The sequence below is a fragment of the Pipra filicauda genome, unplaced genomic scaffold (assembly GCF_003945595.2).
Source record: "Pipra filicauda isolate LSUMZ 115617 unplaced genomic scaffold, ASM394559v2 scaffold172_size1731463_pilon, whole genome shotgun sequence".
Classification (NCBI taxonomy): Eukaryota; Metazoa; Chordata; class Aves; order Passeriformes; family Pipridae; genus Pipra; species Pipra filicauda.
In genome coordinates, this window is record NW_024104240.1 from 391,356 (window position 1) to 458,630 (window position 67,275).

At 58.6% G+C, this 67,275-nt stretch overlaps 3 protein-coding genes across 5 annotated transcripts; 1 reads left to right on the plus strand and 2 right to left on the minus strand.

Annotated features, from left to right (window-relative positions):
* Positions 1 to 14,248: 14,248 nt before the first annotated feature.
* On the plus strand, positions 14,249 to 19,845 carry GPR37L1 (G protein-coupled receptor 37 like 1). Its single transcript, XM_027728838.2, has 2 exons — positions 14,249 to 15,351; positions 18,560 to 19,845. The coding sequence occupies exons 1-2, from the start codon at positions 14,269 to 14,271 to the stop codon at positions 19,367 to 19,369; spliced, it is 1,893 nt and encodes a 630-aa protein (XP_027584639.2). The 5' UTR covers positions 14,249 to 14,268; the 3' UTR covers positions 19,370 to 19,845.
* Positions 19,846 to 21,575: 1,730 nt separating this feature from the next.
* Positions 21,576 to 37,932, minus strand: ARL8A (ADP ribosylation factor like GTPase 8A). The gene is made up of 7 exons (XM_027728842.2): positions 37,448 to 37,932; positions 28,082 to 28,162; positions 27,048 to 27,121; positions 25,990 to 26,083; positions 24,780 to 24,847; positions 23,587 to 23,657; positions 21,576 to 23,472 (listed from the first exon to the last, which is right to left on the minus strand). The coding sequence occupies exons 1-7, from the start codon at positions 37,568 to 37,570 to the stop codon at positions 23,423 to 23,425; spliced, it is 561 nt and encodes a 186-aa protein (XP_027584643.1). The 5' UTR covers positions 37,571 to 37,932; the 3' UTR covers positions 21,576 to 23,422.
* Positions 37,933 to 41,457: 3,525 nt separating this feature from the next.
* PTPN7 (protein tyrosine phosphatase non-receptor type 7) lies at positions 41,458 to 54,382 on the minus strand. 3 transcript variants are annotated; one of them, XM_027728841.2, is made up of 10 exons: positions 54,051 to 54,382; positions 48,965 to 49,192; positions 48,420 to 48,603; positions 47,900 to 47,984; positions 47,206 to 47,282; positions 45,181 to 45,318; positions 44,255 to 44,365; positions 43,521 to 43,678; positions 42,534 to 42,647; positions 41,458 to 42,003 (listed from the first exon to the last, which is right to left on the minus strand). In XM_027728841.2, exons 2-10 carry the CDS (start codon positions 49,093 to 49,095, stop codon positions 41,910 to 41,912), a joined length of 1,092 nt encoding a protein of 363 aa, XP_027584642.1. In that variant the 5' UTR covers positions 49,096 to 49,192; positions 54,051 to 54,382; the 3' UTR covers positions 41,458 to 41,909. The 3 variants fall into 3 exon arrangements, with proteins under 3 accessions (XP_027584642.1, XP_039235647.1, XP_027584641.2); XM_039379713.1 differs by lacking the exon at positions 54,051 to 54,382 and adding an exon at positions 50,565 to 50,616; XM_027728840.2 differs by lacking the exon at positions 54,051 to 54,382 and having other exon boundaries at positions 48,965 to 49,659.
* Between the last annotated feature and the right edge of the window lie 12,893 nt (positions 54,383 to 67,275).

Genomic DNA, 67,275 nt, shown 5'->3' on the forward strand with positions numbered 1-67,275 from the left:
GGGACAACTCAACCCGGGGGTGCAAAGGGGTTTATCCCCCATCCCTGGAGCAGCAGAGACTTCTCTGCTCCGAGGTAGCTCATGACACTGCATGGCATAGAGTCCTCCATGCCCACAACTGGAGAGAATCCTGGAAGGGGTGACCCAGGGAAGTTGTGGACACACCATCTGGGCATGTCCTGGGCAACCTCCTCTGGCTGATCCTGCTCTGAGCAGGTGTGCTGGACTAGGTGATCTCCAGAGAAGCCTCCAGCCTTAACCTCCAGGGAGGTTTCTCCCTGCCTGCTGTGTCCAAGGCCACAGAGTTCCCCAGAGCCACGTTTGGGCTGGGGGAGAAGCCGCCCAGACACCCCCTCTGGGCTCCAGGTGTGCCACAGGTCAACCATTTCAGCTATTCTGACGTCACTTTTTTTCCCCAGCAGTAGGAAATTCTTATCCCGGCCCTGGCACGCACATCACTGCTGCAGGAGCTGGGGTCACACCCTTAGGAGGCTGAGGTTGTCCCTGCTTCCTTCCTTGGGATCACCATCTGCTGGGAATGGCCATCGATGACCATCAAGGGCCTGGGCCAAGCTTTAAGCATCAGTTCCTAGTCTTTCCTGCTCTGGTCTATGATCTCAGAACAAGCCCTGGGGCCTGGGAAAACAAAGCAGTACAGGTGGAAAATGATCTCTGGCTGCAGTCTGAGAGCTTTGAACAATATCTCTGTTTCCTTAGGAAAATAGTGGGAGGGAGGGATTCCATCTGTGCAGCAGAGCATGGAGCAGGGCACAGAGCATGGGGGCAGAGGTAGCAGGCAAAGAGAGATGGGTGTGAGGCATCACTCATGCTCCTTCCTGCCTTGTGCTTGAATCTCCCTTTGTGGCACCAGGTGCCACAGGAAAGCAGGTTGGTCCTTCTCTGCTCCATCACAGGGGCACAGGGGGTTCCTGAGGAGCTCTGTCTGAGGTACTGTCAGACACACACTGGCCTGACTGCTGCTCCTGTGTCACCATAGGGGCTTCTGGAACTTTTAATGCCACCAGCAGCACCAGCTCCAGAAAGGATCCCCGAGAGCTCCTCAGTCTTTGGGGGACATTTCACTACCAAAATCACTCTGACTGTCCCCCACAACTTGCTGCTAAGCCACATGTTCAGCATGCTAGGCAGCAGCCCCACCTGTGAGTCCCCAAGCCTCTGGGTGAAGACATTTCTCCACGTGAAGGTCCTGGCACTTTCCTCTCCCTTCCTGTAAACTGTGTTCTGCAAAGTTCCTCTGCTGGCATCTCCATTTGAGGGACCTTCTCAACCTTCTTCACTGTGCAGCCTGGGAAGCCCCTGGGTGCCTCATCGAGGGCAACCATGTGAGGGATTCATCTCACTTCTCCTGACAGCTTATTATCATGACTGCTCCTGTTGTACTCCACTGTTTGTTAATTCCAACCTCTTTGGCAGGCAACCACCTTTTGTCTACTCACGAAAATGTCTGAATATTAGTTGTCGTGCCTTTAGCAAGTTGTTCCTCAAAAAAAATGTTGGCTTGTCTGACCACGGTTTCACATTTCACTTGCCCAGGTTTACCCTCCTCATTGTTTGGACACAGTTATGGCCTATTCAAAGATATCACTTTACTTCCAACAGGCTCCCACACTTGCTTTTCAAAAACATTTGCTATAACACTGCTAAGAATCTCTGTGGACAGACACGCACGTTTGCTCTCTGCCTCCAGTATCATATTTACAAAACATCCCACATGTAATAAAATATAAATACAAGATATAATGCTATTAAAGAGCATCCAAAGGAGGGCTATGAGGATGGTGAAGGGTGTGGAGGGGCCATACCATGAGTGGCTGAGGTCACTTGATCTGTTCACCCTGGAGAAGAGGAGTCTGAGGTCAGACCTCACTGGGGTCTGCAGCTTCCTCAGGAGGGGCAGCTCCGATCTCTGCTCTCTGTGAGCAGTGACAGGACCTGAGGGAACAGCTGGAGCTGTGTCAGGGGAGGGTTAGGTTGGATATCAGGGAAAGGTTCTTCCCCCAGAGGGTGCACAGGCTCCCCAGGGCAGTGGGCACAGCACCAAGGCTGGCAGAGCTCAGGGAGCCTTTGGACAACTCTCTCAGGGACAGGGTGGGATGGCTGGGGTGTCATGTGCAGGGCCAGGAGTTGGACTCAATGCTCCCTTCCAGCTCAGGAGATTTTATGATTCTGTGATCCTCTTTTGGTTGCAAATTTTAATTTCTTAACTTCCTCCTTTTTTTTTTTCAGTTTTTTTTAATTTCAATAATGTCCCTGTTTTTTGGACATAACTATTGCTGCAGGTTTTATGCTGCTGGTTTCCTGTCCAAGAGATCATTGTGGTCATCAGAAGAACATTCTGGGCTAAGTTGGTTGCCCTGCCTGTAAAGCCACGTAACAGGTACACTGAGACTGGGATGAAGGAAGGGTGTGGGGGTCTGGCTGTTGTTTGAAAGTACCAGGAGAAACTCTAAAGATGAAATTATGAGCGTGTCCTGCACAGGGCACAATCAACACCAGGAAGATGCTGAGCAATCTGGTGTTTACATCAGCCCAGATGGCTGTGCTTTGATAAGGTGCAGGTAACACCATCAGGAGCCTCGTGCTTTGGTAGTGGAAGGATGGCAGCAAGACACAAGCACATCCCTTACATCCTCCTCCTCCCCCACACCACGATGGCACCTCTAAAAACACTCACAACAAGGACACCCAGACAAAGGCAGCAGCCCAGCCTCAGGCTCTTGGAAGGTGGATCAGAGGCTCCATGAAAATGGTTGATTCTACACGTAAAGAGTGTAGAAGACCTGTCAGCACTGTTTGCTGCAGCCAGTGAAGAGGAACCCGTGAGACACAGTGAGGACCAGCATCCCTCACACCAGTGCTGCACTTGGTCAGACCCCGTGCAGGTGAGTGTGAGAATGAGTGAAACCAAGAGGAACACAGTGGGAGAGACTCAGTGGTAGTTTATTTTAATAAAAACCCCCTTCCCAAGGGAATTTTTATACATTAACACTGTTCCTGACCCAATGGAAGCACAGGCTCCAGCCTTCACCCCACTGACGTGGCCTTGGAGGGCTTTCCTGGAGCTGGTCCACGGCGTGGTCTTGGGGGCTGAGGTGCCAGTGGTGTCTGGGTGCATTCAGCCTTTGCCACACACCCGTGCCTTGGCTGGGCCTGGGCCTGGAACTGGGATCCCTTTGCCCAGTGTGGTTGCCTGTGGGCCGGCCAGGCTGGTGATGCTGCTTCCAGCAGCTGCTGGGGACACACTCTTGGAGATTAAGGTTGGATCCCACAGTGGCAGGACCCTTGTAAAACCCTGGAGAGCTGTAAAGAGCCACCACAGTGGCTGTGAGCTGGGAATGGCGTGCAGAGGATGGTGGCTGGTGCTGTGCACTTCTTAAACCTGCCCAGACACACAGAGGTCAACAGAGAGGGGGGTCTCTGAGGGCAACCAGGACTGTGATTGCAGTTGTCCAAATGCTCCTTGAGCTGGGCAGCATTGCTTCTGAACCTCAGAGCTTGGAAGGGATCTCCTTATACTGACTCCAACACTGCAGGAGGAGAATAATGCTCGAGAGGATCCATGCTGGTGACCACCCTGACCCTGCTGGAAGCCAGCAGATCCATGGCTGGACAGGTTCACCCAGGAGAACATCCCTGCAGTGTCACCCCAGTGTAGGGAACTGTGGCTGTCCGGGACAGGGGCTGTTCAGGGGGTCCCACTGCCCCAGCAGAGGTGCTGTGTGTGTTCACTGCGAGGTGTAGGTGTGGGCATGAGGGCTTGTGACCATGTCATCTGCGGGGAAAGACATCACCCACGAGCTGGGGGATCCCCCCCACCGCACCGTGGGTCAGGCTGTGCTTCCTCACCACCCCATCCCGACTGCATTCCTGCAGTGTGACTCAGGGTTTGCAGATACTGCCTACTCCTTCCCAGCCACCGGGGAGGGCTTGGCCCCTCCTCCTGGCAGAGCAGGTTGGCAGGACTCTGCCATCCAAGGTCGGAAAGGTGTTTGGAATCAGGGAAAGGGGGAGGCAGGAGTGTGAGTTCCATCATGGGAGACTTGGAGCTACAGTAGAGGCACTTTGCAGTGCTCCTTCCTCCTCTGGGAAGAGACCTGGTCCCTCTGCAGTCACCCCTCAGCATGATCCCATCTGGATATCCCAGGCTCAGCACCCCTCCAAAGCAGATTCCAAGGAAACCACAGGAACACCAAGGGGCTGGCACCCAGTAGTTGATGCTCCTTATCACTTCTCAGTCACTGAATGGGAAAAGACCAGTGGGAACAGAAGGGTCCTTCCATCTTCCAGGCTGAGGTTAGAAAACTTCAGCTTCTGTGAACACAGAACAAGGAGAAAAGTGAGAAAATTGTGATAGGGAAAAGAGAAAAGTAATTTCAGCAAACTGAGCCATTTCAACAAATCTCAGAGGAAGAGAGGCCCGAAGATGGGTCTCCAACCTGAACATGGGTGAGGGACCAGAGGTGTCTCTACCAGCAGCAGAGGAGATGAGATGGGAAGGGAAAGGCACTATAGGCTAAAGCCATGTTGGGCAGTGGAAATAGCAGACCTTTCCCCAAGTTCCATGAACCATTTGGGACTGAAACTCTACCTCAGAGCAGGAATTTTCCCCAGTGAACTGGTGACCTGACTGGGGCCATGGCACTGATCAAACTGGGCTGGTTTGATGGGAGCAGAGGTGCAGGAGGAGCAATGACTTCCTTCCCAGCACATACCAAAACTCAGGGCCAGCCCTTGGCGAGAGGAGATTTCTATTTTAAAAGGAACTGACTCAGTCTCTCACACTTCTCTCTGGTCTCTGTCACCCTCACAGCCACCCCCACCCCGAGGTGTTTGCTCAAGGGGCACGGCTGGGCCTTCAGGCTGACACAAAAGTCTTCTCTGCACAGGGTCCTCTCAACTGGCAATGACAAAACACTTTTGGGGCAGGTTTTTGATGCACCAACAGATACTATTGCAGGATCTTTCCTCTCCAAACATTGCTCTCCTCACCTTCCACAAGACTCAGGCAGAGCTACTGCTTTTTATTGGTTCATTCTTATTTTGGGTGGGTTTTTTGGCTGCTGTCTGTCAAAGTGTTGGGAAAGGAGGAAGGCATGGGGTATCTGCTGGCATTCCTCGTGTTACAGGAGTGGGCTGGCACTCTGGGCTGGCAGCAGTGTCCTTGCACCACCTGGCAGAGTTGCCACCTGCCTGGCAGCCTGCCCTTTCCCCAGCCCCGGAGCCTGACACGGCACCAGCTCAAATATCTGCCAGTGGTATCTTATCTGCCAGCCTGCCATGCACTAGGAGTGGGGAGATGGCCCAGATATTCTGTTTCATGAGTTTCCTACGTGCACAGGCACGTAGGGCAGGAGCCCCCTGGCTGTGCCCCACTGGTTCTGCTCAGCACTGGCCCTCTGCTGTCCCCTCCCTTCTCTGGGGCTCCCTCAGCACCCCACAGACACAGGGATGTGAGGTGCTGGAAATCCTCCAGAGCTTTGCCACACGATGCTCACAGGGTATTGCAATTTGGATCCTACTCTCCCACTGCCCCCCTCTGCCCTTGCTCCCCACTGGCAGCCCCAGGATTGCTCCTATAGAAGGAGAACAGAGACATTGTTTTGTGTTCTGAGTGTCCCAGACAGGAGGCACAGACCTGCCAGTCTGGGCAGGACACAGTCACCTGCATGGCTGTGACTAGGACCATAGACTTAAGACACCCTTGTAGGACCAAGGGACCATCTGCCCCAAGCACAGAGTCCCCAGGAGTGTGCTGGGATTGCAGCTGGCCCTGGGTTGCTGGCTGCTACATTTGAAGGCACCCACAAGGATCATCCAGTCCAACTCCTGGCCCTGCTCAGGACACCCCAACAATGCCACCCTGTCCCTGAGAGCATTGTCCAAAAGCTCCTGGAGCTCTGGTAGCCTTGGGGCTGTGACCACTGCCCTGGGGAGCCTGTTCAGTGCCCAACCAGCCTCTGGGGGAAGAGTCTTTTCCTGATATCCAGCCTAACCTCTGCTTACACAGCTTTGTGCCATTTCACTGGTCACCAGAAGAGGACAAGGGGTGCAGGGCCATCTCTGTTCCCAGCTGGTACTCCTGACTCAGTGGAGTAGGTGGGAAAGGTCCCAGCATGATGGTCAGGGCGTGCAGGCAGCAGACCATGCCCATGACCACACTGTCAGGGACAGGACAGAGGGGTGAGGAGGCTTCCTTGGAGCTCGATAGCTTCTCCTGGGGCACAGCAGCAGACTTTGGACATCTGCCAGCTAAGTGATGTGTCTTACCAGCTCCTCAGCGATTGCCCAAAGCTGTGAAGAGCAGAGACATCCCCCACCTACAGTCACGAGTGCTCTCAGCTCCAGGCTGCAGTTGCTGCTGCATCACCACCTCCTCGGCCTGGCCTCACGTCACCGTCACACTGCCACACCTGGGAGATACCAGCAGGGTGTCGTCACCTGGTGACTCAGGGCCACTGGCTTTGGAGCTTGATTGGAGCCCCTGACCTGAATCTGGGGTAATCCTGCAGGCCTTGCTGTGGCACTGAGGAGCTCCAGCCCCCTGTGGGTCGCTGGCTGGAGGCCGTGTGGGTCAGAGACTCAGTGCTGAACGACTCACCTCGTGGGACTGAGTCACAGGAGAGCGGGGAAAACTGCACAGGGAGCCTGGGGCTTTCTCCATCCTCTCCCTCTCTCTGTCCTGCTGCCACAGCCATAGCTAACAAACACCTCTGCCCCGCAGGTGGCAGGTCTTGGAGCCTTGGATGGATGGTGCCACTTGCGCTTCTGTGCTTGTGACTGGCCTTGCTGGTGCTGCAGGTGTTGGGGTAGAGCAGCTCCAGCACTGCTTGGAGTACATCTTTGCCAGCCGTGGCTGTAACGTGGGCATCTCAAGGTGCAGGGAGTCTGCAGGGTAACAAGTTTGGTAGGGAGGTTTTTCCCTCCCTGTGTCATCCTTGGAGCACGCTGGGCAGTACCACAGCACTGGAAAATAGGACCTTTAAGGTAAAGGCTTAAAAGATTATTATCTTAAAAGATTATTATCTTAAAAGGATATTCCCGTCCTGTCCTCCTCCCTTCCCTGAGCCTGGTCTGTAGATATCCATGTGGTGCTGATGGAGTGCAGCTCTGGGACCTCGGGGTGGGGGGGGGTCCTGGCCCCCCAGTCCACACAGCACCAGCACAGTCCCAGCTCCCCAGTGCCCTGCAGTGGGCACAGGTACCAACCCTGCATGTCAGAGCACAGGCAGGTGCCTGTCTCCTCCCACAACCTCCTGCCCCTGAGGACCCTGGCACAACTTTTCCCCCCACTTCCTTCTCCACAGCACTGGGGATGTGACCAGCTCTGTGGGGCACCCCTGGTCCTTGGGGTCTCTGTGTGGCCCTGACTGTATGTGGCTTCAGCAAAGGCTTCTCTGGCTCCAGAGCAGGGGTCCATTGGGAGGGGGGTCCGTCTGGCAGGACAAGGGCACAGCCCATCGAGATGCATGGACAGGCTGTGGGCAGGGAGAGCTGACCCGGGGACACAGGTGTGCCCTGAGACCAGGACATCTCCAAGGGGGAGAACAGGTTTTGGGGGGGCCAATATGTGTGATGGTGACCTCAGTGAAGGTGGTATGGAAAACCCCCAGCCCTGTGGGGCCTGGAGAAGGGAGGGGAGCCCTCATTTGCATTTGCACAGAGCAGGGAATTTTCCATCAGCCAGCAGCCGAAATTTCTGTGTGGTGACCTTTGTCCCCACCCAGGGTGGGGAGCCCACGGCAGCTGACAAATGTCACTTTGGTGCCTTGCTCCCCACTGGCGGGCTGGGGACCAGCCCCTCGGTGTGTGGGACAGCCTGGGCTGTGGCAGCCAGAGGGGGCAGAGCCAAGGGGTCTGGATCCTGCCTCCAGCACCCTCCCACTGCCAGCACGGTGCAAAACCACCAGCATGTCCCCCAGGGAGGGCAGTCCTCAGCCACCTCTGGGCAGCAGTGGGGGACCAGCACCCCCAGTCCCCCTGCCCACCCTGTTGCCAGCTCCTGGCGTTGATCCCTGGCCCCACAGGAAGGGATGAGCTGTGGCACAGGCTCTGGCACAGGACCCTTATGGGGTTGCTCAGCACATCCCAGCATCAGGCCCTGGCTGCTGTGACCAGATGCTGCCCATGGATGCAGGATGAGCAGTATCTGGTCAGGGTGGTGAGGGTGAGCTGTCTGGTTTGAGGGCAAGCTGTGCGTGGACCAGAAGAGGCCGTGGAGACGATGAATATGGGTTGTAGGTCTCTGAATGGAGTCCCTGCAGCAGAGAAACTTGTGGTCACCACTCCTGAAGAGTTGACAGCCCCTGTGAGCAGGGCTGCCTGCACACAAGGACCCCCTGGATGCACCACAGGCTCTCCCAGAGCTCCTGGCCCACCTGTGCTCAGTGCTGGGCACAGACCCCCTCCCAGAGGGCTGTGATGCTGGCCCACCCTGCTGCCAGGCTTGAAGCCCAGCAGCCTTTGTGGGGTGCAGCACACCAAGCAGAGACTGCCCACACATCACCTCCTTCCTCACAGCTTTCCAAGGAAACACAAACCACAGTATTCCTGGTAGGCACAAATCACCTTGACTTTTGCTCTGAGCCCTGGAACAGCTGGAGCAGAGAATGGCCCAGGGGCCTGTGCCTGGCTCGGGGCTCCACTGCTCCGTGGGCAGGTTGTTTCCCACAGCTGCAGGAGGAGCTGGGACTCACTGCCAGCAGCAGGGATGGCAAAGCATCCTGAGAGTGGTGCTGGGAAACAGGGGGGATGAACCCATCACCTTCACCAGGATGGCATTCCCCAGGGTTTAGGGGGCCCCATGCATCCATCACCCAAACCCAAGCTCCACACAACATCAGAGCCCCGGCCACAGCATTTGATGGACACAGCAGCAAGGGAGCATGAGGTTTACTCACAGTAGGGAAAAATGAAGGATTTGTTGCTACAGCAAGAGAGACTGAATTGAGCTAAGTGAAGAAATACTCATCCTGAAATAAAGGTGGTGAACTTGAGGATGGTTTGTTTTCTACACTGAACTTAGGAGTGGTTTTGGTCCGACTCACATTTTGCATTTGTGACTTCTCGTGCATTTGCAGGGAACTTGGGGGTGAATTACCAAGGGGGCTCCACCACAGGGGAGAGCTCAGGGTCTCTCCCAAGGGCCTTTTGCTGCTTCCAGAACATCTCTCATTTAGTTCCATGGCAAAATACTGCCTCTGCCCTAAGCTGACCTTGCCGTGGGTTCTCAGTTCCTCCTGGAACACGTGACCACCCCAGTGCAGACAGAAGCACAGCCCCTGCTCCCAGGGCTGAGAATGCTTCCCTGCACACCCAGAGCTGCATCCAGTGCCCTGACACCGACCCACGGAGTGCCTGGATGTCCCCATGCTGGTCCCTGCCAGGCAGCCCCAGGAACTCACCTCCTGCTGTGGCTCGAGGGAAATCCCATTGTCATTTTTTGGTCATTTTGGTTTTCCCGCTGTAAAATGGGTTTGAGTGTTCATGTCATACTTTGCACCGGTGACCCCTGGGAAACCCACCCATGGGAGCAGAGCTGACATCCTGCAGGAGATCAAGAAGGCCACAGGCTGTGGGTTCACTCTGGCAGTGCTGGCAGCAGTGAGCTCAGTGCAGCGTGGCATGGTCAAATGGGAGCAGCTTTCCATGAGCTCCAGGGAGCAGGGGAGGGGAAACTGCAGCTCCAGAGCCTGCCATGGCTCCTGGCCTGCACCATGGTATGCTGGGAACAGCTGGTCAAACCCCGAGGGTGCTTCACTCCCCAGATCCCCAACTCCCATTACACACCATCCCCCCGGGGAGCAACGACATAAAAACTGGGACTGGAGTGGGTGAGTTTCTCTGACTCCCTCCTTGCCTCTGCAGGAAGCCCCTGTGACCCCCTCTCTGGTTCTATCATCACCCTCCTGGAGGAACCCAGCAGGGTGGAGGTTCAGTGCCACTGGGACACTGATGGGAACACACAGACTGAGTGGGGCAGGCTCAGCCACACACGCTGCTGACAGGGGGCTGGGGTGGGCACAGACACCGGGCTGGCCTCAGCCCCCAGTGGGAGGGCTAGAAGGTCCCAGGGGAGTATCAGGACCAGGGGAGACAGCAGTGCAGTCCTTGGCAGTGCCCCCCACCCTCAGCCCTCCAGCAGAGCTGCCTGAGCTCCGGGTTTCCTGCACCAGCCGTCTGTGTTTACCATGTCCCCTCCCTGCCCTCTCTCTCCTTTCCCGGGCAAACAGGCGTGTACCAGCCTGGCTATTGCTTGGCTCCCGCAGTCAGACTGTTTGGTAGAAACAAAAGGGAACGTTTTCCTCCTCCCATCGGGTATTTGGGTCTCGCATGCCCTGAGTCTCTCCAGCAACAGGGGACTTGTGAGGTGCCACGGGGTGAGGTGCCACGGGGTGAGGGGCACCCTCAGTGGCAGGGGGCGGGGGGGGTTGGAAGCAGTGTCCTCTGTGCTGTCAGAGAGAGCTTGTGGCCACCCTGAGAGCTCACCAAAGCTTGCCAGAAGGCAGGCTGGAGCCTCACGGGGTTCTGACATTGATTCTGATTTAAGAAAGAAAATGTTCTCATCAACAGAGACAAACCAGGGGTGAATGTGAGCACGACCCTCCCTCAGTCACTGCCCGCTGTTTGTTGGTACAGGGGGTCCTGCCCTGCAGGGCTCTGGGAGACCTGAGCTATGCTGGGTCTGTGCTCACTGCTGGGGCCTGATGAGGGACAGGCTTCTGACAAGAGCAGAGGTTCTGGCATCCCCAGAACCCGGGGTAAGGATGCTCTGTAACACAATGGCCGTGCAGAGAGGAGCCTGAGCCAGAGCCTCAGTGCCAAGGTGTCGGGGCAGTGCACACCATGAGGGACAGGCCAGCTTGTCCTTGCTGCCCTGCTGCCCTCCCAGCCTGAGACAAACAGCTCAGCATTACTGGGGCTCTCACCTCCTGGAAAAGATGCTCCTCATCCTGCACACAGTTCCAGGTCTCCTCAGGTGACCTCCCACCCCACTGTCCCTCTCAGCACAGGCATCACACTTGCAGGCACCTTATTACCACCCAGACTTCAAGTTTCCTCCACCTCAGCCATTCCCCTGGGCTTGGATTGGAGTAAATGGCACAGAGCAATTCTCCTTTGCCCCAGAAATCCCCAAGCCAGTGAGCAGTGGCAGAGAGACCAGGCATAGCTTTAAAAAAGGCAACAGCTTTTAAAAAGCCTCAGAATAGGGCAGACGGTGTGGTGCAGTGCAGGCTCAGGAATGCTCCTGACTCTTGTCCCTCTTCTATCAGAGGGTTTGGAATGTGTTACTGAGGGGGTATCCCTGTGGGCCCCAAGGTGGGCAGATGCAGGTCTTAGGTAGGGTATGATTTTTATGCAGACTTGTCCAAAACATAGATGGTTGAATGAAATATCTGAAAGGGCAGTGCAAGAACGAACCTCCCCTGGGTCACTGACGAAGTGATTGCAGACCTGCAAAACACACACTCATCTCCCCAGAAACAGTCTCACCCAGCTGTGAATTTGAGCTGGAGAAGATAAATGTGCATTTCCCAAATAGCCACTGGGGTTGTCTGGCCCCAGTCTGGGGACAGCCAGGGACCCTCACTGGCTGAGAGCCCCTGGACAGAGCGAGGGAAGGAAGAGAAACATCTCAGAGAGGCATCTTGGACAGTGATTCTGTGGGTTACAGAACCAGCCTGAGGTCACTCCCGTGCCACTGAAGTGTCGCCTTGCCCCAGTGAACTCTGCTGTTGTCTTCAGGCAGCTCCCTGGCACACCCGGCCCTTGTGCAAATGAAACAAGACTAAAAATAGCTCCGGCTCGCTACAGAACAACACCTGGCTGCCAGCACCTGCCCAGACCGTGCTCCAAGGGCTCCCTCCTCCGAGCTGATGTGGTCACTGAGGGAAGACCTCAACCTCCCTCTCTCCTGCCCCGAGCCCTGCCTGCCCTCTGCTTGCCCCTCTCTTAGCAAGCTGGGGGATGCTGGGGGATGTTGGAGGATGTTCAGGGTATGCTGGGGGCTGCCAAGCTGCCCATCCTGGCCACTGGCACAGCGTGGTTTTCCCCTGAGCCTTGCCAAGGTGCAGTGGCATCACTCCCTGAGTATAACGTGGGGACTGATGCCACCATTTCTCCTTCCTGGCCTTTGAAGAGGGAACTGGGGTTGGCACCGGGAGTTCACTGAGGAGGAAGTTCAAGTTATCCATCCTTCAGTTAACCAGACTTAGTTAAATCACTGGCAGTGCTCAGCTGTCTAAACTGCCCATGCCCTGGCTCTGCTGGCACCCCTGTACCTGGGCACAGCACTGTGCCCCACTCAAACTGGACACAGCTCAGCTCTTTCTGGGGTTTGTTCTCCACTAAGTAAAAACTTGGCTCGTTTTAGGTACGGGACAGATTCCCTGCAGTCTGTGCACCTGAAGCCATTGCCAGCCCACAGCAGTCCTGTGGGATCCTCGGGCTGTTAATGAGCTCGGGCTGAGCTGTTCTTCCTCTGTCACACTCAGGCTCTGCCAAGATCAGGCCAGTGATCACTGAGAGGCGCTGGTGCCTCTGCCCCCAGGCCAGACCTCAGGCATTGCCACTGTCTGCTCCTGCAGAGCCAGAGCTAAAATCCTCCTTTTCTCATGGGAAGTTTCCAAATGATGCTCAAAATCCAGAGCATTGTTGAGAGTTGGAGAGCAGCACCTGGCTGCAGAAGCAGTGTGAGAAAGGAGAGCATGTGGGCTCTGTGGCCGTGGTTGATCCTCACTGTCACACACAGTGGAGGAACAGCTCCAAGTGCAGGAGTGATGAAGAGCTTGTGCTTCACTGAGCCCACTGGTCTGGGAGCAGAGACTCCTTCTGCCCCAACCAGAGTTTCTTCCAGCCCAGCTGCGGTGACCGAGCACCAAGTGCCAGCTGAGAACAATGTGACTTTGAGCAGAGCAGGGGGCATGCCACCCTGTCATCAATGTCCTGCATCCCACCACTGAAACCTCTGCCAGCCAGTGTCCTGCATCCCCCTGAAACCCCTGTCAGCAATGTCCTGCCAGCTGTGGCCACACACACACACCTGGAAGGAGGAACCTCTTAGCTCTGGGACTCAGTTTCCTGTGCTGGCTCTGGTGGCATTGGCTGTCCCAGTACCCAGTGATGCTGCAGGAGGCCCATGTCCCCCAGTGCTCTGGAACATCAGCTCAGAGTGCCCTGTGGCTCGGGGAGGAGCAGGCACAGTGCCAGAAGGAAATGGCAGTGGGGTCCCAGACAGGGGGAAGCTGGTGTTCACTGGCTGCCAGGGGTGAGGCATCCCCACCCCTGCTCCTGCTGCTGCCCTGTGCAGGACAGGAACACACTCCTTGAGCTCCTTGGGTGTGGGGCACCTCTGCAGCTCCAGGCCTTGCAGGCATCCATCCATCCCCATGGGGCTGCCTGCATGCCACAGGGCGTGTCCCCCTGTCCCTCTGGTCCCACAGGCCTGGGGAAGGGGTGACAGCACAGGGAGGGATAACAAGTAGGGAAGCAGGAGATCAGGACAGAGCAGAGGAGGTGGATATGTGGAGAGGAGATGGAAACAGGGAAAGATGATGGGTGTGGGAGAGACAGGACGGGTCTGGGGAGGAGTCAGAGATACAGGGATCAGGCAGTAGGAAAAGCAGCAACAAACCTTTGGAGAGCTGGGCCATCAGATCTGACCCCTCAGTGTGGCAAGAAGCATCACCTGAGGCCACCTGCCCTTCCTCTTGCCAGGGGCAGCCCTGATGCCCCTCCAGCCCCAGGGAGATGGTTCAGCCTTTTGAGGGTGTCCTGAGCCCAAGCTGAGTGTGCAGGGGATGTGCCACGTGGTGCCCAGTGCCAGACCTCAGGACTCCTGAGTGCTGCCTGCTCCAGGGAGAGAGTGGAGGATCTCCCATGGGAAGAGCTGAGCTCAGCAGGCCATGCCCAGTGCCAAGCCATGGGCATCCCTCGTCTGGCTCGTTCTGCAGGGATGTTGGGGGTGCCTGAGGGTGCTGGGGAATACTGGAGGAGCTTGGGGGATACTGGGGGATGCTGAGGGATGCCAGGAGGTGTTGGGGGATGTTGGGGGATGCTGAGGGATGCTGAGGGATGCTGGGGAGATGTGAAAGGATGTTTGGGGATGCTGGGGGATTTTTGGGGGATCCTGAGGGATGTTGGGGGAATGTTGGGAAGATGCTGGGGAATGTTTTGGGATGCTGGGGGATTTTTTGGGGATACTGCGGGATTTTTTGTGGATGCTGGGAGGATGCTGGGGAATGTTCAGGGATGCTGGGCGATTTGTCGAGATGCTGGGAAGATGTTTGGGGGTGTTCGGTGGATGCTGGGCGATGCTGGAGGGACGCCAGTGGGATGCTGGGAAGATGTCCGGGGATGTCAGAGGGATGTTGGGGAACGCAGGGGGATGCTGGGGGATGCGGAGCTGCCCAGCCTGGCCGCTGTCCCATCTCCCGGGCGGTGGGTGACCAGCAGAGGGCCCGGCTCCCCTCCCGCAGCCGCTTTATCCTGCCCAGCTCTCCCCGAGCGCCCAGAGCCGCGGCCGGAGCCGGACCGAGCGGCTGTGCCCGGACACAGCTCCCGTGGAGCCCCGGGGGCCGCGCTCGGGGCTGCGCCGCCTCCGCCACACGCGCTCCCGGAGCGTGCGGGGACCATCGCGGGGGCACCACGATGCCTTCGCCGGCGCTTCTCCTCGTCCTGCTGCTGCTGCTGCTGGCCCCGGGGGCCGCGGGGATGCGAAGCGGGGCTGGGACCGGCAGCCCCCACCGTGGCCAGGGTGTGGAGGGAGGCAGGACCCTGCCCACGGTCTCCCAGGACATCCCGGAGGCGCAGGTGATGAGAGAGAGGCCGCGCCGGGGGACGGAGGAGGACTCCAAGTCGGTGCAGCAGTACGTGCCGGGGGTGCGGGTGGAGTTCCCGCGGCCCCTCAACTCCGCCAGCCTGCACCCGACCAGGGCCCTGCTGCCATCCAGCACAGACCCCTCGGAGCAGCAACCGGGGGTCCCCACGGACAGGGACAGGCTAGAGCCCCGAGCCAACCTCACCACCGTGTCCGACAAGCGGCTGCAAATCCACAACCCCTTGTACCCAGTGACCGAGGGCTCCTACAGCGCCTACGCCGTGATGTTCCTGTCCCTCATCGTCTTTGCCGTGGGCATCATCGGAAATCTCTCCGTGATGTGCATCGTGTGGCACAACTACTACATGAAGAGTGCCTGGAACTCCATCCTGGCCAGCCTGGCTTTCTGGGACTTCCTCATCCTCTTCTTCTGCCTGCCTGTGGTCATCTTCAACGAGATCACCAAGAGGAGGCTGCTGGGGGACGTGTCCTGTCGCATTGTGCCCTTCATGGAGGTAAGGGGCTGCACGGGGCCCTGGAGGGATCAAGGACTCAGCTCCTCTCTTCCCTCCTGCTCTGGGGCAGTCTGTGCTGGTGGCCTGGCACAGGGACTGTGCGCCAGAGACCCCCACGGTGAGGAACAGCAAGGAGCCAAGGGACAGTCCCAATAGTGACCTTCCCTTTGCCTCTGTCCCAGGCCATTCCTCAGGCTCTGCAGCCAGCACCAGCTCTGCCAGGGCTGGGAGGAGCCCATTAGACCCTCTGTTGTCCAGCCAACATGGGCACTTCTGTCTGCAGGGTCCCTCCATTTGTCTGTCCCAGTCCCAGCTTGACTCCCCCAAGCCTGGGGGCTCAGCCTCACAGTGTGCTGGCCCAGAAACTGCCCACTGTGGGCTGTTGAGGATGGCTCTGGGGCAGGAGGGTGCAGCTGGGCAGCACTGGGGTGGGACAGCCCAGGAATTAGGTTTGGGACCTGAGATCTGTGTTTGTCCTCAAGCCTCACGCGTGACAGGCTGGCCACACTTGGGGAGAGCCAGGCACCCACTGAGAAGGCCACAGGGACTGGGGTGACAGAACATGGCAGAATGAGCAAAGCTGCCTCAGATGGCAGGATTTGGAATGAGCCAGCTCTTGCGCTGGAAACAAACCCTCGCTGTGGATATCTCCCATCCTCAGGGGAGCCTGGGGTCCAGCTGTGCCCCTCTGTGCCCTTATGGGACAGACAGATCCAACCTGCCTGTGCTTGTTCTGTGGGGTCAACATTTATCATAGGGTGCAAACATCTGGAACTGCTCTAAGACAGTGTCAGGTCGCTGGAGACCCTCTCAGGCTTGGTCAGACTAGAGAGGGTTCAGGACCTGCCTGTCCCATGGAGCATCCACCCCAGTGTTCAGGGCCCCCAGCTGCTCTGTGCCCTGCTGGCAATGGGACAGTCACCCCCCTGTGCCCCAGTGCCTTTGTGCAGGACGTGCAGTGGCACAGGAGTCCCTGGCTGTGCACAGGGTCCCTGGCAATGCACAGCCCTAGCGGGGATGCCAGCAATGCCACTGAGGCCTCTGGGTGCAGGGTGATGGACCTGCACCCTGCGTGTCTCGTTGGGCACAGCCCCAAATCTGCACAGCACATCCCAGCACGTGGATGTGGTGTTTGCTGGGGGAGCTGTGCAGCCCCCCTGCTTCACTATGTCCCTGCCCAGCAGGCAGGAGCTGCCCCTTTCCAAAGCCCAGCCCAGCCTCTCATTAAATGGAGTGTTTGCCCCATCCTTGTCCTCCACCACAGGCCTCCATCACTGCAGCTGGGTGGACTCAGAGAGGGGCAGGAATTTGCCCAAGCAGGCTCAGTGCTCTGGGGAAGGATGGGAAGGGAAGGGTGATACCCCCAAAGCAGACCCCAGTCCTGAGGAGGATCTGCCATGAGCTGCTCACGGGCTCCCTGTCCCTGTGGGAGAACCCTGTGGATGGCACCAGTGGGCACAGGGATTCAGCAGCACTGGGGCGCTCCTGGGACAGCTTGGTGCTGGAGGAGGCAGGAAGGGACAGGAACGATGGGATGCTGGTGCTGCGGAAGGACGAGCATGGCACAAACGGGGAAGCACGGTCCTGGTGGGGGGGCTACTCCTGCTCGGCCCCCCAGAACCCAGCCCTGTGCTGCCCTCCTGCCCCTCAAAGCACGGGCAGAAAGGGGCTCCAGGTGTTCACCTGGGACTCAGCTGCAGGGAGCCACAGGAACAACGAAGCCAAATCCCTGGCAAAGGGTCAGCCATGAGAGGGGGACCTGTCTGCAGGTTCATGTCCACCTTGAGTGGCTGAGGCCACTGGACAGACACTGTGAGAATTGGACCTCCTGGCCTCACTGTGTAGCTGTCCAATGCCCTGTGGGGGGGCACAGAGACAGGTTTTGGGAGCACAGCTGGTTACATGGGCTCCTGGGGACAGCCCATGTGCAGGGATATGCTTGGGCTGACCAGTGGCACTGGTCAGCATCCTGCATCCCTGCCAGGGCACTGGAAAGCATCCTGTGCTCTGCAGGACCAGGGGGACCAGGAGAGACAGAAGAGCCTGTGGAAGGGCATAGAGGGAGCAGGCAGCAGCACAGCAGCATCAAGAGTAAGGGAACTGGGACAATGTGCTGGGTGCTGGCTGTGGGGCAGAGCAGGGTACTGGGTGCCCAGGGTGGCTTTGGGCTTTGGGCAGAGGAGCTGGGACATGCTGGGAGGTGGTTCTGAGTGCAGGATGTTGGTGCTGGGCACAGGATGTTGGTGCTGCTCTGTCCCTGATGCTGTGTCTGGGAAGATGCTGCTGTACAAAACCAACGGTGCTGCTCAGTGCTGGCATCACCCTGGTCATCAGCTGCTGGAGGGACCAGCCCGGGACCCAGGAAAAGCTGGGGGGGCCAAGGAGGCAGTGTTCTGGGCTGCTCCCCAGGCACCACGTGGAGCCTTGGGATGTTTCCTGAGTGCTGGGAAGGTCTTTCAGCACAGGGTGATGTTTGATGGCTTCGTGAGGCCAGGAATGGCCACAGCACGAGGGGCACCAGCATGTGACTCTGCCATCATCCTGGCCAAGGGCTGTGGGACTTGGCTCCCAGCTCTGGGGCTGGGACTGGGAACGCTGATTGTGACCCTCGGTGCCTGGCCAGTCCTCCCAGAGCCACAGTGATTCCTCTGCCTCCTTTGGCCTCCTCCTTTGGCAAAGGGGATGTTTTTCCTGCCATTCTCAATGCAGCGGAAACTGCCCCAAGCTGATTTGGGACAACGGCGCCTTCAACTCCCTTGGCCTGTCTGAGGAGAGCAGGGCAGGGACGAGCCAGCATGGGGGGGCCTTGAGAACCCTGGGAAGGTGCTGGTGGGTGTGATGGTCCCTGCTTTTCCTCTGCAAGAGCTATCCAGAATAGAGGAAGAGCCTGAGGGACAATTGTGTTGTTCCCACTCTGGCTGGATGGACAGACAAACATCCAGCAAAGCTTCTCCCTTCTGCAGAGAAGGGAGCTAGGCAAGGACTGTGGGTCAGGGGACATATTGATCCACTGTCGTTTCAGGAGTCACAGAAAAGTGGCTCTAACCCTGGGATGCAGCCACAGGCTGTGATGTCCCTGCAACCTTGGAGGAGGTCTTGTGGTCTTGTGGTCTTGGGTAGCCAGGGGTTCGCCACAAGCCTGGTAGAGCCAACCTCCTGGTGATGTCCCTGCAGCAGGGCTCACCTGTTCTGCCTCCTCCCTCGCCAGGTATCGTCGCTGGGAGTCACCACCTTCAGCCTCTGCGCCCTGGGCATCGACAGGTTCCATGCAGCCACCAGCCCCCAGGCCAGCACCCGGCCCATCGAGCAGTGCCAGTCCATCATTGCCAAGCTGGCTGTCATCTGGGTGGGCTCCATGACACTGTCGGTGCCAGAGATCCTGCTCTGGCAGCTGGCGCAGGACACGTCACCCGTGAACGGTGTGGTGACGGAGTACTGCACCATGAAGCCCTCATCCAACCTGCCTGAGTCTGTCTACTCGCTGGTGCTCACCTACCAGAACGCTCGGATGTGGTGGTACTTCGGCTGCTACTTCTGCCTGCCCATCCTCTTCACCATCAGCTGCCAGCTGGTGACCCGCCGCATCCGCGGCACCGAGAAGGGCGAGTGCCGGGGCACCAAGCACGGCCAGTGCGAGAGTCACCTCAACTGCACCATCATCGCGCTGACCATCATCTACGGGCTCTGCACCACCCCCGAGAACGTCTGCAACATCGTGGTGGCCTACATGTCCCCCGACATGTCCAAGCAGACCTTGGACCTACTCAACCTCATCAACCAGTTCTTCCTGTTCTTCAAGTGCTCGGTGACACCCGTCCTGCTCTTGTGCCTCTGTCGTCCCCTGGGCCAGGCCTTCATGGACTGCTGCTGCTGCTGCTGCGAGGGCTGCGGCCCCGACACCGCCTCCAGCGAGGGCAGTGCCGACAGCAAGCTCAAAACCGAGATGTCCTCCTCCATCTTCTTCGACAAGCCCCGGGAGACACCCCCCCCGCTCCTGGCCCTCGGCACCCCATGCTAAAGTGCCACCGGGGAGCTGTAGAGATCGTTCCAACACCTCCTCCCAAGACCAAACGTTGTTTTGCCGTTAGTGCCCGTGTCTGGATTGTGGAATAAGCAGAAGAGACGGCTCAGGGGGCTGCGTTGTGGGCTCCAAACCCAGCATTGGGCAGGTGGAGCTTGAAACCCTGTGGCTACATCGGTGACCTTCTTGCCTCTGCCCAAAGGCCAGTGAGGACATCAGCACCCTCCCGTCCCGGCTGCCCAGCTGGGCTCTGTGGGGTTGCTGCTCTGGAGATGGAATAGTGCCGGAAAGGTCCCATCTGAAACCACGGAGGGTGGCCACGGTGGCTCGCAGAGGACACAGCAAACACAAACTGCCCTCGTCCTGTCCCCTCCCCTCCTGCCAGCCCCTCCAGAGTAGGAGAAGGTCCCAGTGACTGTATCCCATGGATCCAAGCCGTGCCCTGTATGAGCTCAATAAACCAGTAACCTAGAGCACATCGCAGCTGCAGCCGCCGGCACCGCCGGGCTGAGCCCCGGCAGCCCCTCGGATGGCTCTTCCCTAAACCTGGGGGGCTCTGGGGTGGGCATGAACAGCTAAGGGGGCACGAGGGCAGGGAAGAAGCTCTGCCAGGGCAGGCAGCAGCTAGAGGAGGTGGGGAAAGGTCCCTTTGCCCCCTCCCTCTGGGATGACGCTGAGCAGTACCTGTGGGAAGGTTCCCTCTGAAGCATCAGGCTTGGGGTGGTCTCTAGGACTTGAACTGGTCCCAGTAAAGCCCTGCCAGCCCAGCACTGGGCTGTGGTGCCCCACAGACTGCAAGGCAGCTGTATTATGCAGGACCAAGGTGCTGCAGCTGCACAGTGCTGCTGCCTGGGGGGAATGTGGGACCACCACCCCCAGCACCCCTTGGGGAGCCTTGGGGTGAAGACATTTTACCCAAACCGTCCCACGCAGGGCTCCTGGCCCTCATCCACCTGCCCATTGCAGGGACAGGATTGTCCAGGGAGATGGTTTCAGGACATAAGGCTTTCCAGCCCCACATCCCCCCCCTGCCCACGGCTCCTCTATGGGGTGGGGGGTGGTGGCTCGGGGATCTGCCTGAGGGCAGGCTGGTCATGGCGGCCCATCCACCGGAGCTGTTAGAGCTCCTTGTCCCAGCTGCTGGCAGCCGCCCCAGCCCCCGAAATGCCGGGGCAAGGGAGACGGTTGCTACGGGCAGTGAAAGCGAGGGGCTCACTGTGGGCTTTGTGCACAACACCCACCGGGCTCCGCTCGGGCTTTGCTTTCACAGCTCCGTTTCCAGGGAAACAAAAGCCCCAGTTTTCTTCCGAGAGCACAAAACTGGGTTTTTCCTTTCATCCTCCTCCCCCCCACCACAGCCAGCGCTGGGTCCCACAGTTTGGGAGAAGAGGGGTCTCACGCTGGCACAGGGATGAAGGGGGGTGCAGAGCCCAAGCCGTGCTCCCATATGTCCCCTCGGGGCAAGTGGGGTCCCCACGGGGGTTCGAGGGCAGTGGGGGCAGTGGGGGGGGCATCTCTCATGTGCCTGGTCCACGTAGCTCAGTCCTGAGCCTGGGCCAAGGGCGAACAAAGCTGGGCTTGTGCTGCGGCCCCGCGGGGCTGGATGGGTGGGGAGGGGGAGCGCGGGCGGGGGCAGGGGAGGTGCAGGCAGCACCATCACCATGGGCAGCACGTGGCCCCACAGCAGGCACAGCACCCCACAGGCTGGGCTGAACCCCAGGCCTGCTGCCCGGGCACCTGCCAGGCACAGGGCAAAGCCCTTGGGGGGACGGGCAGGGGGCCACCCCCTGGGGACACAGAGTGGAGGGACCCCAGAAGCAACAGCCACAGCCCCCAGGGGATACGGGGCAGGAGGCCACCCCCAAAGGACACAGGGAGGGCAGGGGGATGCCAGCAGCAGGAGGGGGCAGGAGCACTGCAGCCCCCCCTCCAAATCCAGTCTGGCAGCAGGGCCCTGCAGCAGTTCTGGTACCTGACAGGGGCAAAGGAAGGTCCCGCAGCAGCAATGGCCATAGATGGAGTCTCCGAGCTCGTCTTGGCACCCAGGCCAAGGAAACGAGGCATGCAGAGGTGGCTCCAGCCCCTCTTGGTGAGTATGACCACACAGATGGTGCTGCCTGGGGGACAGGGACTCCATCCTGGGCAGGGCTCTGAGGGATGGGTGGCAGTGATGGCGAGGAAGTAACGTGACTGCAGCCACACCCCCAACGCAAAATTGTTAATTTATTATTAGGAGGCAAAAAAAATTGTACAGTTACAAGAATCATTCCCCAACAGAGGTCAAATCTGAGACAAAATACCTTTTTAAAAAAAAAAGGGAGGAGTGGGGGGTGACAACACTTTACAAGTCATTAAATTAAAAAAAAAAAAAAAAAAGAAACCTCTCTTTGTGCAATTCTGCAAAAACAAGAACAGAAGATAAACCCCTGGCCTGACGCCCCAGAGTTGAGTGGGAAGAGGCTGAGAGGGGCCCTGCAGCCACCCCAGCCACCCCCACCCTGTGCCTCAGCCCTGCACTGGGACTCACAACTGCCTCCCCCCTGCACACCCACCCTCCAGCGGCCCCCCCCAGCACAGCTGAGTCCTCAAAAACTGGCCCCAAACAATGTGGCCGGGCCCCCAGGCTGCACCTGCAGAGCCCCAACAAATCATCACACGGCACAGATGGCCACAGCCTTCCTCACCCCCCAAAACCTCCCCTCATCCTCCCGCCACCTGCAGACAAGGACCCAACTGTGGTCCCCACAAGCCCTGCTGCCCCCTGCCCCACGGTTCCCATGCCCCCCAGCCAGGGCAGCACAGCAGGAGGTGGCATGGGGAGTAGGGAATGGGGAGCAGGGAATGGGGAGCAGGAAATGGGGAGCAGAGCACAGGGAGCAGAGCACAGGGAGTAGGGAACGGGAACACAGACCGGGGAGCAGGACACAGGGAACAGGCACAGGGAGCACCTCCCTGGCTCCAGTGAGCAGTGCTGAGGGTGCACAGATGCTCTGAATGTGTCTCCAGGTGCCTCCATGTGTCCCTCCCTCCCCAGCATCCCCACGGGATGTCCCCAGCCAGAGCAGAGCCAGCAGCCCCAGCCAGGCACAGGCGATGCCATTTGGCACATGGGGAGCCAGGGCAGCCACCCCAAGAGGCTACAGGGGGCTGAGCCAACTGTGGGGCAGCTGCATGGCAGGAGCCAGCCCCCCACGCCCCCAGGGGCTGCTGACATTGCTGGGCCCCCTGCACTGGCACCAGTCCCCCAGATCAGCCCACCCCGAGCGTCCAGGCTGGGCAGTGGGCAGGATTTGGAACAGGCACAGGAGCAGGGGACATGTGGGGCAGGGGGACAAGTGGTCCTGGGCCCCAAGGAGGGGTTGGGGCAGTGGCACATCAGCCAGAGGCAAGGGGGGGAGGCTGATCACAGCGCCTTGTGACTAATCCCTGTCCCTTGGAGCCCAGGGGCAGCATCACCCCCTCCCTCAAACCCTGCCCATAGGACTGAAGCCCGAGGCAGGGCAAGGTGGGCACCTCCTGACACCCCCAGCGTGGTCTCTGCCTGGAGGTAGCAGCAGGACATGCAGGGAAGGGAAGATGGAGCCCCAGGGGACCTGCCTGCAGCTGGCACAGTCCCATCCCCAAGGGCTGCCTTCTGCTACCACCCTCCTCTTCTTCCCAGCGCTGACCCCCGGCCGGCCTCGGGGAGCCCCAGCTTTCCTACTGCTCACAGGGCCCAGTTTAGTAACAGCACTATCCCTTAAATTAAAAAATTAAAATATATATACATATATATATATACTGTATACACAGACAACAACAGAACAGTGCCAAAATGGAGGAAGAGAGGGAGAGAGGGGAAGGGAAGAGAGGAGAGGGGAGGAGAGGAGGAGAGGAGGGCAGTCGGACATTTTCTTTACAATAAAAACAAGGACTCTGCCCCAACGTGAGCAGAGTCTGGGGTCCCCTAAAAATACCCATCTAGAGAGAGAGCTGGAGGGACAGAGCAGGAGAGAGGGGCATGGGCTTGTACAATGGCATCTTCCCGATCCGAGCCAAGCCCGTGGGATCTCAGCTTCGCCTGGACTTCGAGTGCTGGATAAGCCACTGTAGGGTGATGTCTGCAGAGGCAAGGGGACACTTACAGCCTCTCCCCCTGGCTGTCACCCCCTCCTGTACCAACACCTGGGCACAGGCTGCCCTGCCCCGCTACGCCCCCAGCCCTCGGCACTCACCGATGTTGTCCTTTTCTTTGCAGGAGATGGAATAGCAACAGATCTCTCGGTCCTGGATCGCAGAGAGGTTCCTGTGGGAGAGGAGCAAGTGCTGGCTGCAGACCCTGGGCTGTGTGGGGCAGCCATGGGAGACACTTCTGGGCAGCCCTTGGGGAGGGCTCCGAAACAAGGCACATTGAAGGAACAGAGGCTCCCCAGGAGCTGCATGCGTGTCAGGAGAGGGCACCAGCACTCCATGCCTGAGGGGCAGAGGTGGGCTGGGGGGGGCTGGGTGATGGGGCAGGAGGGACCTGATCCCACAAGAGAGCCTGGCCACAAAATTTCACAGCTACCCCTCAAGCTCTGCAGCCAGACAGGGCAGGGAGGTTTTGGGAGTAGCATAGGGCTGGCAGCACAGGAGCTGCACGTGTGCCCACAGTCCAGGGGGTGCTCCAAGGGGTGGCTGGAGGGAGGAGTTGCTGTGAGTCAGCGCAGCATCCCAGATCCCCTCTGTGGGGATGGGCAGGAGCAGAATCAGAGGCCACATGCTGGCATGGCAAAGGGTGAAGGGACAGGAATGTGGATGGTGTCACACACCAGAGCAGGGTCCAACCTCCCGGCCCCCAGGGCTGTCGGGTGAGCAGTGCCTATGCCATGAGTGGTGCAGAGCTATGGGAGGGTGACCAGAGCAGCACCCCCGGGGAACCCACCCCCAGTGCCCACTGTGATACCCCCAGGGAGCCTGGTCCCACTGTCCCCAGCAGTACCCCTGGGGAGCCTGGTCCCACTGTCCCCAGGGGTATCCCTGGGAGCCTGGTCCCACTGTCCCCAGCAGTACCCCTGGGGAGCCTGGTCCCACTGTCCCCAGCAGTACCCCCAGGGAGCCTGGTCCCACTGTCCCCAGCAGTACCCCTGGGGAGCCTGGTCCCACTGTCCCCAGCAGTACCCCTGGGGAGCCCAGCTCCACCGCCCAGCACCACGCTGTGCCAGGCCCACACGCCACCGTGTGGCACCCGGGACCCAGCCCTGGCACTGGTGGCTCCAGCTCCTCCTTGTCTCCACAAGGTGTCACCTCAGATGTCCCTGGCAGCCCACCCCGGACACCACAGTGTCACCCCAGATGGGTGACCGTGCTGGCAGGGACATGGCAGAACAAGGGGGTTCACACTGTGTCACAGCCCCACTGTGGCTGCCTGGGCCACCGGCAGACTCACATCTTCTCGATGAGCTCCTTCTCATCCAAGGCACCGGGCAGGTCCCGCTTGTTTCCCAGGACGAGGACCTACAGGGACAGGGGACACCTGAAGCTCCCGGTTGCCAGACCAGGCAGGAACCTGCTTCTGCCACCCAGAAGCAGAGTCTGCTTGTGATTCAAGACAGCCCTAACCACTCCACCAGGATGTCCCAGCTGGAGAAACCCCCTTCAGCAGCAATCAGGAGGCAGAGCACTTCAATTAACTGCCTTAATTATCCTGTGTACAGCATCTCCTGTGCATTCTCTACTCCCAGCGTGGAGATGGCCCCATAGCTAATCCTCCCTGAAGGGCACCAGCATCTGTTGTGCCATGTAGGACATTCTCCCAGGAGCCTCTTGCTGTCTTTGAGCAAAAAGTCAAGAGACATGGCCAAACCTGACGTTACCAGCACGAGGAAGCTGTGGGTGCTGGGCAGAACCCGCTCCGCAGGCAGCCAGCGCCAACCAGCACCGGCTGCTTGCGCCATCCACTGATCCCTCCTGATTTCAAGGCTGTTCACATCCTCAAAGGCATTCTCAGACCGTGCAAGGAAAATAACCACCCGACAGGACTGGTTTGTTCCTCCGGAGCGCCCACACGGCTGTCACCTGACAGGGGCAGTGCCGAGGCTGCATGTGCAGGGTGAGCTGGGGCTCTGCAGCAACACAGGATGCAGCACCTTCAATCCCGAGGCTCATTCTCCCAGAGGAGAGCATTCAGAGGGCTACAACTGCAGCCTGGTATGTCAGGAGCTTAATTTAGCTGGCAGCGGACGTTTGGGATCTGTGGCGAGTTCCTCAATTAGCTCCTTTCAAAGGAGGCTGGTTTGGGATGCTCTGTGCACATCCCACCCTGGCACGTGCAGCATGCCTCATGCTGTGCCACGTCCCCACCTCCTGCACATGTCACAGCCCAGGAGCCACTCTCCCAGGAGACGGGACCTTAATGTCACACCATAAATTAGGCACAAGAGGACAGATTGAATACATGGGGGTCTGGTCTGTGCTCCCTGCCCTAAAGCTCTGTTGCTTGGCCTAGCTCTGGCCTAGAAAGCTCCCTCAGGAGTGCAGCAGGGAAGAGATCCCCCCAAGAAAGGGGATCCCTGCCCTGAATCTGCTCTGCAAGCCCTGGCAGTCCCCAGCCTCAGGACAATGAGTGGCTGTGGGCACTGGCTGAGGCAGCAGCTCACCGGGATGCCCTGGAGCTGCGGCTTATCCAGCAGGTTGTGCAGTTCGTTCTTGGAGGCCTCTATCTTCTCCTGGTCAGCAGCATCCACCATGTACCTGCAAGGGAAGGGACACCCCTGAGCACAGGTGCCCAGGTCCCCATGCCTTGGTGCTGTGCCCGAGGTCTGTGCCACCCCCAAATCTCCTCCCATGGCAGCTCACTGCCCCCACTGGAGACTGGGCCATGGAGGTAGTGGATAACAGGATCCTCCTGCCAGGACCCCTCTTCCCAAGGATGGCTGTGGGGCTGAGAGTCCCTCATGTCTCCCAGAGGAGTGGAGGACCACTCTGTCCCCATCCCTGCACGTGTCCACCTGCTGACAGCAGGGACAGTCTGGGCAAGGGAAGCCTGGGCAGGAGAAGCTGCAGGACACGTGTTGTCCCCAAGCACCCAGTGAAGCCCATGTGCACATGGCAGCTCCCATGGAGACACCCAGGACAGAGGACAAGTGGAGAAGGCAAAAGGAGCTGATGATGGAGAGGAGACGTTGACCCAAGAGGGGGAAGGACCTGATCATCCCATCAGTGGGGTAATCTTGGGAGGGGCCACAGAGAAAATGGATGTGAAGCTAGCAGTCAGCAATGCTGCTCTGAGCAGACAGGGAGATTTAGGGAAGGATTTCGCTCTTATGGGCTGACACTCATCCTGCAAAGGATATCAGAGAAAATTTGTTCCCTGGAAGGGTGGTCAGGCACTGGAACAGGCTGCCCAGGGCAGTGGTGGAGTCACCACCCCTGGAAGGGTTCAAAAACCATCTGGGGACATGGTTTAGTGGTGACCATGGCTGTGTTGGGTTAACAATGGGACCTGATGGTCTTAGAGGCCTTTTCCAACCTTAATGATTCCATGATAATTCAGTGGTTCTAACTCCTGACACAGGTGTCCGGCTCCACCAGCAAAGGCATCGCAGCTCCCCTGACAGCCAGCCCAGTATCCTGGGGGGGGCTGTGCCCCCACCCACTGGTGAGCTCAGCATCAGTGTGTGGGTGCCAGTGGAGCTCTGGTTCCCAGGATACTCACACGATGGCACTCACTCCACGGCAGTATCGCTCCCACATGCTGCGGAACCGCGGCTGGCCACCAATGTCCCAGAGCTGTGGCAGGGAGATCGGGGTTACTCCAGTGTCCTGTCCATCACCCCAGTGCCCCAAGTACCCCAGTCCTGCACAAGACCATGTGGCCACCCAGGGCATTTTGTCCATGCACCAAACCCACCCCTATCCCGTCCTCTTCGGCTCAAACCTGAGGAGGAGGCTCCCGGCTCGGTAAGGCAAGGAGACACCTCAGGAAGGGCAGCTGTAGGATGCTGAATCCCCCTGTGATATGCTTCTGCTGGCATGGAGGGACCTCCTGGCCCAAGCTGGGTGCTCCTCCCCATGTCCACCACACCTCCTGGTCTATCCCTGAGGCATTTCCCATTTCAGAACACTCAGCACACTCTCAAAAGTGTTCCTGCAGCAGCCCGAGATCCCCAGCCATCTTTTCAAGCATGTCTCACAGCTATTTCCCAGTTTAACTCAGGGCCCTTGAAAGATCCAGAAGGGGTAGAACCTTCCTCTCCCTTTGCTTCTGAGGCAGAGACCACCACCTGAAGCCATGACCTGTTTATTCCAGCACTCCCACCCTCAGCAAGCTGACCACATCCATGAGTCCCCACCAGCAAGCCAGAAGTATAAGGAAACCTCCAGCACTGCAGCCTGGACTGGTTCTTACTGCACAAGTCTGAATCTCCCACATCTCACCATCTCTTCTGGTGGTTACCTGCAGGACCCTGACAGGGCAGATGGTGGAATCACAGTCCCTGGAAGCGTTCAAAAAACATGTGGATGTGGCACTTGGGGACATGGTTCAGTGGTGAACACGACTACCATGTCACGGGGGAAACAGCTCAGAGGAATTTTCCAACCTTAACGATCCTAGGATTCCATTCTGTGATTCCCAGCTGCAGTTGCATTCCCTGGAATCCTTCAAAGTCCTGCAGAAGAGTCACCAATCTCCCTTCCCTCCACCTTTGGTCCCAGTAGCCCTAACCAGCAGTAACACCTGCATCTTACCTTTATGGTAACGTTCCCCTTGGTGATCTTCCTCATGTTGAAGCCAACCGTGGGGATCATGTCTTCGTTGAACTGTCCTGACTGTGAGGAACAAGGTGAGACAGCGTTAGGGGGCAGAGGAACATGGCCAGCCAGCCCACCCCAGCAGGGCAGCGAGGCTGGCAGCCTGCCTGGGATAACCCCAAAGGCTCTGCCAGCCCCGCCCCGGGCACAGCACAACCTCCAGGTCCATGCCAGGAGCACAGAGCCCAGAGACAGGACACTGCCAGGTGGGAATGGTGTGTATCCTGGTTCCAGCCCAGATCGGCGGGATGGGGAATGGCCAAGACATCTTGTTATTTGATACCACCTAAGATCATCGCCATGGGCAAGGAAATGCTTCCAAGAAGGGCATTCCTTTCCTGTCCCTTTCCTGGAGGGAGAAAGTGTGGTGGGGGAGGGAAGTCATCCACCATTGTTTCATTGTCCCGGGCTTGGTGAGCATTTTGCATGTTAATCACCCTCTCTTTGTACACTTTTGTTATTAGTATTGTTGCTGTTACTGGTCGTTTTCTCATCTCATTGCTGTTACCAGTAAATTGTTCTTATCTCAACCCCTGATCTTTGCCTTTTGTGCTTCCAGTTGGAGGGGGAAGCAAGTGGTGGGAGCACTAAACTGGGGGAACACCATTCCTAAACCAGGACACTTCAGCTGCTGCACGGGGCACAGGTGCCCTGGGTGTCGGTGCAGCCCCCGGCCCTGCAGTGAGCTCCCAACCTCAGCCCCAGACACACTGTTGTCCCAGTGGTCAGGGTCAGGAGACAGGAGCTGCCACAGCCCTTCACCTGCTGCCTCCAGCAGCCTCCTTGGGACTCAAATCAGGTTTATTGCCTGTAAAAGCATCCAGGAGGCCACGCTGTGGAATGCTGGGGAGCCAACAGGGAAGAGGGTTTGCTAACCAGGTTAACACACACGTGGGGATTTTGGCCATCAGTGCCAGAAACTTGCAGGAACCACCAACCATGGCCAAACTCATCCTAGCAGCTCTTAAAACCTCAGTTTCTTGAGGGCTTTTCTGGCTTTTCTCTTAGTTAACACGAACCTCAAAAAGGGAAGGCAATTTATGCTATTTTCTGATAAGCAGATTTTTGAGCCAACGGCTCCTCCAGACCCACATCACCAGGTCCCCAGGGTTTTCCTGACCTCTTCCAATGTCTCTGCAAAACACACCACTTCCCTTTTTCATTTCCCTTTTGCATCCAACAGCAAAACCCAGCAGCCAAGGGGTGTCCAGGCCACACTGCACCCAGAAACCACCGTGGGGAATGGCAGGGGAGGGTGCAGGGAGAGGAGGGGAAGCAGGCAGAGATCCACAGGGGATGTCTCCTGTGGACTGAGGTTCAATACACAACTTGGCTTTATGAAATTAAGAAATTCACAGGCTTTGATCGGCAGACACGGAGAGCAATTGCTGAAGAGCTCTAGGAAGCTGCAGGCACCTCCCTCAGGGATCCCAGACCACATCACGGCATCTGCTGTCTGTGCAAAAGCCATCCAAGACATAGTTCAGGCAGACAGAAGCTTATTCCAGAAAGGATGGGCTGCAGGAGCCAGGAGACACCTCCTCTTTCCTCCATGGGGAAAGTGAGGCACAGCCTTGCTCCCTGCCCGAAATCCTCTCCCCCCTGCAGCACCAGTCTCCAGGGGCCAAAGGACCAACAAAAAACCACTTGAGCTGTCCAAAACAGGCTGGGATCGTGACACATTGTGGTCCAGGATGGCCTGCCTGTGGTCCCTGCTGTCCCAGCACCCACAAAAGCATCTGCAACGTGCTGCAACGTGCTCAGCTCCTCCTGCATCAGCTGCTCTCTGAAAGCAACTCTCAGTGGTGGAAAGACAGTGTCCCCTCTTTCCTCTCCAACTATCCCTGATGGTGGCACCTTCGGCACATCTTCAGCTCCCTGCAGGGTCCAGCTATCCACAGCTCCACTGCCAGGAAAGCAGAGACCACCTAGCTGGAGACATGCAAAAGCTTCACCAGACACATGCTTGCCCCCCCAAATTTTGGTTATGCAACAGACACAGCACTCATGCTGACCCTGGAGATGATACCAAGCCCCACCAATCACTTGGGAATGCAATTCCACTGGGATGCACAAAAATCCTTGCAGGCAAGATGGATTTCGTGGCCACAACTGGCAGATCAGGTCTTTACAGGTTCCAGTTCATTGCTGATTTTGCCAGGGTTCCCCAGCACTCTGCCCAAACCACTCTGCCTCGCTGCCCTGCCTGGAAGGCAAGTGACCCAACACTTCCCAGTTGAGTTACTGGGAGAGGTGGCCAGGATTCAGCTTTTGCAGGGGCAAGCAGTCCCCCCAGCTCATGACGAGCCCCATCCCCTGCCACAAGCACAGGGACACCACATCACTTGCCACTTCAGCCATCATCCCCCGCTCAGCCAGCAGCCAGGCCCTCGGCTCGCTGGCACATGCAAAGAGGTCACCTCAGCCTCCACACTGCAGCCACCAGCTCTGGTGAGCAGCGTGCAGGGTGGCCAGGTCCTGCTCTTCACCGTGGTCTCCATGGGGCAGAGGCAGGAGCCCAAAGCTCCTCAGGTTGGGTGTCTCCCACCAGTGCCTGGACCATTCCCAAAACTGCCCAGCCTGGCACTCCTGCAGGATCTCCTGCCATGGAGCACTTGAGACCCTGACAAACCCTGTCCAAGCTCCAACCCAGGGGGAAAAGTGGGTGGGCAGTTTCTCACCTGTAACCTCCACATCCATCCTCTTCAGCTGGCCCTGTGCCAGTGCAGGGTGGGAGTGCCTGGCAGCCTGAGCTGGGCAGTTTTGGGACCTTGCTTGGTCTTCCATTGCTCTTCCAGCTCTTCTCCAAGAGCTAAACCAGCCCAGCTCCGCCACACAGGCTCCCATCCCTCAGCACATCTCTATCAGCCGACAGACACCTGACACTGAGCACCCCATTCAGACAGGAAAAAGCCAAATTCAAGCCAAGTCTTTACCCTTCGACAGTGGGCTTACAGCTCTCTGGGGCTCTGAGTACCACAGGGCACCTATGGCACAGAGATCCATGCCCCTGCAGAAGGCACTGGAGGGGACAGGACTGAGAACTGGGAAAAGGGGTTGCCACCTGGGCCAGGCAGGATGGAGCTACCCCAGGGGCTGGCAGCAAGAAGGAAGTGCCACATGGGTCCAAGAGACAATCCCAACTCTTGCCCCAAATCCTCAGCATGCTCTGATTTCAAAAACTTCACGCAGAAGGATCCTATTGAAGGGGCCTGTGTTGGGCAGCCCCCACCACTGCAGGCAGCAGCCCCAGCTGGGCAAGCAGGGTGCTGTGGGACAGGGATGGGCCCCTCCATCCCGGGCAGATGGTCTCACCACCACCACCACTACCTCCATTACCACACATGGTCTGGCTCCACAGCACCCCTCAGCTTGGAGATCCAGCATCCCAGGCCATGAGCATGGTGGGAAACCCACAGGCCCCTCCTGGCACTGCTCCCTGCATTGCTAGTGCATCTGAAACAGGCTGTGCTGCCCTCCCTGACGCCATGGGCCCCATCTCCAGGGCACTGGGTATCTCAAGAGCAAAAATGGGATCTGGGGACAGCAGCCAGGCCATGCATGTGCTGACCCTAGAGCCCAAGTGACACTGGCATGGCCAACACTGCTGTAAGCCCACCTGAGCCAGGCAGGACGATCCATCCCACTCCCTGCAATGCAGCTAATGCACATATTTATTTTTTTTTTTGAGAGCACAGTATCACTGAAGCTCAGGAGTTTTTTTCATAAAAATTAGGTTCCTCAGATGAAAGGCAAAATCCTTGGGCTGCTTTTGCTTCTTCAGCACTGCATCAGAGCCCAAAGTATGCTGGACAGCAGCGCTGAGGCTGCGTTGACCCAACTCTCTGTGTGATGCTCCCAGCAGTTCCCCAAGGACAGGCAGCACAGCCCCAACTCTGAGGGGAAGCCAGCTGCTCTGTGTAAGATTTGCAGCAACATCTGGTCCCACCTCTGTCCACAGAGACCCCACAAATGCCTATAACTCTATCAGTTGCTGCCCTCGTTCAGATGTGCCTGCAGTGGGGCAGCATCTGGACAGAGGTGGTGGCCACACAAAGCACTGGTGACTCAGTTTGCTGCTGGCCTAGATTTTGGGATGCTGGACATGTGCAGCCCCCCCCCACTGGCATCAGCACTACTTGATGGCAGCACAGAGTCTGTTACAGAAACTCTGGAGAACTGGCTGGATGGTCACAGTGTTGTGGTCCACGGCTCAGTGTCGAGGTGGAGGCCAGTGATGAGTGGTGTTCCTCAGCAGTGGGTGTTGGGACCAGCACTGTTTTAGAACAGAATCACAGAATGGTTTGGGTTGAAGGGACCTTAAACACCATCCCATTCCTCCCCCTGCCATGGGCAGGGACACCTTCCACTATCCCAGGTTGCTCCAAGCCCTGTCCAACCTGGCCTTGGACACTTCCAGGGATGGGGCAGCCACAGCTCCTCTGGGCAGCAGAGATGTCACCATCGGAGACCATCCCATGACAGAATGTCGTATCTCTGTCGGTGCCATGGACAGTGGGATCAGGGTGCTGAGGACACTGAGCTGTGTGGTGCAGTTGACATGCTGGAGGGAAGGGGTGGCATCCTGGACCTGGACAGGCTTCAGAAGTGGGTCTGTGCAAACCTCGTGGAGTTCAAAAAGGCCAAGTGGAAGATCCAGCACCTGTGTCAGGGCAATCCCAAGCATAAATCCAGTCTGGGCAGAGAAAGGCTGGAGAGCAGCCTCAAAGAGAAGGACTTGGGGGTGTTGGCAGATGAAAAGCTTAACATGCCCCAACCATGTGTGCTGATGCCCAGAAACCCCCGTGTGCTGGGCTCATCCCACAGCGTGGGCAGCAGGGGAGGGTGGGATTCTGCCCCTCTGCCCCACTCAGGTGAGATCCCACTTGCAGACCTGCCTCCAGCTCTGGGGTCTCAGCATCAGAAGGACATGGAGCTGCTGGAGTAAGTCCATAGGAAGCCACAGAGATGCTCTGAGGGCTGGAGCCCCTCTGCTCTGGAGAGCTGGGGCTGTTCAGCCTGGAGAAGAAAAGGCTCTGGGGAGACCTTAGAGCCCCTTCCAGTACCTAAAAGTGGCTTCTAAGAAAGATGGGGACAGACTTTTTAGTAGGGTCTATAGTGACAGGACAAGGGGTAATCGTTTTAAACTAAAGGAGGGGAGATTCATACTAGATATAAGGAGGAAATTTTTTATAATGTGAGTGATGAGGCCCTGGCACAGGTTGCCCAGAGAAGCTGTGTCTCCCCCATCCCTGGAAATGTTCCAGATCAGGTTGGACAGGGCTTGGAGCAACCTGGTGTAGAGGAATATGTCCTGTATGTCCCTGCCCATGGCAGGGGTGTTGGACAAGGTGGCCTTCAAAGGTCCCTTCCAACCAAAACCACTCTATGATCCTATGATCTTGGAAAACCACCACTTGTCCATTTTTCCTGGCTTATGTTGACAGAGATTGCAGCAGCAAGACAAGACCATGTCCCATCCAGATTCTTCTCCTCTTCCGGAAACATAGGAGAAACCCCCCAAAAAACCTACCACCTTCTGCATTATGAAGCTGAGGTGCAAAGACACACCTGTGGAGGGCCCAGGTGCTGCACCAGGAGGCAGAAGGACCACAAGGCAGCATGAGGACCCACGTCCACCTCCACCACACCCTGGCCCTGCCAGACCCCACGTCAGGGGCATGTCCCGAGTTACTGGGAGAGGCAGGGGTCAGACAGACTGGCACAAAGGCATCAGAACATCTCCCTGATTCTCCCTCAGCACCTCCACCAGCATTTCTACCTCTCCAGCAAACCTTGGAGACCTTGCAGACCTGGAGCTGCACCTCCCCTCCCAAGCTGAGGCACCCAAATGCATCCTGCTGAGGGGGCTCAGCTGGCCAGTGAAGGGGTCAGTGGCTCTCCAAGGATGGGTGGGAGCAGGCACTGAGCTCTGCAGTCCTCCAAGACACTCTCAGGACATGCCTCCACCAGCAGTGCTGTCAGGAGAGCCACGGCATCCATCATCCTACCTGATGCCACACACGACGCTGATGTGGTTTCACAGAAATGGCTGAGGTTGGAAGGAACCACAGTGGGTCATCTGGTTCAGCCTCTGCTCAAGCAGGATCATCCCAGAGCACGTGGCAAAGGATTGCATCCAGACTCCACACTCGCTCTGGGCAGCCTTTTCAGTGCTCGGTCACCCATGCAGTAAAGAAGTTCTTCCTCATGTTCAGGTAGAACTTCCTGTGCATCAGTTCCTGCTTGTTGCCTCTTGTCCTAATGCTGAGCACCACTGAGCAGAGCCTGGTCCATCCTCTGACAGCTCCCTGCAGATACTGACAGACTGGATAAGGTCCCCTCTCAGATGTCTCTTCTTGAGGCTGACCAAGCCCAGCTCCCTCAGCCTGTCCTTGTAAGAGAGATGCTCCAGTCCCCTCAGCATCTTCGCAGCCTCCGCTGAACTCACTCTAGGAGCTCCATGTTTCCTCTTGCAGAACTGATCTGAATCACTTCCTGAGCAGGGCTAAAGCACAGGATGGTGCCCCAGACCCCCCATCACCCAGGACCGACAGCCCGGCACCTGTGGCTCAGCTCCCCTGGAAGGCTCTAGCACAGGTAGAACATGTGTGGTGTTAAAAAGCAGCAACACACTCTTTTGTTCTAATCATGGCCTGCACTAACAGGTTTTGGGCCCCAGCACCTCCTGAGGAGCTCTCAACACCCTCGAGTCACCCTCGTCACCGCCAGACTGGGGAAAAGGCAGCTAAAAGCCCACTGGCTTCAGGTTAAACAAAGACTGGGCGTGTTTACAGCATTCACCCCTCCTTGCAGGCAAAACTTCGAAAGTCTCAGCTCCCAAGAGCCAGGAAAAGAAAAAATAAGCCCTGGAAAATGAAGGTCCCCAGGCAGGTGACCCAGGAGGAGTCAGCCCCCGGATCATCACTGCCTTCAGCAAAACCCTCACCTGGCACGACCACAGCTCTGACTGCTGGAGGGAACCACCCACCTTCCAGGCAACCAGAGTCCATTTTTCAGTCAGGTGCAGCTAAAAATCCTGGAACACAAGGACGGCGCCAACCCCAAGGACGATGCCAGCCCCAGCATCGCTCTGAGGGGAGGGGAGCACCTCTTGCACCCACAGAGATGTCTTGTGAGATCTCTCCAACAACGCCAAAATCCCACACTTCTCAGTTCAGGTTCTTCCCCTCCCCAAAGCCCAGATTACAGCCCAAAGCACAAATCACAGCTATTTCCCCTTCCAACACCCCCATTGCGACACCCTAAAGCCAGGCACCTCCAACCCTGCTCAGGCAGTTCCTGTCGAGTCGGCATTTTCTGTGTCACGCTGCTACTTCACTGTCCCCAATACCTTCTTTCCAGGACGTTTTCTCAAGGGCCGGTGCCCCTTTTTGTGTGCATGTGCCACAAAACATGAACTTTCCAAATTAACCGAGCTCAGCCACTAAGCCTGACTGCCCTGCAAGGGTGTCAAACCCCCCACCACAGACCTGTTACACCGGCAGGCCATGGTGCCAGCTCCAGCCGCCTCGAGAGCCCCTGTAATTCCTCAAAGTCCCTTAGCCAGCAATCCTGGCTAAGCAGTGAGAGTCCTGGTGCACGGGTCTTCCAGGTGGGGTTTTGCCCACAGCAAAACTGCCTGCAACAAGGTGTTTACTCGCAGGAGTAAACCCCACGAAGCCCACGTTGAGCCCTGTCTGTGGATGCAGCTGGGTGAGGAGGAGGCACGTGGGGAACAGGGAGCTGGGCAAGATGAGGACCAAAGCAGCAGGAGCCTGGAGCACCAAGTGGTGACTTCCAGCAAAACAGCTCGAGACCTGGAGTGCCATCGTCTCCAGGGTGAAAAAGCACTTTGGAGTGTCCTTCCTCTGCCCCCAGACACTTCAGGAAGGACATTTTTGTCCCTCAGCACCTGGCACCGACAGAAACCTCCTGAAGAGCACAGTTCCAGTGCAAAGAAGCCTCCAAACAGGCTGAAAATCCTCTCTGACAGCCCAGCACCTTCCAGCACACTGAGCGAGCAGCAATAATTCCCTGTGCTTTTGAGCCATGGCACCGAGCAAGCAAAGTGCAGGGACAAGGAGGGCAGTAGAGCAGCCAGGGCAGCTGGAAGATCCACATCCTCCTCCCTCCATGAAACCCTGCAGGAGCGACAGCCCAAACCTGACCCTTCGGGATCCGCCCACCTCGCAGCATCACATCTGGAGAGGGCGAGAGCAACCCAAAAAGCAAGAGGGGAGACTCCACCAAGCATCGCCACGGGTGAAACCACACCCTGGGCTCTGGGATCCCGCTCCTGATCTGCGGCCGGATCCAGGGACCCCGTGGACGAGGCAGCACAGCTGGGGAGAGGCCGGGGTCGGAGGGGCCCGAGGCGGGTGTCACTGCCGCGCTGGGGTGTGGAGCGTGTGCTGCTGCAGCAGCACCCGGCACCCACGGGGCACTGCTGCCGGTGGGTGCTGCCCGAGGAAGGTCTCCAGGCAAACACCTCCCACACCGGTCCCTGGGCAATGAGAGCTGGTGGCACAGAGCCCAGCAGGGTCATCGCGAGGCCCCCCACCTGCGCGTCCCGGCAGTGGCAGGGACGATGACAAAGCTCCTGCTGCAACCCGTACGAGGGCAGGAGCTTCCCGGCTCCCAGGGCCGAGGCTCCCGCAATCCTGGGCGGCGGCAGCGCCCACCCAGAGCACCAGAACCGGCTGCTGCCCGCTGGCAGAGCCCCGGCCAGGAAGGGCAGGGGTGTTCCGCGATTCCTCCCCAGGGCCTGCTCCGGCTGCGGCTCCAAGAGCCGCGCTTGGTTCCGGGGATGTGGGGAGCAAACGCTGGGGTTTGCCTGGACCCCCCCCGATGCTGCTGGATCTGCAGCCCGCACCCCACACTGCACCCCGCACCCCAGAGTGCGCCCCACTGCCTGCAATTCGCATCCCGCCCCACCCTGCACCCCACTGCCCAAATGCTTTTCCAGGCTGGGGTGTGATAGGGCGGAGCCATTCCGGGGAGCACCCAAGGGGTGTAATTGGGGGGCTGCAATGGGGAGGTGCAAGGGGGGGGCAGTGGGGGGATGCAATGAGTGAGGTGCAATAGGGGGGTGCAATGGGGGATGCAATGGGGGTGCAATGGGTGAGGTGCAATGGGTGAGGTGCAATGAGGGATGCAATGGGGATGCAATGGGGGTGCAATGGGGGATGCAAGGCGCAGGGGTGCTGCCCTGGGGTGGCCCCGCTGCTCCCCGGGCAGCCCGGGGATGGGGGGGATGCGGGTGTTCCCCGGGGGGATGCGGGTGTTCCCCGGGGTGCTCACCGCGATAACGTTGACGAAGGTGGTCTTGCCCGAGTACTGCAGCCCCACCAGGGTCAGCTCCATCTCCTCCTTCCAGAACAGCGCCCGGAACCAGTCCAGCAGCTTGTTGAAGAGCGCCAGCATGGTGCCAGGCCGGGCCGCGCCGCGCCGAGCGGGGCCGAGCGGAGCCGAGCGGAGCCGAGCCGGGCCCAGCTGGGCCGAGCCGAGCCGAACGGGACCGAGCCGGGCCGAGCGGAGCCGAACGGAGCCGAGCTGGGCCGCGCCGAGACGAGCCGGGCCGAGAGGGGCCGAACCGAGCGGGGCCGAACCGAGCGGGGCCGAGCGAGGCCGAGTCGGGGCGGGGCCAGTCGGGGCGGAGCCGGGCAGGGCCGAATCGATCCGAGCGGGGCCGAGCGGAGCCGAGTCGATCCGAGCGGGGCCGAGCGGAGCCGAGAGCGTCCGGACCGGCCCGGTCGGTGCCGATGGAGGCCGAGCCGCCGCCGCCCCCGGTATTGTCCGAGCGCAGCCCCCCGAGCCCTCCCGAGGCACCGGGTGGGGCCCGAGCGCCGCCGCTGCCGCGCCCTCTCCCGGAGCGGAGGACCCGCCGCACCGGGCACGGGACATCCCGCCCTGCAGGACACCCCGGGATACACCGGGATACCCTGAGATACCCGGGACACCTCGGATACCCCGGGATACCCTGGGATACCCGGGACACCCTGGGATGCCCTGGGACACCCTGTGACACCTCGGGACACCCTGGGGCACGCCGGACCCCCCGGGACACCCCCGGACACCCCGGAGTACCTGGAGACAGCCGCGACACCCCGGGCATCCCGGGCGCAATGTGCAGAGGGTGCTGGGGGCACAGCGGTGCTGAGTGGGGTACTGAGGGTGGGGGTGTGCAGGGGGCACAGCGGTGCTGAGTGGGGTACTGAGGGTGGGGGTGTGCAGGGGGCACAGCGGTGCTGAGTGGGGTACTGAGGGTGGGGGTGTGCAGGGGGCACGGGGTGCAGAGGTGCTGGAGCACTGCGGTGCCGGGGGCAGGGATGGCTGGGGGCAGGCTGCAGGGGTACTGGGGGTACTGGTGCGTTAGGGGTGCAGGGGATGTGGGCAGTGCTAGGTGGGGGAGATGCAGGGCACAGGGGTGAAGGAGTTCGGGGTGCAGTGGTGCTGGGGTTGCAGAAGTCCTGGGGTACTGAGGGTGCAGGGATGCGGGGTGTGATCAGTGTAGGAGGACTGGGGGTGCAGGGGACCTGGGGGTGCTGGGGTGTGGGGTGTACAGGAGTGGATAGAAATGCTTGGTGTCAGAAGCAGGGTGGGGAGTGTGGGGTGCAGTGGGTGCCAGGAGCCCTGAGCAATGTCCCAGGAGCTGATGAGCAAACTTCCACCTGGAGAACGAGACACAGCCCAAAGGCACAGACAGCTTCCTCGAAGGATGTTCCTGTGAGACCTTTATCCATCCTGCTGCCACAGCAGTCTGTACCCATCAGGTTGGGCCCTGCAGCCTTAAAACCCCCTTGTTTTCCCCCTGCTCAGCTCTGCTGGGTTGGGGGGCACACGGAGCTGCTCCAGGTGCCTGTTCTGGCCACGCCTTCACTCTGCTGTGCCCTCCCATGCCCTGCTCAGGGCAGGTGCTGCCTGGCTGTGCCGTGCCAACAGGGCTCTCCATCCAGGTGGGATTTGAGCCAGTCCTAAAGTGAGGACTGACACACAGGGCCATTTGCAGTTCCCTTACGCTGGACGCTTTATTCCAGCAGTGGCTGGGGAGAGCCCATGTGCTTATGCTCCCACCAGAGACAAGGATACTGAATCCACTGCTAAAGCTGCCTGAGACAAACATGTATGCACAGAAAATAGGGAAACTGAGATGGGGTTGGATTCAACTCATATGGAGTATCTCAACCCCTGACAAGTAATGGTGGGAGGGAGTTTCCACCATGTGCTGCAAGTCACTGGGAAGCTGCCTTTGTTTTTGGAGGCAGAAACCATTTTGCTTTCGGAGCTGCTGCAGCGTGCTTAGGATCCCCATGCTCTCAAAGGGAGGCCTGAGGAAGCAGGAATATCATTGCTTTCTGTAATTACCCCATCATAGCTCCTCCTCATACCAGTGAAAAATTCTTTGTCCTCCAGTTCTTGCATGTAATTTCTGATTTAGGATATTTTTTTTCATAGAATCACAGAATCGTTCAAGTTGGAAAAGACCTTTAAGATCATCGAGTCCAGCTGTTACCCCAGCATTGCTGTGGTCACCAGTAAACCATGTCCCTAAGTCACCATCCTCCAGGAATGGTGACTCTACCACTGCCCTGGGCAGCCTGGGCCACTGCCTGACTGCCCTTTCAGGGAAGAAATTTTCCCAATATCCAACCTGAACCTCCCCTGCTGCAAATTGAGGCCACTTCCTCTTGTCCTGTCCCTCATTCCCTGGGAGCAGAGCCTGACTCCCACCTGCCTCCACCCTCCTGTCAGGGAGTTGCAGAGAGCGAGAAGATCCCCTTCCATTCCTTCTCTGGACATGCTCCAGCACCACAATGTCTTTCTGTCATGAGGGGCCCAAAACTGCACACAGGATTTGAGGTGGGGCCTCATGAATACAGGGGGAAAACAGATTTTTGTTTAACATTCCAGCCCAGGGAATGTCTCTACACCAGTTTGGGGCTTCCCCCCCCAGCATTCCTGTAGCACTGGAGTTGTTAGCAGAGATTGCCCATGGATAGCAGGGGTGTTCCTGCAGTCCCTGGTACAGAAACTGCCCATCCAGTGCTCAAACCAAACCCACCCCTCACAGCAGAGATGACAGCTGGGCCAGACTATCCCCATGCTAGGAGAGACACAAGAAAATGAGCAACATTGACCCTTTTCATGCACTATCCCTGCTCCACCCACCCTATTTACCTTATCCCCGGCAAGAGGAGGGTCTCACAGCAGCCCTGACAGGTTTGGGGACATCTGGCTGTTTCCCACTGCTTTGAACCAGGGTCCCAAGCTCTGCTCCTTGCAGGGGAGCTGTGGTGGCCCACGTGGAGATGCACACACCAGATCCACTCCCCAAGGCTGCACCCCTGCAGCTCTGTCCCCCATTGTCACCCCATGGTCTCCATGCTAGGAGTTTGGGACTGGGCAGAGTCTCGTGCGAGGCTCCAGGGCCTCTCCAGACAAGAGCATGTTTGACATTCCCAGGAGGTTTTGATGTGGTTGCCCAATCAAGTTCCTTAAGGACACTGAATGGTCGGGCTGTGATGGGTGATGGGTGGCTTATCCTCCTGTTCCCTGTTCAGAGTTTAACCCCTGGGCTACTGAGGACCAGCACAAACACATGTCATGTCCCACAGTGTCCCTGGTGCTCCCACCCATCCCTCTGCTGCTGGGTGGGCCTCATCCTCTGTTGGGTTCCACTTTCTGCAGCTGCTCTCACAGGGCCTCCCTGACCTCCTGGGACCCCAGTGCTGCCCTGGAAATGTCAAAATGTACCCTGCAATGTCTCCTTTTTAGGTGATGGCTTGATTAGTGATTACTTGGAGTCCACGGATGCTGTTGGAGACTCACCTCTCCAGGGAAGGCAATTGGGAATCACTTGCAAACTGCAGATGCAGTTGGGAATCTCCCCTGCTTGGGAGAGGGGAGGTTCGGATATTAGGGAAAATATTAAGGATATTAAGGATAATTTCTTCCCTGGAAGGGTGGTCAGGCACTGGCACGGGTTGCCCAGGGTGGTGGTGGAGTCACCATCCCTGGAGGTGTTCAAGAAATGACTGAACATGGCACTTCGTGATAGTTTAGTGGGCACAATGGGATTCAGTAAAAGGTTGGATTTGATGATCTTGGAGGTCTTTTCCAGCCTTAATGATTCCATGATTCTACTTTAGGGCAGTTGAGAAGGTGTTGGCTGAAGGTGGAGAGAAAAACAAGCCATGGAACAACGGTAGCTGACTGTGCACCTGTTGTACTAACCCATCAAGGTGTGTCTTTAGCAAGAAGAGCCTCATGGTGTGTGTTTGGAGCAAGCCCAGCCCTGTTCACAGACGATGCACAGCCAGGACAGAGGCTCCATTTATTTCAGGGTAATTCTACCAGCGCTGCATCTAACAGAGTGAACACCTCTGTGCAGGTAAAAGGCAAACTGCGCTCCCGGCGCTCCCCAGGCATGCAGTTCCTCTGCACAGCTTGCTCTTCTGGTTCAGGATCTTGCACCTCTCAAAAGCCAAAGCTTCTTTCCACGGGTGAAATCTGCCTCGAGGCAGCAGCAACAGCCACCTCGAGCACCCAGTGCACCCCTCACGTGAACCCACCACACCTTGCTCGTCCCCAGGGTCCAAGGCCACAGTCCCCGTGGGTTTCCTCAGCTGTGCTCATCCCGAGGGATGTTTGTGCTGCTTTTCTGTGGCCTGGCAGCATCAGGAGAGGTTTTGGTGGAGGTGTCCCCGAGGCTGGTGCAGGAGAGGTTGGAGTGGGGAGCTAGAAGCCTGGTGGGAGCCCTGTGCTAGTGGCCTCCAGCCTCTGGCAGCTGGGAAGCGTAGAGAGCTAGAGTGTGATGGAGGAACTGGTACTGCTCACTCGTCTGGATCATCCCACCTCTGCAAGGGAAAGGCAGGGCCCACTGACACTTAACCAAACCCAGAACCCCGTTCCCAGCCCTCTGCTCCTGGGGCACAATATTCCTGCATCACCAACCATGTTTAGATGCCTCTGAAACAGGCACCAGAGCTGCCCAAAGAGTACGGGGGCTCAGAAGCATTGCTGGGCTGTTCAAAATGAGATTAGAAACTGATTTGGCTCTAGTATTTACCAGTACTTCTTGAAAAGTGGCCAGACAGAGTTTCTGGATTTAATGGTTGAGCTGGAAGGGAAGGAGCAGATGGCTGCCAGATTCAGAGCCCCTCTCCTGTCCCTCATATCCTCAGGTCAGATCTCAGCAGAACCAGCCTGGCACTGGGAATTGTTTGCTTTCCACACATCTGCATCCTCCAGCAACCCTTCTGGTTTCCACCAAAAATAGTCCCCGTGCCCCCTCGGGATGCCCATGCCCACGCCCCTCCCACATCCCTCCTCCCAGGCTTGGCACCCAGCAGGACCCTCCAAGGAGCCTCCTGCTCTGAGCACCCACCTGTCTATGCGGAGATGGCACACGATTCCCAGGATATCCACCTCCCCCTTGTCCTTCAGCTGCTGGCACCCCATCCTGGTGGCGATGAAGCAGCCTGTGCGGCCGATGCCTGCGCTGCAGGACAGACAGAGCTGTGCTGAGCACCGACAGCATCCACTGCATGGACCTCAATCTGCCTGAGCTGGATGCACTCCTGGATTGGTTTGCTGCCGTGATTTCTTCCTAGAGGGATGCTGGGGCCCCAGTCCCAGCTGCCAGACCAACATCCTTAGCCAGGCACCAAAAGGCATGGGCTGGGGTCACTCTGCCAATGGCAAGGGGGTCTTGCTGTGTTGCACAGCATGGCTGAGGCTGCTCTGGAAGCACAAAACCAGCCCATGCCCTGTCCCTGCACTGTGCAGGGGGCTCTGCAGCCCCTTCCCCTCCCAGCTGGGCTCTGACTTCAGCACTCAGCAGTTAGCACCCAGCCTGCAGCAGCACATGATGAGTGTGTTCCACAGGGACAATCAGGTGCTCTGCTCTGCTGTCCCCAAATTCACTTAGCAGGGGGAGAAAATAGGCAGAGGCCACCTCCTGCAGGAGGGCTGCCCTGAAACACAGCTCCACAACCAAGCTACAGGCCATGCTCAGTGGCAGAGTGAGCAGGAATCACAGAGTCACAGAATGGGTCAGGTTGGAAGGGATCACCCAGGGGTCAAGCAGGGTCTTCCAGAGCCAGAGCTGTGGATGTACCATGGGGCTGGGTCCCGGCTGCAGACTTCTCCTGCAGCCTGCTGTCCATGGACCCAGGTGCAGGATGTGCCAGGCTAATGCCTCCATCCTGCTGCCAGGACAGGGCCTGCTGGTTGACAACTCTGCTGTGGGGTTGCTGTGTCCTGGGATTTCTGCACAGGACCAGCACATGAGCATTCACACGTGGGCTTTTCTCGGGCAGGCTGACTCCAAAGTGAAGCACAGACAGGGATCAGGTGAGGTGCAAGCTCTTACCTGCAGTGCACCACGATGGGCCCTGGGCTGGCTGCAGTCTGCAGAGTCTCCTCCACCTTGGACACCAGGTGCAGCAGAGGCTTGGCTGACTCGGGTGTTTGCTGGTCCGGCCAGGAAGGGAAGAGGATGTGTTTGACCTCCCGACATTCTCCTTCAAGCTTTTTCAGCACAGAAGAAAGAGAAATCAGGATGTGGGAGCACTGGCCAAATGAAAGCATAGTCCAGCTCAAGCAGAAGCCAAGCAGCCTGTACCCACCTCAGCTGCTCTCCTCCCAAATCCCTCTTAGAGCCTCTGCCAGACACCCGGGAGAGACCCCTGGGCCAGGGAAAATGGGACGTGTCCCGTCCCAGAAGATGGGAGCAGATGCAGAGTGTCCCAATACTGTCCCCAGAGTCCAGACAAAGCAAACAAGATCCTTTAGGCTAGTGTCAGCCCAGGGTGACCATGGGGAGCCCATGGGGCAGAGCCCAACAACACAGTGGGCTGGTAGCACCACTCTGCCCAGCTGACCCCCTCTCCTCCACACCCCAGGGCTGGGTCCTGCTCCCTCCCAGCCCCCCCAGGCAGGAGCTCTGCAGACCTCTCCTCTGGCAGGGGGCTCCTGAGAACCATGAACCCCCCTCTTTCCTATCACACAGCATTGCCATCTCACTACAGATCCCCAGGGGTGTTAGGGGCACAGCTGGGCCCCGCTGCACTGCCCCTCTAACCCCAGGGTGGGGCTGGAACCCACCTGGATGCAGAGGTCCCGGACCACGTACTCCGCGCCCTCGCTCACCCCCTGCACGCGCACGGTGAAGGGGCCGTAGGTGCCTTCCTTCTCAGGCCAGTAGTGGACACATTTCTGGAGGACAAGTCAGGTTTTGTGGCTGTGAGATGCTCAAGGCACCTGCTGGATGTCTGAGCTGTGCTTGGCTCAGTGCTCTTGGGAAGGGGCATCACCTGGGGGGACGTGGGGGAGTGGGGAAGGTGGATGTGGAGTGATACAGAGGGGAAGCAAAGAAGGGATAGATCCCTCTCCCTGCATCTGCTGCCCTTCAGCCACTCCCATGCCTGCCCTGGCTTTCAGACCCCAGGGCTGCATAGCTCTCCCCAGCCCCTCTTAGCTTCCAGGCCCAGCAGGACCCAGGGCACAGGGAGGCTGTCAGTCAGGAGAGAAGGGAGCAAGGACATGGCCATGAAAGAGAGAGTGAGTTTTCAGTTCTCAGTTCCCCCAGGCTGGTGCTGCTTGGATGGCGAGCCAGGGTTCCCAGCAAAGGCACAGCACTGCAGGCTCCCACCCCAGCTTAATCTCCTGGCTGAGAGCTCCTAGCCCAGGGGAGAGCTGTGGGGGGCCAGAGGGGCACTGCTGCCTGCTGCTTCTGCCCCCTGCCCAGGGGTTGCTCTAATCCCTTTAGCCTCTAATCCAGCTGGCAAAGCATGCCCAGAACACGAGGCCATGTGAGGGAGAGAAGCTTTGCTTCGTGGAACCAGGGCTGCAGCCCTGGGACCCTCCTCCTCCACCTGATCCATCAGGGAACCCTCGGAGACCAAAGCACAGCAAGCGGGTGCACAGACCCCACGCTTGCTCTCGCACAACCCTTCGCTGTTGCCATTACCCCACCCCACCCTGTGGCCCTGGTTGGGGGCGGTGCCCGGGCCTGGGAGGGGCGCTGGTACCTCCTTGCGCTCCTGGAGCTCGGTGATCATGACGATCAGGGGTGCCTCCTCCTGCCACACCATCTCCCAGAAGTCGGTCACGGTGTGCAGCATGGGTCCCTGCGTGGCGATGTACTCCCGGGGCCGCCCCGCGTAGCCCTGCCGAGCACGCGGTCCATCAGGGAAGCTGGGGGGACCCCGAGGGGAGGGGGGGCCTGTCTCCAGACCTCTCCAACCCTTACGGGCCTTTTCTGCCTCTACAGGTGAAAGCCTGAGCCACACACATTATTTCCTACTAAACCTGTCCTTGAAATGCTTTTGCAGACCTGATGAGGGCATACCAGGCATCCTCACCATCCTGCTGGTCCCACCATCCACGAGCAAGTCCACGGAGCTGGCCTTGTGCACCCAAGCTCCTGCAAGCACCCCTGGTGAGGACAGCCAGCGTGGTGGATGCCTTGGCAAGGCAGAGCCCTCGCAGGGACCTGCACTCCTCACTGTGGGCATTTCCACAAGGACAAGCAAGAGTCCCAGTTTCACAGCTCCAAGAGTTCTCTACCTCCACTGCCACTTCCTCCCCCAGCATAAAATTACTAAAGATATCTAAAAGCTCCGAGTCCTGCTCATCTCCTGCTTCACCCCCCGGCCCTGGACAGTGTGCAGCAGCAGCTGGCAGGAGCTCGATGTACAAGCAGAGGTGTAGGAGATCTCTCTCCCAGGGTCAGTAACAAGTTACTCCAGCTCCCAGCTGGACATTCCATTTGGCAACACATCAAGGAGTCTGGGACCCAGCTGAGGATGCCACAGAGATGCTGGGGGAGGCACCCCCAAGCACCCCAGCTTTTGGAAAAGCGAGGACACAGCACTCCAGGCAGAGCTGTAAAGCTGTACAGCTTTGTCAAAAGAGATCTCAGTTTAAAATTGTTAAGGACTGTCCTCTGAAGAATCGATGTATAAGTTCATTTGCTTATCTGCATTTGTGTACTGCCCTTAAGCCCCGCTTAAGGTGTGTGTGTATGGTGCATCTCCCCAGGGAATTTAATCTAATCACTAAAGTTCAGGGCTAACTTTATAAGACAGTTGTTGATGACTGCCTTACCTGCACTACTAGGCATTAAAAGACCTAAAATCTCACACTCAGAAACATTTCATGGAACACCATCAGCAGGGAAAGCATCAATCCCAGGTGGGGCTGATGTGATCAAGGGTCTGTCCATCACCCCAGAGGGCACTTTTTGTGGGCTATTTTTCCAAGTCCCACTTTCCCTTGCTGCCATGCACTCACAGTGTCTGTGGCCCCACCTCTGCTTCCCAGCACCCTGGCCAGTCCCAAGGGAAGAATGCCAAAGTGAGATGAATTGCTCAGAAAGAAGCCTGCCCTCCAGGCACCTGGCACTTGGCTGACACAAGATCACATTTAAGGGTGATATGTGGTTCAGCACAAGTGAGGCTGCAGCCTGGAAGGGTTTGCACAGGGATGGATATCAAAATCAGGTTGTCTAAGTAACACCCTTGGGTCTGGGGATTTCTCAGTCTCTGGAAAGGGACCCAATCAGGTGCCAAAAATAAGCCATGCCCCACCTTCATTAAGCTTTCCTCTTGGGAAATTGTAACAAACCCCACCTTCATTAAGCTTTCCTCTTAGGAAATAGTAACAAACCCCCTGAGTAGAGAGAAATCCCTGGATGTGTGAGGGTTGAGGATCTCTGAGCTGCCATGCTCTACTGGCATAGCTTGCCTCCCATGGCCTTGCCAGACAGTGGGCCAGTGCGTGAGGAGGAGATGGAGGAGCCCTTGCAAAGCAGCCTGTCGAGGGAGAGCTGAGAGCAGCCCCCTCATGAACCTCTCCCAGCAAAAGGAGCAGCGTGTCTGCCCTGCTCGGGCAGAGCTGCATCTCTCCAGCTCCAAAAGGGGTGGCAAGTTAAAACTGCTGCCCCAGGGCAGGCCCAGGGCAGTGGGTGACAGTGTGACACCTGCAGACTGCCCTGAGCCATGGGCTGCAGGACCTGGGAGCCCGCCCACGCTCTGCCCAGGCAGAACACCCACCGTGATGTAGTTGGCATTTATGTAGCTGTCCTCCTCCTGCTTCCCCGCCCTCCGGAGGCAGACCCGGCTCTCAGGATCTGGAAGACATGGCAGGTATTACCCCAGGGACTGACCCTACTCATCCTCCCTGTCTCAGCCTCAGGGACTGCAGGCTGAGTCCTCCCACTCCGCGCCATACTGAGAGCTGTTTGCACCCTCCCTCAGGCCCATACTCGCCCCACTTCACCCTCACTGCCCTGGCAAGGCACAGCCCAGGTATGTGCCCAAACCTGCACGTACCACAGTGAGCACATGGGTTAGTTCACCTGCCGGGCACGACCCCCCCAGGACATTCCCACAGTGCCTGACTAGAGCCCAGACGAGTCCTTCCACGACATCCTCAGCCTTTACATCCCTAGGGGCATGCCCTTGGGACATGTAAGACTGCAGGGTGGCAGTGCAACCCAGGCTGGGCTATCCTGCACTGTAGGCAGGACATCCCAGGGAGTAGCTCCCCATGTACCACCCCCTAGCACTGTGTGCACCCCCTGCAACACCCAGCTCCTGCTACATGGGAGGTAGGAACAAACACAGCAGGAACACCAAGAGCACCCAGGCACGCCCACCCCCATGCCAGGGCTGCTCCAAGTCATCCCTCTCCCATGAGCAAACAAAGATGGGCAAATGGGAGGCAAAGGGATGCAGTGGCACGTACTGGGGAGGATGGTTTTGTATCTGTCCTTGAAGGCACGTCCAGGGATCTCCAGCTCCTCTGGATTCACAAAGTTGGGTGGGATTTTCTGCAGGGGAAAGAGAACAGGCGTGAGGAAAGGCTCATTGCTGCCACTTGTGTACCCTGGTGGTGGCAGAGCTGGTCCCTCAGAAGTGCACAGCTGGCCCAGGGACCCACTGGCATCACCAGAGATGCCAGTTCTTTGGATGAGCCCTGTCCTTACCCCAGATGATGTGGGACTTTTTCCAGAGAGGCCACCTTGGGAAAAGAGCTTGTCATGGGAGGGCAGGACCCCGGGGACCCCAAGGATGTGTGTGCACCAGGGAGAGGGTGGTACCTTGGGCACCCTTGCCCTCTGCTTGCCCACTCTGCCTGCCCCACCACCAGGGCTGTGAGGCACAGCTGGGGTCAGAACCTCCCTCAGAGTTGTCCACCCCTGTCTGTGCCACCATCACCAGCCCCTGCCACCCCTGTGTTGAGGAGGAAGAGGGAAGTGTCGCACCAAAAACTCCTCCTGGAGCTGTGCCAGGCACTGGGCATGCTGTTGGAGCTCCTGTCTCCTCAGCACGTGGCTGGATGTCCTCAGGAACTTCAGCGTGATGTCCCGTGGTGTGCAGACGGGCTGGATGGGCTCCACGCTCCCCAGAGAGCTCATGTCTAGCACCAGTGACACGTTGGAGCCCCTCCTGCAAGGCAAAGGGGTCCCTGGCTGACCCACTGCCACCCAAGGACAGAAGGAGAGCCCGTCCCACCATATCATCAGTTAAAACCACCCCACACTGAACAAAAGCCAGGCAGAAACCCCAGTAGATGGGAGGACTGAGAAACAAGGAACCTGAGCTGATCATTTTGCCTTTTGGCTGGGAAGCCCCTGGAAGGTGGTGTCGAGATTTATCCTGGGCTGGGTGGGGGGTCACGGCCGCCTCCACCTTCAGACCTGGCACCTGCACGTGCTGGCAGGTGGAGGGCTGTAAGGAGGGAAGTCTGGGGGAGCCCTGGGGATGAGCAGTGCTGTGGGTATCCCCATGAGGGCTGAGCCACACTCACCTCTCTTGGAGACGCACGTGCTTCTTGGCAGAGGGACTGGGCTTGTCCCGCTTGTCCATGTCTGCCGCAGCTGCCTGGGCTGCCAGGCTGCCCTTATGAACTCTGGAGCACACCAAGCAGGCTTGGACCATGCTGCAGCAGCCACAGAGCCCTCGTCCTGAAGCACAGGGTGGGTCACGGTGGGCCCTCAGCTTTTGGGGAATCACAGAGCCATCAGAGGAGAAGAGGCTGGAAAAGAAAAGGCAGATCTGAGACATACAATGAGGCTGGGTGGACTCCCCAACAGATGGTCTGCAAGCAAGAGATGGGTTTTCAGTTCTCAGTTGTCCTGGAATCAGGACCTCCAGCTTCTGTATCCAGGTGGATGGCAGAGGGAGAGCTCCCAGCACGTTCACCCTCCGGGATGCTGCAGCACTGCAACCCAACAGACACCACTTGTGACCCTGGGCATGGCACCAAGGACCACCTGCTTCCCCCGAGGGCAGGACACCCACTCTGTGTTGGAAGCCCCAGATGCTCTCCACCTCCATGGGAAGCACATGCTGCCCTATGTTTCCAGCCCTTCCCTGCCATGCCTGCTTCAGCCTGGGGAAACAGTGGGAAGTGGGAGAGCTGGAACACATGAGCCCAGCAGTGTTCAGCAGGTGACACGAGGTGGGCTGTAGCCACTGCAGGGAGCCTGGCCAGCTCCTGCTGCAGGGAGACACAGACCAGGCTCCCTCAACAGCCTCATGACTCTGGCGAGGGAGGGATGACCTGGGACAGCCTCCTCCATCCTGCAGGTCTCAGCAACCGTCAAGAGGAAACTGCTTTATCTGGGTGGTTGAGCAAGAGGTGATGGGGCAGCCCAGCCAGGGGAGGTGCCAGGGCTCCTCCATCACCAGCCCCAGCGATACAGGACTGGGGACTTGTGGGTGATGCTGGTTCACCTCTGAGAACAGCTCCTCATAGTGCATGCAGCACACTGGGATCCTAAGGCTCCTTCTCATCCCCAGCTCCCTCCATGAGGAGACAGGGAATGATGTAGAATCAGAGCTCTTGGTGGGCAAAGAGTGGGATCCCTGTTGGCCCATCTGCTCAGGGAGGTCTTGTGGAGAGCCGGGTCCACATGGTGGTTGGGAACACAGCTAGGGCAGGAGATGTTCTCCAAGAATCCCTGCTGCCCAGTGTCATTTCTGGGGGTGGCAGTGCCACCACTGCCACGCACACCAGCCCCATGCCCTGTGCCCTGTGCCCCATTCAGTGTGTCCCGTGTTCCCCAGACAGGCAGGGCATGAGCAGGAACTGCAGCACCAGGAGAGACCCTGACCAGAGACAGCCCAGGCTCCCACCCCAGCAGCTTTCCCTTGTGCTCCAGCCAGGAAACACCTGGGAGATGCCCTGGCCAAGCCCCTGGCTGGCAGAGAGGCACCCTAGGAAGAGCCCCAGCTGCCAGTACCTGCAGGGAGGTGCTCCTATCACCCTGTCCAGCATCCCAGCCCTGCCTGGGGCTGCCTGGCTGCAAGCACATGCCCACCACCCCTGGGCACCGGGGCCCGGCACTGCCCATTGGGGGTCTCGTCTCCAGTGGGCGGCAGGGGTGGGCTGGGGGGCTGCCTACCTGCTGCCCTGCGCTGTGGGCTCGTCGGTCCCGGCACAGGCCCGCGGGCACCGCGCGTCTCGGTCTCACACCACGGTTTAAAGTGTTCAGGAAGCTGCTTATCAAAGGAGCTGCTGCCTCTGCTGCTTCCTCTCCCTCCTTCTCCCCCACCCTGCCTGCCGCCCACACACATACCGGCCACATCTCTGCAGCTCGGCTCCGCTGGGCCGCCTGCAGACCCAGCCCTGCTCCCCACCGGCGAACCCCCGTCCTGCATCCTGCGTCTCCGGGCACAGCCTGACCTCCCCCAAACCCCTGGGGTGCCTCCACGGGCATCGCCGGTGGGGCTGGTGGGGTGTGCTCAGTGCTCTCTGGGACAAGCCATGGCCAGCACTGGTGCCACCCAGGGGGCATGGAGCGACAGGCAGGACCTGGCCACAGGAGGCCGCTGGCAGAGGTTGAGGTGGGATGCTCCACGTGGTGCAGTGGTGCTATTCTGGGGGCACCAGACCCCACCTCCTCTCCTGCAGGAAGCCAGGATGAGTCCTCCCATCCCTGCTCTCCTGCCCATATCCCTTTGCCCAGGCTGTGCCCCAGCTGTTCCCAATCCCACTGCGGGATGAGCCAGGGCTCGCTCAGTGCCTCTTACCCTCAATGCCTGGCCATGTGCAGTGTGCTCCTGGTGTCACCCCACCATCCCCCAACCCGTGTCCATGTGGGGACCCAGCACCTCTCTGCACCCGCGACCATCCCTGGGCACCTCAGGGGAAGACATATGGGCTCCCCCTCTCCAGCAGGGCAGGGCAGGGGATGTATTTGGGGAGGAAGGTCCCTGGAGAGTCTGGCTCAGGTAGGACAGGTCTGCCCTTATGGCACTGCACATCCTTCCTGCCACATCCCCATCGCTCTTCCTGTTTGCTCTTGCCCGGACTCTGCTCAGACACTGCTGCTTCCTTCCTCCTCAGCCCCCACCCTGCTGTGCTGCAGCAGCTCCCACTGCATCCCCCAGCTCCCATGGACACCACATCCCAAACACCCCCCAGACACCATGGACACCACATCCCAAACACCCCCCAGACACCATGGACACCACATCCCAAACCACCCCCAGCTCCCATGGACACCACATCCCAAGAAACCCCCAGATACCATGGACACCACATCCCAAACACCCCCCAGACACCATGGACACCACATCCCAAACAACCCCGGACACCATGGACACCACATCCCAAACAACCCCCAGATACCATGGACACCACATCCCAAACCCCCCCATCCCCCATGGACACCACATCCCAAACACCTTTCCCCTCCCGCTCTGCCCTGGGGAGCTCCCAGCCTGGGCCACCTCCATCCTGGGCCAGCTCCAGCCCAGCTCCTTGCGGCCACTGTCCCGTCCCTGGGATGTGTGGTGCCAGCACTGCTGGTCACTGAGCTGGAGAGCTGCCTGCCTGTGCACAGCTGTGTGTTTGCAGGAGCGGGTGTGCAGGGGGGTGCTAAGGTGCCAGAACGTCTTCCCTGGGCAACCCTGGGAGACGCTGGCAGTGCCACCTTCTACCCAAGACCCAGGATGGGGGGAACGCAGGAGGGATGTGGTACAGGGATGTGCCATGGCCCAGGGTCCCAGGGACAGAAAAGTCTGCACTGCTGGGATTTTTTGACCCCTGCATGCCTCTGATGGTGCACGAGTGGAACCCAGTGTGCTCCCATCCACCAGCACAGCTCCTCTTCCTCCCCTCTGCTGAAGCACCAGCAGTCTGAGGAGGTGCATTTGAGGGGAGAGCATGGAATGGGACACAGACTGGTGGAGACCCTTGAAAGACAAGGTGCTGGTGGGAAAAGAGGCGTGAGATGGGGGAGATAGACTGGATGTGAGAGAGACCAGGAGCAGATGGGCCCAGAACACACTACTTGACCCAGGGCACTTTTCAGCTTTCAGTGCCCACTCCTGAAACAACAGCCTGCTCCCTGCACCTTGTTGCACCCAGCCACGTGTCTGCTGCCCCCCTGGGAATGGCCCCTGCACCCCCAGGCTGCACACAGCAGATGCACATCCACACGTGCAGGAATGTCCCTGGTCACTCATCGGTGTCCACCCGAGCAGGTGGAGGGCGGGCAGATACCTCGAGCAGTGAAGTCCCAGACGTGCCCACACTCACACACACACACACAAAAGCACTTTTGGGCACATCACTCCTGACCACCTCTGAGCACCAGCTTGGAACATGATGCTGCCAGCTGGCTCCTCCAGAGGGACCCGGCTGGATCCTCAGGGGGGTACAGCGGGGAGCAAAGAGCTGGGAGCTGCTCTGGCCAGTGGTGCAAGGCAAGGGACTGTGCTTTTCATGTGCAGCCACACTCATCCCATGTCATATCAACAGCTCTGCACCAGCTGCATCAGGCTGGCCTGGGGTGCAGAGGAGGAGCTGCTGGATCCTACAAGCAGGGACTGCTGGGGCTAGGAATGACTGGGCTTTGAGGGGAGAGGGTGTCCAGTCTGGGGGCAGATCCCAACCCAGGGACAGTTTGCTGTAAGGACAGGACCAGGACACCAGGGCAGCCACCCCCATTGCAATCTGCCCTGGGCAAAGAGGAACCTGACAATCCCCAGAGGGCAAAGCCCAGGAGGGGATGGGGGGAAGCAACACTGAAGGAAATGGCTCTGAGGAGGAGGGTCCCATAAGGTCACAGCTGTGCCCCTCACCTTCCTGCCTCCCTTGTCTTGTCGGGAAGGAGGGTCAGGACCCAGAACAGGAACATCCCTTCTTCCCCATCTCTCCTCTCTGCTCCGACCTTGGTGACAGTGGGATGACAGGGGTTATGATGATGTCCAGAGTGGTGCTGGGACAGAAAAGCTTGGTGATGGAGGGGCAGACACTGGGGGAAGGGTCCCAGCTGTTACCACACCAGCCATGCACCCTGACCCAACCAGGGATGTGCCAGGCTTGGGATCCCCTGTGTCCTGTGTCCATGAACACTTGTGCATTAGTATTTTCTGTTGGGATGTAGGGACTGGAGAGGTCTGTGCCAGAGCCTCGGAGGCCCTGAGGTATGGCTGTGGGTTTACTTTCAGCAACACATGGGGACCCTACAGAGTTGGTGCTCTGGGAAGGAAAATCTGTATTTAGCCCTGGCTGGTACTTGCTGTTGTACACTTGCATTTTACAACTCCACTTCCATGGGATCATCTTGCACCTCTGGCCATGATCTCAGAGCCAGTTCCCCTTGTGCGAAGGGCACCTTCTAGCTCCAGACTGGGAGCGGTTCTTCCCACTTCCCTAGCCAGTCCTTATGCCCATTTCTGCCCCCCGACCTCCTGAGCATGGGCCTCCCCACCCAGCCTCCTTCCCTGGATTCACACACCTTCTCCTCATCCTCTCCAAACAGCAATGTAGCCCCAAAGTCACCTCAGCCCAGGCAGGCACCAAACTGGCACCCAAAGCACAGATGCTGCCCCACAGCCTCACTCCCTGGGATTGCCTTGTCCCGCCAGGCCCCCATCACCTTTGGGTCCGGCACTCAGGAAGGGCTGGTCCTGCTTCCGCTGACACGGCTGGGACTCAGGACGTCCTGCAGGCTTTTGGAAATGAGCCCATCTCCTCCACCGCCTAAACATCGCTCACAGGCTTGAAGGTGAAGCAGCTGCCTCGGGACTGAGCAGACTCTGTGCAAACGGGGCGATCAGCTCCCGGCAGGCGTGAGGAGGACGGTGCAGTCACCCGGAGCATCCCGCAGAGCCGGCCGTGGGGGTGTGAACAGCCCAGGTACGGCACCTTTGCCGGGGACTCCGCCGCGCCGGCCCGGGGACAGCGAGGACCCGGAGCTGAGGGAAGCACCTCCGCAGATTGCTTTTCCGGAGAACAGCGTCTCGCTATTCCGGAGTCCTCCACGGGAGCGCATTCCCAAGGACAGCCCCGGCAGAAGCGTCCTCCGGGCGCAGCCCGTGCTGGCGGGAGCTCAGAGCCCGCAGGGCAGCGCCGCAGGCGAGCCTGGACCCTCGGGCATCCCACCGGCGTGGAGCTGATCCCGGGCACCGAGTCAGAGGCAGCCGGTGTGTGACCTTTCTCCCCGTGGCTGATGACAGTCTGTGCAGCGTTCGCTCCTGCTCCTGCCTGGCTCGGGCTGGGAGCAATTAAGCAACTGCTGGTTGTCTTGCCAAGGCATCGCCGCTGATCCTGCCAGCCCCTGTGCTTCTGCCCTCTCCTCAAGGAGAACCAGGAGGAGGGTTTAACACCTGGATTTCTTGCTTAACTGCTGGATTTTTTTTTCTTCTTTCAATCACTTGATTTGTTCAGAGAGCAGGAGACTGAGGGGAGACCTCATTGCAGTCTTCAACATCCTCATGAGTGGAAGCAAAGGGGCATGTACCAATCTTTTCACTCTCATGACCAGTGATAGGACTCAAGGGAACAGCAGGAGCCGAGTCAGGGGAGGCTTAGAGTAGAAGGGAAAAAGTTTTTCACCCAGAGGGTGGTTGGGCACTGGAACAGGCTCCTCAGGGAAGTGGTCACAGCCCCAAGCCTGTCTGAGTTCAATAAGCATTTGGACAATGCTCTCAGGCACAGGGTGGGATTCTTGGGGAGTCCTGCATAGGGCCAGGAGTTGAACTCGATGATCCTCATGAGTCCCTTCCAACTCAGCATATTCTATGATTCTATGACTGCTGAGTAGAACCACTTTTGGTTTCTGGAATTAGATATTCTCCCACAACTCCTGCAAACAAGCTGAGCTTTCCTCCAAATTTGCCAGCAGAAAGGCAGAGCAGGTGAACCACCAGCCCTACCAGGGTGGGCTAACAGTGATGCAAAGCTGGTGCTGTTGTGGACTAAAGAGGGTGCCTTGGCACAGGAACAGCTCCCCTGGGATAGGTCTCCCAGAGTGAAAGTGCTTTATATCAGCTTGGTTTATTCCTCTCCTCATGTGGGAACAAGCTCTCCAGCTTCATTTTACAATGGAGTAATTGCATAGGAGATTGTTCCTAAGTCAAGTGCATAGAACCACAAAATCACAGAAATATTAAGGTAGAAAAATCCCTCTGAGATCGAGTCCAACTGTTAACTGAGCGCTGCCATGTTCACCACTAAACCATGTCCCTAAGGGCTGGTTCTAAGTAAAGGGGATCTAAGCCAGCACGTGGGAACAGACCTCCAAGGTGGTGAGACTTTGACTCTGTAGCCAACAAATGCCAGTGGAGAAGCCAGAGAAGCACAGCAAGAGCCATTGAGCGACTTGGTCACCCAGGACACGCTGCTGGAGGCACACCCGGCACCTGTGGCATCACCCAGCTCATCCATCTGTCACTTGGGCTTGTCCTGTCCTTCCCTGTCTGCCTCTAAGAGGGCTTTGCTTTTAGAAAGGCTGCCTGGAAAACGCTGTGTGCCTCAGTTTCCCCTGGGGAGTGAGCTGTTGCCTTGCTTGGGACACCTGTGGGGTGGCAGCAAGCAGCAGCTACTCCAGGCCAGGAGACACACACACATGTCCCCTCGGGAGGCTCCAGAGCACAGCACCTGCCTGCAAAACCCTGTGAGCTGTGTGGGCAGGGAGAAGTCTCCCAGGAACAGGAAACCCCCCCAACTCCTCCCCACAGCACACAGGGCAAAGAAGCTCTCAAGGAAAAAAGACACAAAAAGGCCTGAAAATCCTGAAGACCCATCATGTTATTCCTCTCCTGGGTCCCTTAGCACCCTGTAGCAGTGGGGACCTCGGCAGCCAGCACACAGGCTGAGCCTTTTGCCCAGCCAAGCCCAGCTGGGTTTGCTCTGCATGGCCCTGCTGTCCCCAGCCCAGGCTGCTTCTTTTTGGGGGGACACTGAGCCCAGTTACCTCTCATCAGGTGCAGGGGCCATTACCAACGACAGGAAACGAGCTGGGCAGGAGGGGGAGAGAGAGAGACTCAGAAGGAAAGGAAGCGGTTAGAAAGCAGTCACTTCCATTTTTGTTACAAGAAAGCCTGCACCCAGGCACTGCTGGGCAAGGGGAAACAGTGCTGGCCTTCCTCAGGCTGATCTGGCCTGGGATCAGCTGTGACTTTTTATGATGAAGGCACAGATCCTCTTCTAGCCCTCTTCTATCCTCTTCTGATAACAGCTAGAAAGAAGATAGTAAGCAGGGATGGTTAAAGCAGCCATCATCAGCCAACATCCACTGCAGAAATACGTGTGGTGAGTCCAACCAACGCTGAGTTGGTCACTGCACAGGGGTTAAGTTTCTTAACCTCACCTTGGACAGACTGTGCACTAAGGACTGCCTGTACCCTCTGGCCCCAGCACAGGATGGATCTGTGGATGCAGCTGCCTGAGGCCAAAGGGCCAGGGAGGATATACCAGCAGCTTTAATTTCAGGAAAAATATCTTCCCTGAATGGGTGATCAGGCACTGGCACAGGCTGCCCAGGGTGGAGTCACCAGCCCTGGAGGTGTTCAAAATGTGTGAATGTGGCACGTGGGGACATGGGTTAGTGGTGAACATGACAGTGCTGGGTTAATGGTTGGACTTGATGATCTTAGAGGGCTTTTCCTACCTGAACAATTCTGTGATGGTTCTTGCATAGCAAGAGGCAGAGCCTCTGACAGCCACGGCAGGTCCCACCTCTCCAGCCGAAGGACTGGCTGTGGAGCAGCAGAGGCAGCCAGAGGGCAGCAGTGCAGAGGCAGAATGCAGGTCTGCCCAGTGCTGCTCCTCCAGCTCCCGGCCACGACAGAGCGTGGGCCTGTCCATTCTTGAAAGCTGTTCTGGGTTGTGCTTTCTGGCCTCAGAAATTCAGGAAGCTGCCACGTTGGACCATGCATTGCTGCTGCTGGGAGATGCTGTGTGATGCCTCTGAGTCCCCTTTGTCTCGCTGCAGCCGTAGGTCTGAGCCATGGAAGCTCACAGCACACCTGTTCTATCCCAGTTCCAGGCATCAGAAATATTCCTGTCAGCTCACAGTGGGGAAGCCCTGGTGCTCATGGCCACAGATGGCCCAGATCTGGAGCAAAAGCAACTGTGAGCTTTTTAGTTTATTTCCTTCTGCTGTCGGGACTGAGGGGGGTCCCTAATGCTGTGGGACCAGGGACACCTTTCCTGCCAGAGAGTCGAAGGATGGAGCCATGGAGCTTTTGACACTGGAGGAGAAATCAAGGCAGCAACTGGTGTCACCAGAGCCTGGGATGCAGCACAAATGTTGGGCTGCTTGCCTGTGAAAGCCATGCCTTGCCAGACAGTAGCTGTCTCCATCACCCAAGGCTGCTGAGCACCCTGCCCTGCTCCTTGCTGGCAGGGACACAGGGTCGAGCCCCGGGGCTGGCACCAGGGTGGTGTTTGTAGTGACCCTGAGTGAGGCATTGGGTCTGCCACCACGGGGAACAGCAGCAGATCACAGACGTGGTGCCTGGTGGGCAGGTCACTGTGCAGTTCTGCACAGTCCACTGTCCTTCTCTCCCCATACCTCACCTCTGTTTGGGGGGGGCATTTTGGGACGGGGTGGGTGCCTCTGTAATGCAGGATACAGCCACCACCTGCCTGTGCTGCTGGGGCCCAGGTCTGTGGCACCAGGACAGGGTAGGAGGGATCTGTGCTGATGGCGAGAGGGGAAGAGAATGGGGAAGCACTGACAGAACACTCACAGGGGTGCAGAGAGGGGTGCAAAGCCAGCAAGCTCTGCTCTCAGCTAGGCCAGGCCATCCCTGCCCTGCCACACCACCAGCCAGCCTGGCATCACGACACTGCTGGGGAACATGACGTCTCCACCTCCTCTCACAGCCCCTCAGGCCTGCCCTGTTCCCGTGGGTCTCCTGAGCCTCTCCTCAGAAGGACTAGTGGGGAGGCCTCAGCGGGCTTTGGGGTTGCTCCACTCTGGGCCCAGAGCTGGAATCCAGCCAAAGGACCCCAGAGCCCTGGGGCAGTGGCCTGAAGCAGGTGCCAGGCAGGGACCCGCTGCCCACGCCAGCTGGGCAGGAGATGTCACATGTGGGGCCATATCCTGCACAACTGACTGGCTCTGGGGCTCTGACAGGACCCCCATGTCTGCCTTTTGCTCCATCCCTGCAAAGGGCTGGTTTATTTTTCTGTCATAGTCAGGGATGGCTGAGCCTGTGTGGATCCAGGATGGACCCTGAAGAGGTCCAGATGGATCCTGTCTCCCACGAAGAGCCAGGATGGATTCAAGCAGTGACAGCCACCCTGTGTGTCAGCGTCCTCTCTGCTGCCTCTTCCCAGCCATCAGACAGGCCCCAGGGGCTGACACAGGCTGTCAGCTCAGACTCTGCCAATGGTCTCTTTTAACAACATGCAGCAAAGGAGGGCAAAGGTGATGTTTGTCAATGGAGAAAATATCTGTGTGTTTCCCTGGAGACCTGGTGGGATGGTCCCACCGGCCCTGGTACCCTCCAGGACACAGGGGAGGTTGGTGACAGGCAGAGAGGAAGCAGGAGAACTGGGCAGGGAGCAGATGAGTGGCAGCAGGAGCTGGGTGGGAACCACCAGGCAGGGTGACCTTACCTGTGTGCACCACTACAGACAGGCTCTGGGGGAGCAGGGATGGACTCCAGGCTGGAACAACACTGAAATTGCACACACAGGTGGGGTGCAGGGATGACAATGTTGGAGACACTCACTCTGCATTCCCAGGAGATACAACAGGGATCTCACAGGCCACCCTGCCCTTGTCTCTGCCTTCAGCAGCATCCTATAGAGTGCCGAGACATTCCTGACCCCCACAGCACCTGCCAGAGCACACTGAGCCCAGCAATGCCCACTTCCCTGGCAGGGCAGCCTGTGGAGCCACTGGCCAGGCCTGTGAGGAGTGTCAGGCCATGGGAAGGTGTCTGTTAAGAATCACAGCCAGGCTGTGTATGCAGGTGGTATCCTTGTGCTGGGTGCAAGCACGTGTTCAGGGATGCTTTTGGCCCAGAGGGGAAGGAATGGTGCTGTCTCCTGCTGCAGGTCTCCAGAAAAGGTCACAGCTGATCCTGGAGCTGATCTTTTCTGACCTCTTCTTCTGCCACATGTCAAGCAGCCGGAACGTGCCTCCTGGGTGGGGGTCTGCTCTGGGACCAGGCTCTGTGCAGGCAAGTCTTCTGCCCAGAGGTGCTGGAAGAGATCCTTAGAACACAGGAAACCACTCGACCAAAAAAAGCAGTGAAACATTCCCTTATTCTGTGATGTTTGTTGTTTTAGGCTCTCCTAGCCGAGCGACTCAGGCCAAACAGCAGCCAGGCTGATCCCACCAAGCCTTCAGGCTGTCCCTCTGGGCCCCACAGTCAGCCCAACCCAGCTGCACTGCCCATGGGAGATGCAGGACAGCGTGGCTTTGCAGCCCAGATGACAAATGCACCGCTACTGAGAGCCCAGGAGGGGATGAGAAGGCTCAGAAGAGCTTGATGCATGCCTGTCATCAGCCTGCTCTCCCTCCCTCCCCTCCAGCAGCAGAGCACCTCTGCCTCCCAGCATGTGGATGGTAAACTGAGGCACAGCAGGTGTGTTCCAGCTCAGAGGTGAAAATAGCTTCTGCCAGTGCCTTGGGTAGGGACCAGCTCTCCAAATCTGGCATCTGTGAAGGTCTCCAAGCCCCACAGACTCTCCATGCCCCCAAACCCTCAAGCCAGGATGTTCAACTCAGTGGACACTTCATTGGGGACCCCTGGACAGACAAGGTTGAGCTCTGTGTCACTCTACAAGACCCAGTAAATGGTCCCACCATCCTAAGTCAAGCAGCAGAAGCCTTGGCTGAAGGGACAGACAAAACTGTCAGCAGGCAACAGTGGAGGAAGCTGATCCTGCATCCTTCTGCAAGCGTCTCACCCCTGCTCCAGAACTGCAGCACCCGCCTGGGGAGGCCGAGCTCCTGCCAGCAAAGCCTTTGGCAATCGATGGCTGTAGGACCTGTGCCTGCGGCCAAGACACGTCCCAGGCAGCAACTACTGCTGGATGGCTACAACAGTGCCCTGGGGAGCAGCCAGGCTGTGCCAACCCCAAACGTGCCTCTGCCTGGGGAGGGTGGCACTGGGGCTCCCTGCAGCTGGGCTGGGGGAGTAGCACCCAGAGGAGTTCCCCCAACTGCTCCTGTGAAGAAGCAGAACTGCTTCTGCTGGGGGCTGGATGCAGAAAGCTGCAGGCACTGCTGACAGCGGATGAGACGGGCTCGTGTTGTGTTTGGCTCCAGGTGCTGCGGGAGATGCCAGGGAGAAGCTGAGGAGCTGCATAAGCAGGCACTGCCAAGGCTGCAGCCATGCTGTGGGGACAGGAGCAGCCCTGGGTGCCACACAACAGCTCCCCGGGACTGCCATGGTGCAAAGACCTGTCCCCATGCCCTGGGACCCTCCAGCTATGGGGGTGGGCGTGGACAGGCTGTGCAAGCCTCAGTCCCAGGCTTGCAGATGGGTATGGTGATGGTGGTGTTGGCATTGCAGTGGCACTGGCATTGGCATTGGCAGTCTGCTCACAGGAGATGCCAGAGAGGGACAGCAGCCAGGCAGCAAGACAGGACAATGCCCTGCTGGCGACCTGATCTGCCGAGTCGATCTCCCTCCCATGGTCGACATGGAGAATGGGCAGGCTTTGTGTTTACTCCTCCAAAAAAAGAGACCTTCCTCCTGAAAACAAAGCCTTTTGTGTGCAAATGAAGCTGTCAGCAGGTTTGTTTTTATACAGGAAACTTTGAACCAGAGGCTAGGCCTGGTTTCGTTTTCAGGTGGGATTTTCAGCTCGTGGCAGTATTCGGAAACTGAGCCGCTTTCCAAATTTGAAGGTTGGATTTTCACATCACTGCTGAGCATGGCAGAAGTGTCCAGGGCTTTCTGTCACTGCCCCTCTCCCTGCTGTCTGCAGAGAGCTTTAGCCTGGCTGAGGCAGGGGGGACACCAGCAGGGACAGGTGCCTGTTTGCAGAAGGCTCTTGTCTGGTGCTGAAATACGCGTGACCCTCCCTTGTGGGACCAGCTGCTACCCAGGGTGAGGATAAGAGCCATCCTGGACAAGCTCTTGGGATGCTCCTGAGCCAACACAGCAGTTCCTCTGAATCTCCTTTGATGTGGGACTGAGGAGGTCAGGATGCTTTCACTTCAGGACGGTGCCTGGTCCAGTGGGGCTCAGGGCAGCAAAGCCTTAAGCAATCACAGTCCACAGACACCTTCAGGGCTGGTGCACATGCTGGATACCTGTGCTGGCTCCATCAGAGACCTAGGGGTCTCCCTGGCCCTCTGCAGCAGCAGCAGCAGCACGAGGGGATGCTCAACCATATCCAAGGGCCCCTGGCACCCAGCTGAACCTGCAGCATGTGGGGCAAACCCCAGCGAGGTGCAGGGGGGTGTGAGCTGTGCCCAACCTGCAGTGTGGCAGGCAGCTCCTGCCCCCCAGGAGTGCAGACCTCTGCTCTCAAGGGGCCACAGGAGACATCCCTGTCATCCCTCCTCCCCAGCATCCTGCTGCTGAGAGCTGGGCGAGCCCAGGCGGGCCTTCCCGCTGGACCAGCCCAGACTTGAGCGTCAGGGCCGTGCTCGAGCAGAGCAAACGGCAAGTGGGAGCGTGTCAAGTTGCCATCGCATGCGCCAGGCGCACGGGGACGGGCTGTGGACCACACCGGGGACACCCACCAGCTGAGGTACCGCTCCCATTCCTTGTCCCCCCTCCCTCTTCCCGGATGCGCGATCAAAGCCGGGATGTGTGCGGCGAGGAAAGGAGCGCAGACCCTCCCGTGCCCTGGCACAGCGCGGGCAAACCCGATGCCACAACCCCGGGAGGGCGGCAGGGGATGGACAGCCCCTGAGTGTGGCTGTGCCGGGAGCAGAGCCTGGCACTCCTCGGCTGTGCCTGTGCGGGGGTATCTCATGCCTGGGCTCCCCAGCGCGGTGAAGCATGAGTGGGCACTGGGAGCTGCTTCATAGCTACTTCTTGGCTCTGTGAGTGTGGCATCCTGGCAGCACCAGGCACCTTTGCTGGCACCGCATTGCAGGGTGAGAGCAGAGCCCCACAGGGTTCCACAGGCTGTTGACGATGGGGTGGGTGATTTTGGGGCCATCCAGGTGCTGCCCCAGCACTACTTGCAGTAGGTGTGGGGCAGGCACTGTCCAGGCTGCTCTCAGCCCTCCCCACTGAGTGCCTCTTGCCTGGCCAGGGGAAGAGAAGCCCTGAGCCTGCTCAGCCCCAAGGACGGCACCCACGCCCCGGGGGTGCAGAGCAGGTCTGCCCGGCTCTGCCGGCTTTGGGCGTGCCCGAGTCACCGCAGCCCTGCGCTTCCCAGCTCTGCAGGCGCCTGGCTCGCACCCACAGGCATCCCGGGCTCAGCTGCCAGGGCTTCAGCAGCGAGCAGGGGGAAGCGAAGAGCATCACCCAAGAGACGGTGACAGAGTCACTGCTGCCACTCCTGGCTGTCCTCCAGCCCAGACAGTGTGGCTGTGCCCTGCCTTGCAGAGGGGTGACATCCCCCACTGCCTGCCTGCCCTCTCCCCCTGCAACAAAATGAGAAGAGCTCCAAGGTCTGGAAGCGTGGGGCAGGAGGCAGCAGCGGCGCTGGCAGGGCTCCACGTGGGAATGATTAAACGCTTGCAAGAAGGAGCATCCCAGTGCTCTAGGCTTCAGGGCTGGAGAACCTTGGCGTGTGAACCTTGCAGAGACAGAAGTCCCAGCAGCACCTGCATCCTCTGCAGGCTTTGCCCTGGGAGCAGCCTGTTCCCCTTGTTCCTCACTCTCAGCCCCAGGCAGCACTAGGCACCTCAGAGGTGGCAGAGGGGGAGAAATCATGGCCTGGGGCAGTTCACAGTGCTGGTGGGCACCAGGAGATACCAAGGGACAGGGACTGAAGGGATGTTGTTGTTGGGCTGAGGCAGGACAGGAGCCCCAGAGCTGCTCCCAGCCCAATCCCGGTGGCACCAGTGCCCCATATCATGGGACCTCTGGGCACACGTTGTCACGGGGTGCCAGGTTGGATGCACAGGGTCCTGCCCAAGGACGGATGGCAGAGCTCCCATGGGGCTGCACATCCAGACAGGGGTAGAGGCTCCTCTGTGCAGTGATTGCATTGCTCACAGCACCAGGTCATGGCTGTGCCCTCTGAGTGACAGGTTGAGTCCCTCTGGGAGCGTCCTTACCCACATGCTGTCCTCCAGCAGGGACCCTGCAAGGCTCTGCCCATGCCCACCTCTGGGAACATCACTTGCCAATGTCACCTTGCCAGACCTTGTGACACAACTGGGACCCTTGGATGCCACAGGCACGCACTCTGCTGCCCACCCTGCCCACCCTCACCCCAGCAAGTGCTTCCTAGGGAGGCGCCCAGTCCCGCCAGGCGTGTGGGACCATGCTCAAGCCCAGGAGATGTCTCAGTGGGGACAAGCCCAGTGCTGCCAGCTCTGGGCACCTGGAGAGGAGGCCAATGCATGGAGTGCCAAGAGGGTGGACCCTGCTCTGCTTTGGGGTTGGAACTGCCCAGGAGGACAGCCTGGAGCCTTTGCCAGGCAGGGCCTTTGCACTGTGGCTGTTGTCCCTTAGCATAAACAACACCTGACACCACAGGGATGGGCATGTTGTCAGGGGTCCCCTTTCCCGTCTCTGCTCCTGGATGATCCCTCCAGGGCACGGGGCAAGGACGGTCTCCCATGCTGGGGCTCTGCCCCTTGCCAGAGGTGGTGGCTTGACTGCACAGTGCCATGGTCTCACAGCTCACAGCTCTGGCCAGCCGAGCTCTCCAGTCCCCGCAGTCGGCAGGACATCCCCACCCCCCTGCGCCTTGTGGTAGCATTGCTGCTTCGCTGGAAAATGTGATGACTCGGCAGCCTCTGAGTTTCCAGGCCTGGTTCCAGCTGCTGGGTGGAGAAACCTTCTGCAGTCGTCTTTGGGTTTGGCACAGCTGAAGGCTACACTGTTGGGGGGACCGAAGGGGAGATCTGGCATCCCCAGCTCAAGGAGGGCTCTCGCTGTCCCTCCCTGTGGTGGCATGGTGTCACTGGGGTGGCCGTGGCGAGGGCAGTGCTGGCATGGGATGAGCAGCTTCTGTCCCCTATGGAGGCTGCCAAGCGCTGTGGCACCAGGGACGGGGCCTGGGTTTGGCTCCCAGCAGTGCTTTGGGCTGTTTCCACTGCAGGCACAGCCCAAACTCCCTGAGGTCAGGGAGCACAGCCACTGGGATCCGAGGTTAAATAAGTGGGGCTAGTTTGGAGGTGTGTTCCCATGGCAGGGGGGTGACAGCTGTGTGACAGCAGTGTGCCCTGTGACGGGTCACCAGCAGCATGCAGAGGCTGAGAAACCTGCTGGGACACCTCCTGGCCCATGCTCAGAGGCCAATCCCATCCTGGTGGGCAGCAAGGCATCCCCCAAGGCCATCCTCATGCCAAGTGGGGAGTCACCTCTCCTCCTGGATGGGGAGATGTGGGGCAGGGGCACAGCACGGCAGCAGGATCCAAGGGGACAGAGACACTGTGCTTCAGGAATCCCTGCTTGGCTGCCCAGCCCAGAGACCAGGGAGGGTAGAACAGACCCTTTGCTCCCTGGGCAAGCCAGTGCCTGGAGAAACTGCCTCGGTGGGGGAGTTGTGCCCCCACGCAAGGCTGTGACAGTAGAGGTTGGTTTCCAACAAGCTCCGGAGATGCCACATCCCACCCTTGTGACTCCATCAGAGTGGCTGGAGGTGGAGATGGCCAGCTTTGCAGACAGGTTGGTGCAGGGGCACCGAGGCTGTGCCCAGGCAGGTGCAGTGAGTACACAAGGGCTCAGCTTCTCCCCAGCTGGGCAGGGCAGGCAAAACCCAGCTGGAGTTTCCCAGGACTCCAGTGACTGGGTTTGCCCTCTTGCTGGCCTGGGGCTGCTCTTTGGTGTGCTTTGAAGCTAGAGGAGCCCCACCTTGATGCTGTAGCCTGGAAAAACCTCCTGTCTGTGCCACTACTGAATGGGACACTGCCTTTGACACTGGGGCATGCAACACCTCTTCGCAGGGTTTTCCTTGATAATCAAGGGTCCCTCCCGCCCCATGCCCCTGGATCACAATTACCAGCCCACTAAGGCCCTCCATCCTCACCTCCAACCCCTGCTTCATCAGCCAGCTCTGCCATCACCTGCCATGCTCCACATGATCCCCAGCCTTCACTGCCTGCACTGCCTCTGCCCCAGCCATCCTCCAGGTGACCCTCCAGGCTGCTCATGGCAGCAAACAGCTCCATGCTCCCCATCCAAAGTGGGATCACCTCTGCTGACAGCCTCTACCCTGCCATGGACCCCTGTGGGGACATCCACCGAAAGCCTCTTTGCAAATGTGTCTTGGGGACCAGCCAGCTGTAACCTCCTCAATCCCATTCTGGGCCCCTGGGTAAACCTGGCAAGCCCTCGCTGCAGTGGGGAGCTCCAGCCTCCTCCCAGCTGGCTGCAGCCACCCAGCTCTGGAAAGGGGCCTTTAAAAACAGTCCCCAGCCCACTGGAGACAACAGCAGCCAACTCCAAACCTCCCCTCGCCTGGGTCCTGGAGGGGGACCCCCTCCCCATTCATCTCAGTGGCTGGAGGACGTCACCCCCAGTGCCCCTGAGCACCCACCTTGCACTCAGCTCCCTGTCACGCCAGTGTCTGGCAGCAGGGATGGGGGTCTCCAGAGCTGGCTGTGCACTGGTTCATGGGTCAGCCCCATCACCTCAGCCCCAAATGCTTATTTCCGAGAGGAAACCTTGGGGACTTCCAAGAGCCAGAGCTCTTTCCCACGGGCATCCATCCGTGGGAGAGGGTGCAGCCATGGCATTTCTTGCATTCAGCCCTTGGAGCTGCTGGCATTAAGGGTTAAAAATCTTGCGTGTGCTGAAGCCAAGGCATCACATTCTGCTGCCTCCCTGATCTCTGTGTCCCTCACTGCTGGGCTGAGCTGCAGGGCCAGGGTTCCTTTACCCTCAGCCTGCTCCAGGCAGGGGACTGGACCTCTGCAGAGACGTGACTGTGACCACGGACCCGAACTCCTGGCACCAGTCCCATTTGGCCAGGACCTGGGAAATTAACTGTCACCCATGCAAAGTGAAGGGGCCTTGTGCTCTCTAGCCCCTTTCCAGCTGGGTCTATCAGCCTGGGGGCTGCCAGAAGGGTTGGGGAATGGACTTGGGGTTGGAGATGGGTCCTAGACCAGGTTCCTTGCGTCCCACTCGCTTCTCAATTGTGTGCAAGAGCTGGGGCTTTCCATGTCTTTGTCCAGGCACTGTGGGTTGCTCTGTCTATCACAGATCCCACTTGATAAACCTCTGAGGTTTTTGGCAAGGGATTCTGCTGTTCCAAAGAGCAGATGGGGGATGTGTCCCACCCTGACAGCTTGGTGGTTCAGAGCAATGAGCAGAGTTTGAATAGCTCCTGTTGGTGGCCGTGCTGGCTACTGTGACAGACTCCCACGGCCACAAAGGCTGCACTGGCTTCCGGACTGATGCATCACTGAACCTCTTCCAGCACTGTCCCAGATCTCCAGCGCTGATGTGAAGCCAATGGCATCTCTGCTCTGAATCAGGGCTGGCATCCTGCCACGCTTTGCACAGACACCGCACAGCACCACACAGCACAGCCCTGCCCGCAGCAGGGCAGGCACAGACTGCTCCCCACAGCAACCCCCCAAAGTACAGTGCCCACACAGCCCGGGCACAGGCTCACCCCAGCCACCCCCTTAGATGGCCAAAGCGCGGTCCAGGCGTCTCTGTGCTCGCGGGATGCAGGGCCCAGGAGCCTCACAGTGTGCACCCCCTGTCCCAGCCTGCAGGCCGCTGTGTTAAGGGCATCGCACAGAGACACCCCCCAGTCCCTGC

Coding starts and splice junctions, on each gene's coding strand:
- GPR37L1 (XM_027728838.2), top strand. CDS start 14,269: ATGCTGGGCGATTTGTCGAGATGCTGGGAAGATGTTTGGGGGTGTTCG. Junction 15,352..18,559: donor GCATTGTGCCCTTCATGGAG/GTAAGGGGCTGC, acceptor CTCCCTCGCCAG/GTATCGTCGCTGGGAGTCAC.
- ARL8A (XM_027728842.2), bottom strand. CDS start 37,570: ATGCTGGCGCTCTTCAACAAGCTGCTGGACTGGTTCCGGGCGCTGTTC. Junction 27,122..28,081: donor AGGGGAACGTTACCATAAAG/GTAAGATGCAGG, acceptor TCCCTGCCACAG/CTCTGGGACATTGGTGGCCA. Junction 24,848..25,989: donor CGCAGCTCCAGGGCATCCCG/GTGAGCTGCTGC, acceptor CTGTCCCTGTAG/GTCCTCGTCCTGGGAAACAA.
- PTPN7 (XM_027728840.2), bottom strand. CDS start 49,587: ATGTGTTCCAGCTCTCCCACTTCCCACTGTTTCCCCAGGCTGAAGCAG. Junction 45,319..47,205: donor TAAATGCCAACTACATCACG/GTGGGTGTTCTG, acceptor CGTGCTCGGCAG/GGCTACGCGGGGCGGCCCCG. Junction 42,004..42,533: donor TGCCATCTCCGCATAGACAG/GTGGGTGCTCAG, acceptor TTTCCCTTGCAG/AGGTGGGATGATCCAGACGA.